Source organism: Sinohyriopsis cumingii, chromosome 10 (genome assembly GCF_028554795.1).
Source record: "Sinohyriopsis cumingii isolate HCF-2022 chromosome 10, ASM2855479v2, whole genome shotgun sequence".
Classification (NCBI taxonomy): domain Eukaryota; kingdom Metazoa; phylum Mollusca; class Bivalvia; order Unionida; family Unionidae; genus Sinohyriopsis; species Sinohyriopsis cumingii.
In genome coordinates, this window is record NC_142970.1 from 20,775,220 (window position 1) to 20,847,308 (window position 72,089).

At 34.3% G+C, this 72,089-nt stretch overlaps 1 protein-coding gene across 1 annotated transcript; it reads left to right on the forward strand.

Annotated features, from left to right (window-relative positions):
* The first annotated feature begins 1,188 nt into the window (after positions 1-1,188).
* LOC149789693 (uncharacterized) lies at positions 1,189-57,216 on the forward strand. Its single transcript, XM_089971706.1, has 9 exons — positions 1,189-1,340; positions 30,655-31,443; positions 31,827-31,861; positions 42,972-43,087; positions 44,491-44,624; positions 45,436-45,557; positions 51,298-51,810; positions 54,268-54,882; positions 55,947-57,216. Exons 1-8 carry the CDS (start codon positions 1,271-1,273, stop codon positions 54,844-54,846), a joined length of 2,358 nt encoding a protein of 785 aa, XP_089827832.1. The 5' UTR covers positions 1,189-1,270; the 3' UTR covers positions 54,847-54,882; positions 55,947-57,216.
* Positions 57,217-72,089: the final 14,873 nt, after the last annotated feature.

The following is a 72,089-nucleotide window of genomic DNA, read 5'->3' on the forward strand; positions in this document are numbered from 1 at the left end:
TACTACACCTCTATGATCACACACAACTATTAAGATCATAAAGCACATATAAGATCAAAAAAACACCAAAATCACACAACAGCTTTACTACTGCACAATATCATTAACATCACACAACACCTCTAAGATTACACGCCACTTCTAAGACCACATATAGCTACTAATATTACACAAAACCTCTAAGATCACATGCCAACTCTACGATGGCACTAGTCCCCTAAGATAACACTAAACCACTAATATCACACAAAACTATTAAGATCACACACCACATTTAAGATCACACAAAACCACTACGATAACACAACACCTCTAAAATGATACAAAATCACTAAGATCACAACACCTCTAAGATGGCACAATATCATTAAGATCGCACAACACTTCTAAGATCACACAACATCTCCAAGATCAGATAAAACCACTAAGATCACACAACACCACTAAGATCACAAAAACCACTAAGATCACACAACACCTCTAAGATCACAAAAACCACTAAGATCACACAAAAACTATACGATGGTACAAGATCATTAAGGTCACACAACACTTCTAATATCACATACCAGAGAAAGATCACACAACACCTCGAAGATGACACAAATCCACTAAGATCACACAACACCTCTAAGATCACACAAAACCGTCAAGGTCACACAAAACCTATTATATCACACAACACTTCTGAGATCACACGAAACCGCTAAGATCACACAACACCTAATAGATCGCACAACACCTCTAATATCTTACAAATCCACTAAGATCACACACCACCACCAAGAATACACAAAACCACTAAGATCACACAACAATTCTAAGATCACACAGCACCTCTACAATGGCATAACATTACTAAGATCACAAAACACCACTAGGATCACACAGAACCCCTAATATGACTAGGGAAAAGATGATTACATTTGGGTGTAAAAAGGTATACGCATTTGCAGCTTTCATAAGCTCTTTACACACCAATATGTTTATGCGATTCTATTTTTATAGATATTTTATTTTACAAGCAAGCTGATATTTGTACACTAATTCATAAGCTAAATATTAGTTAAGTATGTTACATGGATACGGCTTGAATATTCCTGTATATATATATATATATATATATATATATATATATATATATATATATATATATATATATATATATATATATATTTGCAGCCCAGTCGTCGTGTAAGTATTGTGTTAGGTTGAAAACGCATTTCAATTGGAATCAATAACCCTGAACGACAATCAAATAAAAAGAAAAATGGCCACAGGAGGAGACGAGAAAGTTGATTACAGTCTTGTCAGTGTTGGGACTTTGACATTGAAAGACAGTAAGTAATTTATAAGTTAAAAGTGAATATTGTCATACTCTGCATACCAATAATTGCAATATATTCCTTACATGGTGGACAATGTCTGTATCTTTCTGATATTCATTTGTTTCATAAGGTCTGACCTATCTAATGAAATATGACAGTTAATAATTTCATATTTTCACAGTTTTTATTACATAAGTGTGGCATACTTATTCGAATATTTAAGTGCAAACTTTGAATTTCAACCGTAGTTCCATCCTAATTTGTTACCTAACGTCGGGCATACATAATGGAATATGTCAGCAAGTATGTTTATACCCTACATACATATGCTTTTAATGCATTTATTATAAAGGAAAGACAAGAAAGGCCGTGTGTAATAGCAATACAACAGCCTGTTGGAAACGCATCAGACATGGCTATGCCTAAATATGGAATTACTGTGTAACCTACAAACTATAATACATAACCATGTGCTGAGGTTTTGGTAATTTGATATTCCAAATGACCGCAATGCAAGTCTTTTCATTGGCAATCCAAATGGCCGCAATGCAAGTCTTTTCACTGGTAAGGTGTGTAGCCTTCCACCATGACACCTATTACACTCGCTATCTGAACGATGGCATATTAAAACGGTTATACAACAAGGCACCTATTGTACAGGTCTTTGTACGATGGCATAGTATAATGGTTATACACAGACCTTGCATTTATAATTAACACTTATATTTCGTTATAAAGCGTCAAGTCCTGTAGTGTGTCAAACAGTCCAACAAATATAGTACAGACAAAAGTCTCATCATAACAAATGGATGTATTCTTTTTCTCTCTAATACAATATATTAATAACTTACCCCACTCTCTTTGTTCAGTGTAGTATGTGGCTACGTAGTGTGTATTCATATGCAATATGAATCGACCGATATGGATTGTGACTGCGTTGTGACTGGTAGGAACATTCTTGCGTGACTGTTGGCAGGTAATCTTACCACCGCAATGCTAGATTTTGTTTGTACAGAGCTTAAAGAATTATTTACCTTGATGTAAGGTAGCAAAATATCTAGCCTGTGGAGAAGTATTAGATTTCTGTAAGAAAATGGTCAAATATCTAGTTATTCGTTTTCTCGCACGGACGATGTTCAGACTAACTTTCTTGGTACGACCTCCATATTGAAGTTGTTCTTACGGAGTATAAATATGAGGAGCACAAAAATGACTGCGGTAACGATGACGACGATTTTGATGATGATAGAGCATCCCGAGACATATGTTGTGTTTGTCTCTGGCACAAAGTAGATTCAAGAAAACATTCTTTCTTTTAAAACAGATTTTATGGACGCGTTTCTTAAAATATAGGAAATTAGACGTCAAAATAATAAATCTTTGTATTTGTATGTTTTCAGCTGACAAACATCTAAACCGAAAAGTTTCATTTTGTTCACATTTCAGTAGAACTACTTTGGGGAATAATGTAGCCTTCTAGTTAAAGTCTCCAAGAGCATATTTCGCAAGATCACGCGTAAAAGAAAGCTTGTCATTCAAATACCGTATAATTCAATCAAAGGCTACTGTGTTGTCATAAATCTCAAACTTTTATTATTATTTGTATTTATCACAAGCATGTGTAAAAAATTGATATCGCAAAATAAATATAACCTTGGCTAGGGAAGATGATGTTGGAATGGTCAAGCACACTCTTGAGTCGTGCAATCCGAGGTGCATAAATGCATTTAACACATTGATCTCCAGCCAGTTCGTTGTCGGCTGGACCATATAACACACACACACACACACACACACACACACACACACACACACGCACACCTATATATATATATATATATATATATATATATATATATATATATATATATATATATATATTGTTACGTGATTAGGCTCTTTTAAAACGTAATAAGAGCAGAGTGAGAGCAACAACCTTTGTAATATTTAACAAATAATTTATTTCCCTATAAAAACAAGGCAAAAAATGGGGAAAAAACTTACGGTTTTACGAAGAAAATCCAGAAATGATCAATGAATAATCCAATCATTAGAAAATACAAGTTTTAGTAATAAAAGGTGATGTGGTCAGCACCTTATTGATGTCTCAACAGTTATTTGTTGAATCACAAAAAATAATATTCCAGTTTTTGAATTCTGTGTACATTTCGATAAATGCCCCTGTCCAAGAATTAATTTAAAACACTAGTATTTCCTATGAAAAGAATCACTTTTCTTTAAAATAAAAGAAAATAACTACCCAATAGCTGGTCACAACATAAAACACCTGGACGTCTCCAGCCTTAAGGCAAGTAATGACAATTGTTTCTAAGAACATCAATAATAAATCTTGCTACGACGCAAAACAGATGCCCAAATGTGCGTCAATCCTCTGGTAAAACCTAATTCATATATGTTATTTGTCACGTACTCCAGGTATGGAGTCGATTTCCCTTTGTGGATATTACTCTGAGACAGAATTTAAATTTTAAACAAGTGAAAGTCAGCATAAGTTACAAAGTTTATATTATTAGTTGTTTATGAAAACAGCCAGATCAAACTAGCCTAAATTTGTAGACAATGTCAAAGCCAGAAAATAAAGTTACATTACTACAGCATGTAATTGAATTAATACATTAAAACTAACAAGCAAACGATTAAATTAAATCAAATCTAAATTGAATCGAATATACATAACCATATATATGTTATTGGTTAATTAAATTGGAATATACAAACATTGTTCCGACTCTAGATCAGTCATGAATTTCCACTGATTAATCACTAGCAACGTAAGAAAATAATGTTACAAATATTACATGAATTTAACATGGTGCACAATCTAATTGCATTCTATTCTGCCCGCCCCCCCCCCCCCATTCATAACGGACAGAGTACGCAGGAATCTGGAGTGAGAGAGAAAACTTGTTTGGACTTGATGAAACCCTTGAAACTGAAACTTTAACCAAGTAGCCTACTATAACCTGTACCTATGTAACTGTATGTGCACACATACCAAGGGATTTATCTACAGGGTTCATGATATCAGTGATACAAGTTCGCAATAGTCTATCGAAATTATATGGCAATTTCATTGCTTATGACACACACACGCACACACACACTGTAATCTATTTAATTCTTGCTTTTTTAATTTTCTTTTTTTATACCTATAATTGGGTTGTAAAACTAGATGCCCCTCCCCACTGTCTCTGTGTTCTTTGGTCCGGCAGCAGACAAATCGACCAAGATATAAATATTGGGATTGCCAACAGAAAAAAATACCGTTTGGTAATTATTCCTTAACCCTCCCCTCATCTCTCTCTCTCTCTCTCTCTCTCTCTCTCTCTCTGTATCTCTCTCTCTCTCTATCTCTCTCTCACTCTCTCTCTCTGGGGAACATCGTAGCACGATATTGTTTAGACTGTCGTGGGACTGTGTCTCGTCCTTAGAATGACGGTAAAAGCCCATTCAAATCGACCAACGGAAAGGGTAAAACGAGATACTGATATAGGATATGCCCCGCTTCCTTTTAATGGAAAATGTATACATATATCAATGACAAATCGTACACAATCTTTCTCGGTCTGTCTGTGTATGTATGTATGGATGTATGTATGTATGTATGTATGTATGTATGCATGCATGCATGTATGTATGTATGTATGTATGTATGTATGTATGTATGTATGTATGTATGCATGTATGTATGTATGTATATATGTATGCTTCTAAGCTGTTATCTTTGATGTACAAAGTGATGTGTACAATGTTCAATGAATGGAAACAAGGCTTGCTTTACTTACTATTGCTTATCACATTCAGACGGCTTTATCCCCTCTCTCTCTCTCTCTCTCTCTCTCTCTGGTGGACTGTTTGTGGGTCAGTTTTATTTTCATAGGTCCACATATAAGGTAGCATGCCACGTGCAACAATCTGCTACGCTCCATTTTATGGATGTTTTCTCTGTGTTTTATAGTATTCTGCAACTGTTCTCTCCACAGAGAGAGAGAGAGAGAGAGAGAGAGAACGTGTGTGTGTGTGTCAGAGCGATAGACTCAAATTACGGTTGAATTAAGAGATCATATTGGCTTGAAATGTGTGAATACGAGATATATTTAGTCTAGTGGAAGAACAACTCGTAATTTTCACCAATCAGATAAAATATCCCCATTTCTAACTCGCTTCAACAAATTTGCATCTCAGCATTTGCTCACATGTATTAGTTAATGCTATTTATCATAGACTGAAAGCATATATTTTACTGTATCCGAGGCAACAAAGCCAGCGGTTTACAGTTTAAATTCTACGATGTTTTCTGCATATTTACACAGGAAAATCAGTAGAAATATAATTCTTCTTCCTAATTTAAAGCAAAACAACACCTTCAAAAATGAAGAAAAATGTATGCATATTAATTTTATTTTCAATTTGGTCCCTTTGTTTGCTGTTCGTCTTTACATACTGCTACATTAAGGACTACTCCGGCGGCTTAATGGTTAGAGCGTCCACCTGGGATGCGGAAGGTCGCGGATTCGAACCCGGCCGAGTCATACCAGAGACTTATAAAAATGGTGCTAGCAGCTGCCTCGCAAACTCTTGAGAGGCCCCATCAGACTGTGAGGCACTAAGCTCTAGGCTGTTTAGCTTATTTCTAAATCCGGCACTGGTGTAACAGGCTTGCTACATCATGTTAACTGTCATTCTGCAGACATCGTAGCGATATGACTGGAAAATTGTTAAAGCTAAAATTACAAATCCAAATCACACACACACACACACACACACACACACACACACGCACACACACACACACACGCGCGCGCACTCTCACACACACACCCACACGCATACACACTATTCAAGCTTCTGAAAAGACATCTTCCTTGCCTAAAATAGTATCGTCAAAGCAGTATATATCGTATTTTGTTTGCAGTGAATTATTACAAAATTTTCATGGCTCGCAAAAAAGTAAGTAAATATACATATGCCACACAGTCAAAGATTTTCAGTTAGATTTTCTCATATCAATACGTTATTGTAACTTTGTAATATTGTAGATAAATCTCATGGAAAGTGTACGCATAATATAATAACGACCCGGTTAATCTAGATTACTTGGAGTAAGGTCAGGTTGAAGAATTTCATTACTTTAAATTCCGTTTCTTCTTACTTTCGATATTCAGCACGTTTTTCCCTACAAAATAGGGAGAAATCAGAGAAAATTCCGACTATAATCAATTCTAAATAGATACATATTAATTACTTTACTTTTTTGTTGTATTATGTTCCTAAATGATTCGTAAATATAAATTCATAACTTACCAAGAGAAATAATGAATCGTTGAAACAATAATTATATGCGTAGTCATACCATCAGTATTGTTATACCAAATTGCTTCATCCCAACACTTTAAACGTCAAGTTAATTTTAATATATGTGATATATCTGCGTATATGTCTATATATTCCGGCTTAAAGCCTGTGTTATCTTCAAATATTTAAATATAAGTGGCCATTGTTTGGAATGAAATGATTATTTTTCGGGCCATATTTGTGTTATAAAAGATTACTTAGCTAATATTGCTGCTGAAGAAAAAAATGAAACTGCCAAGTAACGGACAAAAGTCAGATATCAACTTCGGTGCAATTAGTAATTGACGTTATAAGTATTGAATCTTTCAGGCAATGTATTGACCTTTCTCAAAAGGATGAAACTATTAGTGGCTGTGCACAATTATTGAGAACCCATGTATTATATATAAATAATACGATCGTATTTATTCAAAGAAGCAATGGGTTCAAAATGATAACATAATGAAGTAATATTTCAATTTATTGTCACGTTATTTGTGAAATACCGATAGTTTTGGGTTTCGTACAAAACAATAACTCCATTAAACAAGATATGTCTCCTTGTGTAACTGAAAAACTCCCACTGAAGTGTGTTTCTGACTATCTTTCTACGTGCAACTACCAAATCGTTTGGCTTCCATGTTTTCCAGAAGTCGTTCATGGAAGTTTCTGGAATTATTTTACTCATTATTTCACATTGAATTTTATTCGGTTGTGGTCTGATCAATTTTTTAAAATTGCTTAATTATGCATCAAGAGATCGATGATCATCTGTTATTTCTTCATAGCAATCTAAAATTTTATTTTGCCAATCATGTGGAGATGGTCAAACAAACGGTGGTGGTAGACAGTGATCGCCACACATTATCACAGTTCATTTATCAACAACAACCTATCGAGAAATGTTTTTAATGTTTCTAGCTGTACAGTGCATATTTCATCCCAAACGATACTCCTTGGAATGTATTTTCTCCCATCCTCGAAGAAGTCAATGCGTCAAACTTCCATCGGAAGAAGCTGTGATAGGTACATGATTGTACTCCTTGTTGTTTCATCTCTTGCGCGAGTCTGTGTAGATGTTAGTACAATCATATCTGAATTCTGTCGAAAAAATTTGATCGCTCGAATCGTCTTACCAGAACCGCCCGGACCGTTTAGATATACGGTCTTGTATCTGGATACTGGATCATACACGGATGCCGCACTCGACATTTCCGATATCTGATTATTTCTATGATGAATATCTTTAATCGTAACATGTCCGGATTCGTAATAAGTATATAATAATTCTTCTTTTATTCTCCACGAACACCTTAATGCATCAGTGTTTGTAAAACCGTTGAACAACGTTGCATATTTATTTTCGATGTAGAACGAATCCGTTGTGACTCTAACTGCAGTGTCAGTGAATTCATTTTATCATCGATAATAAGTATATAGAAACATCGAGCACTGAAGATCTCAAATGAGTATACTGAGATGACTATCCATCAGTGTAGCCAACGATTGTACCCAACTGTGTTCCGTCGGATAAATAAGCGTCTTCTCGGTTTACAAATATAGCTCTCTTTGTTGCATCGATGATTATGAAATCTTATTCAGCACCATCTAACCATCTAAAATTAATCGAGTGTAATGACGTCGGTTATCATATGCTCCACCTTGAGTGAATTTACCGATAATTCTTCTACCGAGATCTTTTGCTGCTTTATCACCGTTGTTAAGTTTAATCTCGAGAATAATGGGAGCTTCCCTGATATATCATCATCGGAAGCATCAGGGCATTTCTCTATAAATTCCTTAATGACCTCATTTAGACTGATACACTCTTTTGATGGCAACCAAACTTCGGTCTGCTTCTGATATGATATAATTGCATCACTGACCTTCAATGATATCAGTATTTTACATTCAAGCATATATCGTAACAATACTACTGGTGCCCAGCGTTTTTCTGAAAAGCGTCTACCAAACATAACAAATACGATGAAGACCCTTACCAAACTCGAATGATACAATACGAGCAAATCCGGTTAGATAAAAATCAGGTAGTGGTCCATTAATGGCCACTTTTGTCATCTCGTGTGTGGCGTGTTCAAATCTTTTAAAATATCCAGAACACTCACCCGCTCCAAGGAAACTTCCCGGATAACACGCAACCATATCAACTGATATGATATCATTATAATTATAATTGGTATTCTACAATCCGACGTGTCCGTATTCACAACAACTTGCCCGCACGTCCTCGAGAAATTGAATCGTGTTGGTTTCCACGAATTCTTTTCTCGGGCAAAGTGAGCTGCAACTGACGGAACGGTGAAACAGTTGCTGCGCAGCTCGTCGGTGATTTCTGCTTGGAATTTCTGCGCAAGATTTGTCATTTCCCCATGGAGAGATTCTTTACAAATATTATTTCACCGTTAGGTCGCACAAATTGTTGATATACTTCATCGTCTGAACTTTTAAACAACCACACTGATACAGGATCGATTTTACTTATTTCATCAATAAAATCGAACATTTTTCTCCCCCTAGATTTCTCTGGGGGTTAACTTTAACAGTTTGATTTCGCGGAAACAATGTTACTGCGCTAGTCCACGCGTGCGCATTGTGATCAATAATTTCAATCGATTTACATTTTGATTCCTATAAAATCTCTCCATTTATCGTTTTGCGATTATTGGAAATTTTAATTGTTTTCTTAACTCAGTGATTCTTTGATAGACGCCCCGGTGTTTTTAACTATTTCTCCCAACTCGTTAATTATTTTACTTTTTTGTCCTTTAAACCGTTTCCACAGGTAGCGTTTGTAAAATGTTACGTTGCTCGTTCGGCTACACAATTTTTTTTGTTGAAAATTGCATAGGCTTCAGAAGATCAATACTCGGTTTTTCATTTATCGGATAGATTCCAAAACTAACTGCTGTCACAGGATACGTTCGCTCATAATACGGTTTGTCAATACTAGTCAGCATTCCTGGTTTGGAATTTTTACTCAGTATGGCAATTTTTTCATTATGAAGGACATGATCATATTTGTCACGGATAATCCAATCATGTGTTTCTGCAAGTACAACAAATTTTACTCTGAAAAGATATTTTTGATTATCAAGGTAGTTAATGATACTCGCCGCTCGTTTGTTATTCATCATAACGTCGATAACCGAGTCAGTGCGTATAATCTTAAACGTTGACCATACATGATATACGCCATCTGTGAAAAATTATTTCTTGGCATCGTGTTTAATCAAACTTTTATTTTTTCGGATGAACTAGATCTCGCATTCGCAGGTAAGGAGATATTCTGTCGAGATTAAATTGTTCTCCAGAAAACTTTGTTATCTTGAATAATCTCTCAAAATCATCCATATTATATTTGACAAATATTTAAATTAAAAATATTATGTATACAATGTCTTAAGCAAGACAGAAATGCCGATGGCTGATGATGGGATAATTGACTCCTTTTAGTAAAGCCTGCGTGAAAGAATTATGTGGACAACACATGCAAAGCGTTCCTGGTGGGAGCTTAGGGCCAATGTCTGCGATGTGGTGTCGGTTTACGAGGAAAATAGAGTTGTGTGCACAATGTGGTGGAAGAAATATAGAGAACTGAAGAGATTTTATGATATAAAATAATGACAGTGACAGGGTTATAACGTGTCAAGAGAATTATCTAATTTTCCTATAATAACAAACTACGAATTAAATCGTAATGGTGTGATTAGACACTGTTGTTTGAAAAGACCAGTTGGTTTTGTTAATATGTCTGACATCGATTCACATACGAGTGTTTCTTCGGAGTGATCAAAGATGGTCTTGTGATCGATCATATTGAAGCATGATCCTCAGAACAATTGCTGCACAACCTTCAGGTTGTCACACAGAGTGATAATTCTGCACGAGGAGAGACTGGTAAGACAAAAAGATTCATAGAGAGATGAAATCCTTTAATCTAGAGACCAGTGAAGAGATAATATCTCAATCAATAAATTCAGGTGCAAATTATTTTGATATCAACTCGTCTTCAGTACAGAAAGTCGCAGAAAATATAACCAACTCCGCTTTCTCAAACAAATATGAACAACAAATTGTTTTCCAGTATTATTGATAGGTATAAGCTGTCAAGCTAGGATATATTTAGCAAGTAGTTACCTCAAATTATATTTTCATTTTTTGATTTTCTTTGGTCAGAAATTCCTTCTCACGTACTAATTTTTTGACCTGAGCGAATGAAGATAATTATGTTGAGGATACGCGTGTAATAAATTTACTTCCCCTTGACCAAGACACTAGCAGATAAATACTATCACAAACATTCTGTGCAAGTGGAAAATTGTTGTACATAAATATAGTCTAGTAAATAATATTTGTTTTGCTGTTTGTCATGTATTTCTAAAACCAGTTGTGAAACCGTAATATTTTAGCGTTAATTCGACAAATCGTACTTATTTAATTTCGATTTGTCGAAAGTGGCTGTCCGGAAGAGTATCAATTATCCTCCTTATATTTTCTGTTATTATTATTTATTATATCAATTATTGTCATTATTGTGTGTAACCGTTTTATTAAGCATGAATAACATTTTATTTTAAAAAATATTTTAATTTTATTAAACTCATTCGGTTTCCTGTTTCAAATGCATATTTTTGGCGACAGTAATTAGTAAAGTAAATAGCAAGTAGCCAGAACGTTTCTCGAATTATTTTCAGGTACATATATTATCCGGAAAATAACCAAATTTTTAAATCTGACTTGTTAAGCAGAAATACGTTTATATGGCGTATGATTCACAAGGCAAAAATAGTTGTTTTTCTTTTTGGCAACAAGTTAACACATGATGGACACTGGAACACAAATTTTATTTAATTTCTTAAGGGGACAGGGACCAGTTTTTATGTACAAATTTAATGTCGCAATTGGCAATCATAAAAAATCAAATACACAAGTGAAATCAAAAAGGTCCATATTATTAGATACATATATTAAAACAAAGCGTAAAAATAGTATTCACTTGACCAGAGAAGTCACTGGCAGTTCATGACGCTTATGCACCCCAACCCCTAGTTTATACATGATTTTTTCACATCCAAAGGCCATTTTTGGCAGCATGTGTTGCTTACAGTGCAAACGCAAGCCCTTTGCCTCGATTAAAATTTTGAAAAACGTTTTCTACTAAATTGTCTGATGCAGTTCACAATAGCTGTCATCAAAGCCGTTTTTTGAGATATTCTACTTGCCCTGAACCCACGTATCTACTGCTAGGGGAGGCTGGCTCTTCTTCCTAGCCGACTATTGGTATTTCACTATCAACATACTGCAGAGCAACTATGGAAGATGTACATGACTTTGTCTGGCTTCAATTTCATGAAAAGCACAAGCCCGAAACACCTAGTTCACAAATATATCCATATCTATAAATATAAACAATAACAGCTGAAAAAAGTCACACCATAGCCTTAAGTTAAAAAATTTGCCACAGGCCAATGTACGAAACTGGACCCTGCCACCTTTACAAAAGCAGGACACTAAGTCTTGTTTCGAAATCAAACATTGTCAACCTCCTAGCATGCAGTAAAATTTGGTACACCGCAACTGCAATAGACCTATCCAAGCACTATACTACCATAATAAACATGAATATGTTTACATTCATCTGGAACTCTAAGTTTGAAACCCTAGCAAGGGCCATATCAGCTGCTTCCATAATAAATATTTCTTCGTTTCCCTTGTTCAATATGATATGCACAACTCCAGAAAACTTATCAGTTGAATGACGCCATGGATACGTTGTAAATATCTCGAATTTTGCAGCACTGAACACAGACAGCCTGTACACGCCAGTAACCGTTGCGGTATATTTGAGATTTTTTTTTTTGCTGTGACCATGTTGCAAATCCCGATGATACCTTGTATACGATGTTGATAATAGGCCCGGGAGTTACTCCAGGTGGAATTTTAATCAAACTAATTTTGTTAACGATCTCAGGAATCCCACCTACGATGTCTTCTTGTGTATTTTTTAATCGTGTCGAAGTTCGTCTTGATATAAGAAAGTTTTGAGTCAACGGTCAACGGATTACCAATGAGTTCGTTTGCGATTTCAATATATTTTTTAATAAAATTTGAGCGAAGATTTGCAAACGCGTTTACGTGAACGACATACGTGGATAGTTTGCCATCCACTGTGTTGTATTTAACATGAACGTATTTTTTCGTTTCGGCATCTTCGTCGGATGTTGGATATATTAACACTACTATTGTTTTCCCTTTCATGCTGAGTTCGCCCGACATTGTGTCACGGGGATGTTAGCCGTGACTGCTCCAAGTACTCGTCTAACTATATCATCCCACTTGATGTTACTCGTTTTTAAAACACCATATCGGTCCTGAAAAACAACAACTTCATCTCGGTCAACTTCAGCGAGATTCATAATATTAGCAAGTACATCTTTAGTCGCGTACTTCGACAGATCAATATCGTCGGATTTTTTCTTAACTGTAGAAGATCTTCTTCCGTAAATATCGACCATTATACTTTAAGAACTGTTTAATAAGAAACGGATACTTGTATAATCATTCACGACTGTATGAGGTACGGCTGAAAACCTTGATATAACGTTAAGCACAGTAATTACTTCCCGGCCGCATATTATCGGATATGTCCTTGTTTGTGTTGGTAACGTTGAATACCAAACTTTTGTGCCCAACAGTGTGACATACTTGATAAACTCACGCGGTGGAGCTAACCCTTACGAATCAAAATAAACGATTCCACGTGGATTGATTGCGTATTATATCCAAAGAGTACCAGGTCCTGAATTGGAATCGAGATTAATAATACCAGCATCAACGCTGTTTGGTCGTTCCGGTAATTGATCTCGCATGACAACACCTCTAAAAACTTTTATTTTTAGTTGTTTAGCGGCATCCAGTAAATCAAAATTTGACATCGGTGTAAAACCCCATTGGAGTTCAACGTAGATAAGTTCATGGAATCCTCAGACATCTTCCTTGATAAGTTCTTGGTATTCTTAATCCGGTCCATCATGTTTTTAATACTCGCCCTGTTTCTTTCTTTAATGCCATTTCAGCGGCGGTCCAACAGCACCTAACGCTGCCGCTTTTGCCGCTGGTATAGCATCGAGAAGTGGAAAGATACCACCTGTTTGAACCATATCTTTAATGAAACTCGGAGAAAGATGAAGTTGAACTACTGTTTTTGATTTAAGTGCTTTATTGAAGTGTTTTATCTGATTTTTTTGTTAGTGATAACTTGTTTGGACCACCAATATAACTATGATCTTGGTTCAACGTTACTTTTTGTCCCACATGCTCTCGTGTTTTTTATTGTAATTTCTTCACTTGACCGGGAGTAACAGTAACATTAATGTGTACGTATGACATTTTTATGATGATACTCGTGTTTTTAAATAGCATGATTAAAGATTTTCCACTGGTGCATCAACGACCCTCATTCGATCACTACCACCTTCGAGTAGCATTGATTTGTCACTGAATATAATCGCGATTGATCAGTAAGGACCATAAACAACCGGAGGACCAGTCGCGAGAACTGGTAGATCATTAACACGAGGTCGGAAGTGTACATCAGCGACAGATTGCTTGGATAAATCAAGACGCTCCAGCGAAAAGTAATAAATCGGTTATAGCATTGTAAAATCTAACGTGATATTTGCAGCAATGTGTCTATGTTTTGATCACGTGCCATAAATGTCATTAAACGATGATATTCGCGTGCCACATGATTACCCGCGTAATTTAATAATATATCTTCGGATGGTTCTTGTTGTCCGTTTATTCTCAACGAAACCTCGGTAATGCCGAGTTTGTCAAATATCAAACGTGAAAGTTCCTGACTATTCGTCCGATTATTATCTTGCAGTGCAATAAAGATATGTCGTAGCGCAGAAACGCCCTGTTGTGATGTTATATGCCAGCTAAATATATATCGAACAGTACTTAGAACAGCATCTGTGGTTACTGTTAACCATGATAGCAATGATTTACCGCCTTGATCCATGAAAGACAATAATGTCTGTTCTTCTGTGACTAATGGAATCATTACAGGCATCCACAGTGAGAGTTTTGTTATATTTACCTTACCAACATCAGCAGTTTCAGCACCTCACCAGATCGCATCATTATCATCACTTTTTTTAATGCACAACTGTGTGGTAATTTTACTGGTGGTTTGATTAGTCGTGCTAGTCTTTCTTTGATTGCCTGGGACGCCTAACCAGCAACATTGACAATTGCACTAGGAGCTTTTTCACGAACAACCTCAATGGCCTTCAAAAATAATTGTTTTGTAACAGGTGCTACTTTGGGAGCTAATCTTCTAAATAACCCTTGAACAACATCACCAAGTCTATCTCCGTATATCGCTCTGTAGGTTGGTAATCGTGAGCTTATTGCTCTGACCATTACAGGTAAACGCTGACTATTCTGTCCGATCATCCTATTTTACTTATCATGATGACAACTACTCAATTTGACAACTAGTCATCAGCGAGCTGATCAATAAGTTCTCAGTAAACTCCGATATCCATGATACCACCTTGAAATAATCGTTGACAAGTATCAGCTGCTTCAGTAATTATTTCTGGTGAGTTATTTCTTGCACGTTTCCTTCCTATAAGAACCTCTAACCGTTCTACATCATTGAGAATATTATCAGGACAAACAAAACTATTTCCCAAACCACTTCCAGCAGCGCCTGGTGCATCGTGAAATTCTTCTTCATATGTTTCCGTTTCTTGCAATGGAGGAGGAAGTTGATAGGAAGAATCTTCCTGAAGTTTTTTTGTTTTTTTGTTTTTTTAGTTTTCGCGGTTTTTATTTCTGAATTCGCTTTTCTTGTACGTTTTGCTTCTGTTCTCGCTGTTTTTGTTGAAACTGATCGTGTAATACTACTCCGTCTAAAAACATGCCATAAATACTATATTGTCTGGATATCCGACTAATACCCCGATTTATTTTATACACCCAATTATCCCATGTATCACGACTAATACGTTGTTTAGCATGCTTGGGTTTAAAAAAAATATGTCTTGACATATAACTTGAAGCAGCAAACGATTCAAATTGTATTAAATCCTCCCTAGTTTTTAATATGAATCCTATTTATTCTCGTACACCATCATCAATAATTTTTCCGTAAGAGCAATATCCCATGTTTAGTTCCTTGTATCAACGACAGGGTCATCGACAATATTTTATAGTTGGGGTTGAGGTTGTGCGGCGGTTATTTTAGCTGGAAGTTCTTGTAAAATTTGTTTTGTTCGTTTTAATACAGGAATTAGATTATCCTTCTCTTTCCCATCCTTGATATCACCCCATATAACTTTTTCAGTAACTTTTTCAACGGGTTTAAATAACTGTTCTGCACCCTCTACATACTCAACTTATGCTTCTTGCTAGTCGCTTTCTAGCTAGCCTAGCTGTGTAGGATTGTGGATGTACCATATTATTAAAACAATAACAATTTTAATTAATAGCAACAGAGAGGGCGCGACCTCGAGTTGGTTCGTTTTCATAATATATCCAAGCCTATCTGGGTATTTTAATTATTTTTCTAGGAAGGCATATTTCGGCATTTGGACGCTTATAAACCTTTGTCTGTTCGCCATCTCTGCTGCTTGGCAAGAATGTATGTATTTATGTATATATGTATGTATGTATGTATGTATGTATGATTTTAAAGTGTGTGTGATTTGGATTTTAAAAGTAGCTTAAAACAATTTTTCAGTCATATCGCTACGATGTCTGCAATGTGGCAGTTAATAGTCAGTTTATAGTGAGGTCTAGCACTGGGGCATCATGCCGCAGACATGCAGCATGATGTCCCTCCCAGTCAAATTATCCTGACACGAGGCCGACCAGTCCTAACACTAACCTCGTATTGCTTAGCACCTAGTAAAGCAGCTGTTAGTATCATTTTCTTACAATAAGTCTTTGGTATGACTCGACCAGGGTTTTGAACCAGCGACCTACCGCATCCGACGCGAACATTTTAACCACTAGGCCAACAGAGTGGTCGATCATTTTTAAAGATATGAGTCAGTAACATGATGTGATGCATAATGACAGCGGTTGTAGTATTCGCTCAAACACCGCATTGATAGGCATGACGCAGTAATAGGCATGACGTGGTAATATGACCTCGTAGTATCAATCGTAATCGTCATTACCTGTAGTTTTTGAGTTATGGGACGCGGTGGTAGGCATGACGCAGTACCAGGCATTATTATATGCTCATTTTGTTTCCTCCGTTAACTTTACATTATCAGAATCGTTCAAAATTGTACGATAATGCACACCTTCATATTGCACCCAAGCGCAGGACACGCGTGCCCAATAGTGTATTATGAACTACTTTGTAAACAAAGCATGTACTCTGGTGTAGCAGACGCTTTACATTTTGATTGGTTACATTTTTTCTGAATGAACTAAAGATGTTTCGTGGACTGTCACATACCAGCTGTTTTGCTACATTCCGCGTTACCATTTTTGATACAATATTTATATTTTGACGATAGACGCCAGAATTCATAAAACTGCTTGGTACCTACAAATTACATGCCAGTTATGAAGGCATAAACTGTCTCCTATTCTGAAAGAGGTCTTGTAAAATGTATACCTGGAGAACATTTCACTGGGAAATGATATTTTGCAATGTCAGGGAGAATCTAATAATACTCTCTCTCTCTCTCTCTCTCTCTCTCTCTCTCTCGCTCGCTCTCTCTACAAAAGTACATCCACTGCTTTTGGCTTGTCAGAAAGTTGTGGTGAAGTTACATAAAACTCTAAGGGAAACTCGAATAAAATCTTTATGATTAATGTGAGTAACACACACGTGATCAGATACGAAAGTGTATTTTTATTGTCGTGAATATACGAACTCGTCTTAATAAGTTCTCTATGAACACACACACACACACACTCACACACACACACACACACACACACATATATATATATGTGTGTGTGTGTGTGTGTGTGTTTGTGTGTGTGTGTCTGTGTGAGAGAAAGAGAGAGATACAGATAGATACGGCCATGATGCACGCGTTATAAGTTAAAAATGCCGATAAATTCCTCCCAAAGATAACCACTTTCTTCGCGAAAAGTTTTCGTCGTGAAAAATCACACGAGCAATTACATGCAGGACATTTGACATAATTGATTATTTACTGTTATTTAACAGGATGAAATGGTGCAACACCATTTAGGAAAATAAAGCTCGACACATATCAATAATTATATATATTGAGTTCGGATCTTCAAGCTTAATACATATATCTCTTGAAAAAGACGATACATTAACATCAGAGCTATTGCAATGTAAAGACGTATATGGTTCAACAGCTGTAACCAAATGACGTTTACATATGTTTATTTCTCACGGGCTGCTCTACCTGAAACGGTAGTGTAAAGGGGTGGGTATATTTTATTGTGCGTGTCCCGCCAACTTTGGTTTTCGTTATCATGGGGTTGACCGCCCTCGATGTTATTGCCCGGTTCGAGTAAATATAAATATAAGTGGGAAACTTATAGGTGAAATATATGGAGATCTGAGCAGGAATATAGAACAAACCAGCACGAGCCCCCATACATGTCAACAAACAATTTAATCAATTACATAAAACAACTGTGAAAATTCATTACATCAGGAATATAATCTGCTTTTAGAAATAAAACTTTCCCGGAATAACAAAAAAAAAACGCAAATAGAAATAAATAAAATAGCCGATCCGTTTACTGATATATTTAGTTCATCATAGGATCGAGTGAACAATCGAAGTCAACGTCTTGTACGATTGCATAACCTGCTAGTCCCCAGTCGTTCTACTTCCTCTGTAGCTGTTCAGAACCTTGGATTCCAGGCTGATGCTTTCCACCCTCCGTCTCTGGATACTCTCAGAATACGTTTCAGAAATTAATACGTCTCCGAATTGCGTCACATGATTATACGTCTCACTGCACTTCTCTCTATACTTCTCAGTATACGTCTCAGGGTAACGTCACATCATACGTCCCAGGATAATACGTCTCATGAGCTATTTTCTCCATTATAAATAAATATAAATTCCTTTTTATTTCAAGATACAGGTGATTTTGCATTATTCTCCCTTGTTGCCATATTTTGCTATCAGTGCTAGACAGATGCTAAGGCTATCAATCGACTCCACATGTCCTATTATGACCCTAGTTAGTCAAATGGCTAAGTCGTTACGACTTGACATCGCACATTAACGCACCATGCGCGAGGCCTGGGTGAGCCAGTCTCAATTTACACAGCAAATAAATGAGGTACATCACATCAATTACTACATGATTTCAGTCAATACACACTTACTCTTAATCATATGCAAAATCTTCTAAATTCGGTGAATTCACACGGATTATCGTGATCGTATTAACTAATTTAATGCATTAAATTCGTAGAACTTAATTATTATGCAAACAAGACGACACGTTCAAACAATTCTTCAAACTTATTTAAAGAAGATTAATGCACGACTTCCTAGGCATAAACTCAACACAGTTATGCTTCATAAAGTAAATATTACACGAATGTAGAAAAAGATTCATGCTAATACAAGTAAATAAATTCAGCAAAGCATTATATATATCATCAACAAATTGCATGGAATTGTCACACTACCTATACGTTCGGCGTTCCTCCCTCTAATCGCCAAATTATTATCTTTCGACAACAGTTCCCTTTGGCCAACAGTTCGTTAACGAAGAATTTCTTGCAAATGCCCAGAGTCCTACTCTTAGGTTTCCTCTTGCAGTAAAAGTTTAGACTGATTAATATTTTCGATGCGGGCGATATTAAAAACCTAAAGAATTTTGTATTGGAAACGCGCCCCTTATTTAACATAACCAGTCAGAATCAAATATATCTGCCGCCTTTTTCAGAGGCGCCAAAGACGGGGTCAACTTGACCTGGTACTTTGAGTAACAGAGTTTCTGCGATTTCTCAATTTTGACGATTTGTCATGAAAATGAAGTTTACCATATCCCTAATATTCCGTCTAGCTGCTGTTTAAACAAATTCCTAATTAAGAACAAAATTCTCCCTCTAAAGAACATTACCGGACACGGTAGTATGGCGATATGATATGCGGCTGTCTCCATAAATCTAATTAATGGTTATATGGTCTCAACTAATGTATTCTTGTTAGATCGCCAAAAATTTACCCCTTCACAGGTAACTTCCACTTCTGTTGATTGGAACTAACAGACACTCAGAAGTCGGAAACGAACTTTTAGTTCCATATTATGTACTGATATTTGAAGAATGGTCAGTAATATGGAAGGCAGGCTCGCATATTTCATGCAACATGTCCTAAACATCTTCACCTGGAAATCTGTTGTGTCAAAGACTCATTTTTTATTTTTTATTTTATTGTATGTCATACCTTTTTCATTACGGCGATATGACCGATTACGAATAGAAAACGTAAAGAATGTGAGTTCATGACTGGCTAACATAAATTTGAAATAGAATGGTAATTTGAATTTTATTTTAAAAGACAAGTTTAAAATGTATTAGGGATGAAGATTATGTTAGACTTGTTACCCGAGTCTAATCTTTGCTCGCACCATTGTTAATGTATAACGTATAACTGGAAGCATGCATGCATGTAACACTAACCTCATAATGTTTAAAACCTTTTTAAGCAACTGTTAGCATCATTACATTTTTATAAACAAGTCATTGGTATTACTTGGCCAGGGTTCGAACTCGCGAGCTCCTGCATTCGAGGCAGAATTCTAACCACTAGGCAACCAGCGCGGATGACGACATTAAAGATATGTTTACGGAATTATTGTAAAAATTTGGACTTTAATAAGATGAATATGCTATCATCTCAAATGGATCATTATGTTTAAATAAAATCATGTGTAATATCCAAGCGGAATTTTATAAAAGTCATGTATAATATGTGTGTGTGTGTGTGTGTTTGTGTATGTGTTAATTACATATATGAATGTTTACACTTTTTCTCAAAGAGATCGTGTAAAATATGTAAGCAATGTAACGTTGCTGGAGAATATTCCACTGGGAAATGGTATTTTGCAATGTCAGGAAGCAGCTAACAAATGCTCTCTGTTTCTCTCTTTCAGCAGCAGAGAGGCTGACCAACCTCTAACTTGTTCACTCTCCGTTTCGCAAAATAAACCTTCGAAAAAAGTCGCAAAAATCGTGAATTTTCTAAGTATCCGACATGAGACAGCCCTGTTTACCTAACGTAATAGACTCCAACTTGACTTCCTGTCTATCGCGATTACCGAAAAAATCTCAGGGAAATCAGCGATTGTGTCGGTGTCAAGTTGAGAGCCCAGCCTTTCTGCTGCTGTTAATTAAATCAGTATTATAGCAATAATGGCTAACATCGGTGAAGCATATACAACTAAATCAGCACGAGAGCAACTAAAAATAATCAAAAAATATCTTCCTATTCGTGATTCTGTCAAACAAAAATTACAACAACGACAAGAATCACAAGTTGAATTTAGAGAAAGTACTGAACAATTATTTAAAAAATGTTGAACCAACCAGAAAGATCGCTGAGGCTACAACAGCATCATCGCACGTTATCGCGGAATTACCAAAACTAATTAAAGAAGCAATGGAGTCTGCTGCCAAAACACGTGCTGTTAAAAATATTGTCGAGGATTTATTTAAACCAGAATCAAAAACCAGATATTTTGCTCAGCAGGGCTATGCAGAAGTCATGGTTGATCATGGTAAGCTTGCTTCAGCGGGATATCAAAAACCTCATCAGCTTCTAAAGCCAGAGTTTCATAACACTCCAGAGCACGAGTGGACTGCTAAAGTATTTCGTGAGTACAAGGATATTTCACACATCAGTAAAAAATAAAGACGCGAATATGGAGAATTTCTTGAGCGAGTTAATGAAATAAAATGGGGTGTTTCAACGCCAACAAAGCAGCGATTTCGGCCACGGAGACAACCATCACCTGAAGGTGTAACATGAAGTGGTTTAGGAAGTGGTTTTATTGCCTGTCCTAATAATATTCTCGAGGATGTGCAACGGCTAGAAGTTCTCATAGGAGGAAAACGAGCTGGAAATAACTCACCAGAAATAATTAATGAAGCAGCTGATAAATTTCGACGATTATTTCAAGGTGGCATAATGGACATTAATTTTTACCGAGAACTTATTGATGAGCTCGTTGATGATTATCATAGTGACTAATTGTCACAGTGTTAGATAAATATGTAATTAAATAAAAATGATCGTACACAATTATCATCGTAGACTTATAGAGGTTATGGTGATAAATTGACGATTGCCAGTATACATGATGATTTACGTAGATGGACTGGGTGATGCTGTTCGGGGTTTATTCACGAGGATAGCCACCAAAGCAATGCCAATTGCAAAATAATTATCAACGAAAGAATGGATATTATTATTGATAAAGCTCCTGGTGCTATTTGTAACTTTGCCAGTAAAGCGTTCTTGGCAATCAAGGACAGACTACAACAATTAATACGCAGACCAAAAGCGGTCCAACCAGTGAAATTGCCAAGCACAGAAGTGATGCCTGCAAATGTCAGTAAAGTAATAAATCAAGCCGCAAATCAAAAGCTAGCAGCGGTTATAAATCAGGGTACTGAACAAGTAAATAAAAGTCTGATATCGGGAAGTGGTCTTAGTTTTAGACGATACAAATTATAATAAAATGTTTGAACCTTAATCCGACACAGCGTTTGACATAGACGAACCGGTTCTTAAGAATGAATCAGTGCCTGATATTCTTAGTCTTATGACGCACGAAATCCAGATCATCGTGGACGAATTGAATTATAAGTTCAAGATACAAGTATATATTTCTTGCCCATTGAAGCATTTATTGAAGTAGAAGGTGAAATTATAGGAACAGATGATACGGAATACGGAGGTGGTGTTAAAGGCAGTTTTGTTAATAATGGAATTATGGCCTTATTTGACAGAGCTTCGTATATGATTGATGGAGAAAAAATTGAATCAGTTGAAAGTAATGATGATGTAGCTACAACAATAATAAGTTTGGCAAGATATTCTGATGATTATACAAGATCAGCTGGTCCATCAATGATGTTTGCTAAGGACACTTCTGATTTTCCTAACACCGATCAGTACAATATAAGACGACCAAGAATCAATGCTAACAACGCTGATACTGATGTATGGCCGGTGGTTCATGGTGCTAATGCAGACTTTAATTTAGGATTTACAACGCGTAAATTAATGTTGAAAGATGATCGTATATGTTTTTCATGTACAATTCCGCTGTCGCATATATTTGGATTTTGTAGAGATGTCAGAAAAGTAATTTTTGGAGCAAAACACACAGTTGTGCATTTTAGAAAAGCTACTGAGAATGATGATATCAGCCGACCCATAGGTGATGATGAGAGAGTAATACCAGCATATCTTTCGTCATGGATGCCGGTAATGACTCCGCCAATTGCTGAAGAACAGCGATTACTTTCTTTTATGAATCAAGGTGGCAAATCGTTGTTATCATGGCTTACGGTAATCACAGATAGTGTTCAAAGTAATCGTAATGGTACATTTACATGGCATATAGCATCGCAGCAGGGGGATTCTGCACCACGATATATTTTCATTGCTCTTCAAGACATTGCACGATTAAGCTAGCAAACACGGAGTCATATGATCTTTGATAAACTTGGTGTTTCTGACGTTTCCTTAAGAATAAACGGACATAAAGAACCATCTGAAACTATACTGTTAGATTTTAATACTAATCATGTTGCACGTGTATATCGTCGTTTGACAAAATATCTAGGACGTGATTTAAATATAGATACTGACTTACAAATATCACAATTAAATTTTACAACATATTATCCAATCTATTACTTTTCACTGGAACATCTTGATTTAGTTTGACAATCTGCCGTTGAGATACACTTTCGAGCTCGTGTGCTAAAAGGAGCTATAGATAATTACAGAGCAATCACAGCAATTGATGCTCCAGTTGAAAACATGTAGACAATTAGATCAATCGCATTAATTATAAAAATGTCATACAGTCACGTCAAGGTCACTCTGACTACCGGTCAGGTGAAAACATTACAATAAAAAACGCAAACAAATGCAGGGCAACAATCACAAAAAAATGATCAAATGTCTAGTGGTGGCCCAAACAAGCTACCATTGACTAAGACTCAACTAAAACATTTCAATAAAGAGCACCAAGTACAAACCGGAGTTCAACTTGATTTTATCTCTAAGTGCCATCAAAAATGTAATTAAAACCGGTGGTATATTTTCACTTCTCGTAGCAATACAAGCGCTCATAGCCGCTGATGGGGCATCTGCTGTCGCAAAACGTTCGGAGCAATTGGAACCGCTGCTGGAAAGACATTAAAGAAAGCAACTGGAAAAGGTTATAAAAAAGGGAGCGGGTCTAAAACTTGCAGGAACTCCACCTCATGGGACCCAGAACGGTTTAAACGCCGATGTCAAATTTTTGATTTACTCGATGCCACTAAACAATTAAGTATAAAACAATTCAGAGGTGTTTTTATGCGAGATCAGTTACAGAGCCACCCTAATACCAAAGAAACAAAGAAACAATAATTATTAATCTCGATACCAGCGAACGGCCTGGAACTCATTGAAATGCTTATGCGGATGTGAATTAATTAATGTGCTTGATGCGTTATGAAAATCAACCAAACCAGCTCAAAATTCGTGCACGGGTATACCGCGGATAAATTTAACATTTTAAATAATCCCTAAAGAATAAAGGTTCATATTTACGGAAGAACTCTCAGCACAAGTAAAAGCAAAAAAAAAGTAATGATATTGATTTATCAAAATATGCGACTAAAGATGAAATCGATAATATTTTAAACTTATCTGGGATAGACCAAGATGAGGTTGTTATTTTTCAGAATCGATATGGCTAGCGAAAAGCCAGCAATATCAAATGGAATGACATAGTTCGACGAGTACTCCGTGCTGTAACGGATAACATCCCTGTGTTTACTGACAGCGGCAAAATCAGAGACTCAAGTATATCATTTGCAACCATCAGAGATGAAATTGCAAAACGTGTGACTAATCGTTTAAAAAATACCGATGACACATTCACATATGAACTCAACATAAACGGAAACAAAATAGTGGTTTTAAGAGATCCAACATCTGACGAGGACGCGACAACAACAAAATATGTTGACGTTAACTATGGCACCGTAGATATTAAAGTATCCAAGTTGCGGGCCGAGTATAACGTTTGCAAGACTTCGCAGATACTTTAAACAAATCAACGAAACCACATAAAAGTTTTATGTTTCGCACACTGTTGACGCAAAACCTTCTGATAACAACATTGATACAATTAAGAAAACACAAGATTTCGTAGCGTCGATTCCTGAGATTGTTAACAAAATTAATCTAATTAATTTGAGTAACTCCTTGGCATATTACCAACAACGTACAAACGGTATTATCAGGATTCGCAAGATGGTCAAAACAAAATAATACTATTAAACATACCGCAACAGTCACTGGTGTGTATAGGCTGTCTGTGTTCACTGCTGCAAAATTTGAGATATTTACAACGTATTCTTGGAGGAATTCCATCGACAAATTTTGCGGGGTTGTGGCTATCATACTGATTAGCGGAACTGAAGAAACATTTATACTTGAAGCAGCCGATAAGAAATTAACCGCAACATCTTACTGGTGGTGTCAGGAATTTGTAGCTGAAACTCCTCATTTGGTTACTGCGTAAAATAATAAATGGCCATGACGAAGTCAACGACAAAAACTAAGTCAACAATAACAGTAGATGCGCAACAATATAGATACGATCAAGTGAACAAATGGCAGAGTTCAAAAATATAATCAACACGTGCACGAGAAATGGTAAAAGATACAAGCGGCGTGTAATCACTCTGGACGCGTTAGTTTATTCAGTGTCCGCGTTAGTTGCATCCACCAGAGTAGTATTATCAGCGGTGATCCCGGTAAATTATGAAAACATATCAGATTCCGAATTTGCCCTAATGGTTAAGATATGAAATGAAGTCCACCATTTGAAAACAACGAAAACGAATAATGACAGAACTACTGCATCAGATAGCGGCAAATACCAAACCTCAACGATAACAGTAAGCTCAACCAAAATAGAATTCAGTATTAATTTTCCACGTGCGATGCCGGTAAGCGAAATTTCACTAGCACAATTACGAGTATACCTCAGCTGGACAAATATCAGATCAAAATCAGTTAGTGTGTTACCAGTAAATAATTCGTTTGTGTTTGCACATGAAAATAAACCAGATGGCACTCCCGCCTAGAAAGTCATTTGGATACTGACCGGAAGCTATCAAATCGAAGAAATCAATGAGGATTTACAACGTCGAATACAAAATATTACAAGAAAAGAATCCGAGATAGCAATAACTGCTCACGAACCAACGCTGTCTTCCGCGATTGAGATAAACTCTCCTGACTAATCTGTGTACATATATCAATCATCGATCAGAACAATATTAGGTTGGCCAGAAGTTGGTCCGGAAGCACCGCCACAGCCACCTGAACCGAAAATGTCTGAGTATGTCACAGACAAACAACCATTGATACTTTTTCTTTCTGGATTTGTTAGATTGTATAATCCTTTGGGCATGTTTGGATGGCCTGTAATGGCAGATAGAAGATTAAATGATATTACTCTGGTTGATCTGCAGGATGGTGAATTTATCTAGAGAAACCAGCAAGTGGAAATCAATGAATGATATATTGTAAGGGTTATCGAGCTCGTTGTTGATTATTTTAACAATGAAGTAAAAAAAGTTACGTCAGTAATTTATAGAATATCTTATTGATATTTCAGATGAAAAAAATATTATCAAGCACCTAAAAATGTTAAATAAAATTAGAGACGATTTAAGATATATAAATCAAGTTTGTGTGTACGCGGTAATTAACTGCACAATTCAACTAAAGCAAAATTTCCTGACACGCACAAGATAACAGAAGCTGATCTGGTAAATTTTATATTTCCCAGCTGAGTTTAAAAAATCAGTCAGTGATGTAATCAACGAAAACTTTCCTGATATACTTGAACAATGGAAAAAAAAACAACACTATCCTCTGAAAAAACAATGACCCACAAGGGCAACGACGACATGTATCTCCGGAAATCCTAAATATAACTCCGGTGGTCGCGATCAATCTTGTGTGTGATGTAATTGATGGAAGCTATAGCACGGACACAACAATATCAAATCAAACGCAGCAAGAATTTATTCTTTACTCGTTCACTCCAAAAGAACCGTCAGGTTTTCTGATTGTACAAAAGTCGATCAATCCGGTATATCTAAGATGCCATAATCGTCTGTTATGAAAAATAAATTTCAAACATATTTCAAATATTAATTTACTTGTGAAATCCAAAGGATTTCCAATCGTAAAAATCTACGATTTTCAAGGATTTTTAATCTTCAAGTCAGCCTGATTTGTTAATTCTGAAAGGAATAAGGTAGTCAAACTCATACAAATCGACTGATTTGTTAATTCTGAAAGTAATAAGGTAGTCGAAATCATACAAATCCAACAATTTTCGGTGAATAACACAACAAACAAAAAAATAATCTCTCAGTGATAAACAAAAATAAAATAAAATATTGTACTAAAATCTATTAAATGTAATCCGAAATGTATTTTTTACTTTCGATTTAATTTCCACGTGCTTGATTTTCACGTGCTTACTTGATAGTCTAACTTTTGTTTTCGATCGTTTCACCATCTGACATAATTTTCCTTAGTTGCATCACACGAGTATTAATTATCTTCTTTGCTTCATATTCATAAGATAATTCTGACCTAATTTGTTCGATTGCATGAAAGAGAGCGACCCGTTTCATATAAATATCGTACAGTCACATTACCCAGCACTGGTTGTTTCGGAAAATCACATCGTTGTATAGTTATACGCGCGCTTTTGATTGCATTAACGGGTTTTAAGCAGTTGTTCGAGATATTTAATTATTTAATGCAGTTATCACGCTTGGTAATATTGCACCCCATTCGCGAGATATCTTGTACTGAATGAATTCCTTTGCATATTGATATCCAAATAACAGCTCAGCAAGTGTTCGATTAAATCGTTCAACTTCTGTTCACGCCCGCAAGCTACTCCACACGGATTTATAACAATACATATGTTAGCAAAGAGGCTGGGCTCTCAACTTGACACCGACACATTCGCTTATTTTCCTGAGATTTTTTTCTCTAATCGCGATAGACAGTAAGTCAAGTTGTAGTCTATTAAGTTCGTTGAACATGGCTGTCTCATGTCGGATACTTAGAAAAATCGCGATTTTGTGCGATTGTTTTCCAAGGTATATTTTGCAAAACGGAGAGTGAACCTATTAGAGGATATTCAGCCTCTCTGCTGCTCTCTTTCTCAAAAGTACATACTAGTTTTAGCTTGTCAGAAAGTTACAGTGAAGTTTTGCAAAAATATAAGGGAAACTCGAAGAAAAGGAATATAATTTTTGTTAATAAAACACACGTCATCAGATATGAAAATGTATTTTTTATGGAAGAACAGCGATTTATTTTCGTGAATATAAGTAACTAGTCATAATAAGATAGATAGATAGATAGATAGATAGATAGATAGATAGATAGATAGATAGATAGATATATAGATAGATAGATAGATAGATAGATAGATAGATAGACAGATATATAGATAGATAGATAGATACGGACAGGATACATGCGTTTAAGTTGAAAATGCATTTATTTTCCTCACAAAGATAGCTACTTTCTTAGCGAAAAGTTTTCTTCGTGATCTATCACAGGAGAAATTACATTAACGACATTTGACATAATTGATTCTTTACTATTCTTGAACAGGGTGAAATGGTGCAAGACACTTTAGGGAAATAAAACTCGACAAATCGAAAATAATATATTACTAGTTCGGATGTTCAGGCTTGACAAATATTTCTCATGAAAAAAATAATAAATTAATATCAGAACTATTATACAAAAAAGTGATAACCCCAGGTACATTTACAGTGCTCATGTTTAAATATCTTAAATGTTATTATTTCGATCGCAGCAAATGTTTACCAGGAGTATGCACATAACAACAGTAACAACCATGATAACCATTTGTTTAAAAGCTGACGATGTATTCTTGTTTTATATTATAAAGTAAACTAATTTACCAATACATAGAATCTTTAAAACATAAACCCGTGTATAATCTGTATTCCGTTATGTTTGTATGGCATTTACATTTTTCCCAGAGAGTGTTTTAGGTTTTAGTAGGCGGAGGTTTTTTATGATACGGATGAAGACAAGTGATCCTTCAAACATCGATACTCAGACTATGTTAGAATGAATCGCTACCGCTGTTTTGACCCCTGTGTCATGTAAACATTAGTACATCGGGCTTCGCGGATTTGTAAATAAGTACGTTTCTCCATGTTGCATGTTTCCGCCAGCGTTCTTGTCAATGCAGACGTCATAATCCAAGGCAGGCATACCAATGTGAGAAAATGCAGCAGACAAGTAAATGAATTAAGACGTGTATTAATACGGACATTCATTTAAATACTCAGGGTAGTACATACATATAGTGTAACGACTAAATCTTGGGTATGACAGGGAAATGTTAGATGAGTGATTTATTATTATCATTATTATTTATATTAGTATTAGTATTATTATTATTATTATTATTATTATTATTATTAGTATTATTATTTAATGAGTTTCATTCACCAACCCTCTTTCCGCGATATACCGTTTGCATGGTCATCGCCAATAATATGGTTACACAACTTTTCAAAGAATGAAATAAATGGCAATCATCAGGTTAAATTCTTTATATTTTCTACAATTTTGTGCGGCCTTTAATGGAATTTGAAACAAAATTAAAAGTTTTAAGTGATACGAATATAGTTGTAAATTAACGAAGCGTTTCTAATTGTGTTATGGTTTTATTAAAAATGGAAGTAAAATTGACTATTTAATTTAGTGTGAGATAATGCTTTTTATTGTATTCGTTAAACTTGATAGCCATTATTATATTTGCAAAGCTGGTAGTCGATCCGTTTATTTCCTCATTTTGACTAAAATCCCTCTTTAAAAAAATGTATTCCCCCTTCATTTTGATGTATGCCCCTGTTTTGTGTACAGTTATTACGCGTTAGTGGAATGAAGACCTTCACTTGATGCTTTCAAGGCATGACACGGAGATGTAAGGATGGACTCCATGTCTGTATATGTCTTCTCTATTTTCGGAAGAGTATACGATTAATACACAATCACGAATTGCACGTCCGTAACATGATTAAAAATGCGGGGCAATAGCAATTTCCACACAGAACCCGTTAACACATTAGTGTTATCTTCAGTTTACTAAAATACTGTACAGAACTATAATAGTGTGATTACTGGGTCTGTGTGATGTCCGCAGTAAATCTCTCTCTTGTAATAATAATAAAATGATGACGTCAATACGATGATTATAATTGTCTGTTATTTAGTGTTTAAATTATACATGTGTGGTATGTTTGTGAATATGTATGTCTACGTTGATATTATGCATTATAGTAATGTTTATATTAGGTAAATATACAAGTCATTTTATTATTTAACTATAAATATACATCTGCAAATTTAGTAAATATACGACAACCATCATGACCATTGCAATGTTCTGACAGTTCAATTTAGAACTAGTTTAACAGGAATGAATATTTAAAGTCATAAATATAGTTAATTAAATTATTTTTAATGTATTAATAGATACACACTACAAATGTAAAAGTTTCTTTCATACTTTAATATAATTATATATGTTTAATATTTTTGTGTGGATGTTTATTCATGTTTATATCACATTATTTCCGCAGCCGAAGAGTCCCCTTGGTACACATCTATTGTCGTCTGCCAAGACAAGATAGTTGTCCTAGACTTCAAGACGAAGAAAATCCGGATCCATCGACTCCTTGATGGAAAATGCCCGGCATCGTCAGACGGACTGGAGTCAATACCACGTGACATGTGTCTGATAGACGCCATGACAAATTGTGTCCTTCATGAAGACGGTCTGATAAAAATGATGACCATTAATTCTTCAGACATGTCACGTGCTATTAAAACGACCAGGCGTTTACGTATACAGGGAGTAATGGATAAATATTATGGTGTTGTCAGATTGAATGACAGTCTTGTTGTCAGTGGTGTTAAACAGGACGCAATGTACTGGTGTGTTGTGTCACTTGATGACGGACATGTTGACACAATTCACCAGATTTGTGAAGGTGACAGATGGAGTTTGAGTAGAGTGACAACAAAAGACAACACTATTTATATCTCGTGTCATGCTGGTGCTAAATCCCCTGATAATAATGGCGTCTATGGATTCGACATTTTGAATCCCAAACAATGTAAATATACATACAAACATCAACGTCTACAGTGGCCGACATCAATCGTTATCAATGAAGACGGGAATATTTTCGTATGTAACCATGGATTCCCTGATGATTTCAGTATTCATCAACTTACAGCTTCATGTCAACTTGTCGCCATTTTCACACAGGGAATTCCACTCGAAGCAATATTCTGGGACAATGGACGTCTGTATGCCACATGCAGGTGGAGTAGTGACATTACTGTATTCCAACCAGTGTATCACGGTAATTCATATTTCTTATATATTATTGACATAAAAAAATCTTTTAATGACGGCATAAATAAAATTACAAACTTCATTTATTGACAATTCTCAAAGATTTCATTTTAAATCTAGAAAACAAAATGTCAACCTGACAGTTTTGTCATGCATTGTTGTCATGTTGATATGAAGTTACATATAAATAAATAGTTTTTTGTTATACAATTTATATTATGTTCACTTTAATGTTGTTAAGTAATCTACATGTATTTATAATGTTCAATTGAATTGTTTCCAGACATATTTTACTGTAATTATTAGTTTGTACAGATTTTAATAAATACCTCTTTCAAATTAATTGTCTTGGTGTATTGATAATTAGCTGAGACATTTTTTCTCTTGCAGAAGGAAGTCATAAAGATTTAGAAGAACAAAGAAATGTAAGTACTTCATTGATGCATCATATATTGTTTACCATATTTTGTATTGATAGCTCACTTCCAACAATTATATTATCACATTACGCAACATCTGATGCATGAGATGATAGAAGATACACCTTTAATAATATTTACGCCATTTTATTTTTAATTCTGGGTTGATTCTTCAGTAGATCTGAAAAGTTAAGGCAGATGTAATTCCCCTCACTGTTTGAAACTGATGGATTTTATTTTATAACCATCACAGGTATATTTATAGACTAGTTTTGTTTGGGATGGCCATTTTACATTATCTGATTTTATTCCTTTACATAATAGAGAATTCTCACAAACATATACTGACACAATATATAGCTTGATCTTAACTGGAAATGTTAACACGTGAATATCCAACATTTACACCACATTTGCCATCTTGAAATTCAGAATGAATTATCATATCAGCATGGGATTTTACGAAAACACGTGTGATGTCGATCTGGTATGAAATTAAAATGGCATCGAAAATCATACATGCCAACAGCTGGCGAGGAAAATGTGTAATCCAAGTGGACAAAAAGAGTAATCACAGCAGAAAACAATAATCCAAATATAACATGCTAAGAATTCAATGAGCATATGTACACAATGATTTATTTATCCGTCTGGACTTTTAACAGCAATTACTGCTTCAAGTTTTCGTATATAACACTTTGAGCTTTAGAAAGCGACAAACTCTCATATTGCTTTTAAAACACTTTGTACCAGCTGAGACTGTGAATGTTTTACACACCAGTAGAGCACTAAGTGCTAGGTTACAGAGCCCGGATCTGAATTCAGTTTTATTTTTGTTAACAATACTGAACAATCTTTCACAGTCAGCATTAGAATGGTAAAGTACCAATATTCCTTTCATAACCTGACAAAGGGGATAAAATTTATATCTTACAGTAATAGGGTCTTTTAGCTGGGAAATAAGATCGACAAAAAATCAACTCTGTCCCCATGAAGTACATTGTCAGATAGAGTGCCAACATGATACTACAAGAGTTCTCCTTTTAATTTACCAGAAACCAGCATGGTGCATCATGTGACAGAGACAACCTGACATGTACAATGATGGAGATATTTTTCAAAAATATAGAATGCAACTCCTTTATGAATTTCAGTCATCACTGATGCATTACCAGCTGAAAACCCCATACAATTCTGCCATGTTATGTTTATTCAAAATATTATCAAGCAAATACAAAAAATGTTTTCTCCAGTGGAATATACTGTTAATTCTGGTAATGAAGGAAGAACACTTTAACTTTGCCCTTTTCATTTTCAAAGTCTCTTACACAGACTGGGTACAACATTTTGACATAATCACTACTCATGTCTGTTACAATACTAAACGGCCCAATTTTCATGGCTTCTGCAATTTTAAGTGAAGTATCTTCTACTAAACACCTAACAATATTAGATGATTTTGTTCATGCACATGCATATTTTCTGCAATTTTGGAATCAGAAAATATTCATTTGAACAAAGGACCAATGTAGTCTTCTACCACTAGGGGTAGTCCATGTTCAGTTAATATCTTGGTAGAAAACGCCTCTGTATTAATACATTCATATCCACAATTTAGCCCTGCTGTAAGAAAGAAGTTAACTTAGTATTGGAGTTAGCAAAACGAGTTATTTCAAGGTTTGTTTTTTGTTGTTTTAACACCATGACCGGTATTAAAATCCTTTCCAAGCAGCCTGCAAGGGGCATAACGCTGCCATAGAATGGAACGCTGTATTGTGTACTTCATGTATGTATCTCTGTATTTTTCGTCTTTTCCTAATCCATGTGTAAAATTATTTGAAAAATAATTTTTCTCTAACACATGCATCAACTAGAATAAATCTGGCTTTTAACGCCAAAATCCGAAATCAAAATGGCATCCAAAATAGATGTAGCCATCTTTGCAGCCACCATCAAAATCATTGTGGCACTCCTGAACAGAAAGTTGTACCAGCTAGTCAGTTTCCTCTGATCTTACCCACCACATCTAAAATCTTCTGAATTTTATGTTTAGGTATGGGGTCAGAGTGCATTGTCCATCAAAACGTTCACAAGAACCACATTGGGGTAGGTGCTTACTTTTAAGCCTGGCAAAATTAAATGGCCTTACATTTTTCCGTACTTACAAGAATGAACTGGAATATAATTTATCTTCTCAAAAATTGCAAATACAACATTTATTGCATCTTTTTTATTAGTGTTGTCAAAAATTGACCTAGTACTCTCCGTTTTTAATTGCTGGTCCATAAAACCTAGCATCATATACATCCGTGACATCAGAGGTCCAGTTTGCATGTGATACCATTGAAAGTCCTCTTCCAAATAGTGGTGAACATAAAATCGAAAACAAGTCAGAGTCATCACACAGAGAGAATATTTCAGCTTTAAGTCACATAATACTACAAATATATCCAGCGTGGCCGTTTTTGTATAATCTTGACAATCGTCTAGTTCGTCTAAATTAAAAGTCATATCTGCATGGAGTTTAATATTAGAAGATATTCATTTGGTCCTAAATAAATTGTGCTGATCTGATCTCAATTATGTTGGCCCTCTATAAAATCTTGTCATCACTATCCCTAATAAAAGCTATATCGACATGAGGAGGGTTTCAGCAAAAGACATATTGTGACGTATTGTTGGTTGAATGAAAATATTGCTCATCTTTCATTCAGTATGATACCATTGCATATGTCATCCAGTAAAGGACCCATTGCATCTGTCATCTAGTATGGCCCCATTGCATATGTCATCCAGTATGGTCCATTGCATATCATCCAGTATGGCCCAATTGTATCTGTCATCGAGTATGACCCCATTGCATCTGTCATCCAGTAAGGGCCCCATTGCATCTGTCACCCAGTAAGGTCCCCATTGCATTTGTGGTCTAGCAAGGGCCCCCATTGCATTTGTCATCCAATATGTCCACATTGCATCTGTCATCCAGTATGGGCCCCATTGCATTTGTCATCCATTTTGGTCCCATTGCATCTGTCAACCAATATGACCTTATTGGAGAAATAAATGAAGTATATTCATTTTAAGTCTTTCTCAAGTGTGCTGTTGAGGTGATTTTATTTGTTAGAATTACCAATAAAACTGTAGTTACTTAAAGCTATATATATATATATATATATATATATATATATATATATATATATATATATATATATATATATATATATATATATATATATATATATATATATATATATATATATATATATATATATATATATATATATCAACTATTTAAAATTACAATAATTTCAAACATAAAGATTATAATGGCTACATCTGTCTTTTACATTTCAAGAGCAGTGCAGGCATTGAAATGTTTTCACACAGATCTGGGTTTCACAAAACCTCTCAACAATGAGCATGAATACTACTCAAGTTTTGATTATCACTAATGTGGAAATTACAACAAAAATACTATGAATAATCACAATTTGAAAGCAGCTGTCCATGAATGTGGTGGTCATACAAGTTTAGATATAGAGCATTTGAGTCAAGTAGATGAGTACTTACTGTATGGGCGTATATATATATATATATATATATATATATATATATATATATATATATATATATAACTTGTGTGATATATTAACCTATGTTTCATTGATAGATGTGTCCTTGTCTTATTTAACAATCTCATACATGAACTGACGTGATGATATATGATTTAAATATATTCATTCCATTGCAGTTTGACCAGTATCATTTCTATTTTATGTTGCAAATCCGTTTGCAAACACATTTCATTGGGCTTGAAATTCATAACTGATTACTCATCATTTCTTGAAGCTGTTTAAATGCTATAGTGAACATACTCAGCCTAATTGCTATAGAACGAAACACATCATAAAAGTATTCAACAAAATTGAAGACAGATACATCATAGTTGGGACAAATAGTTTGGCGAGAAATACTGCAAAATATTTCTGTATATCCTTTTCTAAAGAGTGTGGCTTGATTTTTCTCTGCCAATAGGGTTCTTTTGTTGATATGCACAAAATGTATTCCTTTTGCTTTTAAAAAGATAAAAGTGTGTTTTAAATTGAATCTAGGGTTTATATTGGGTGAATCACAAGGTGCAGACTGTAAATTGGGTTTCGTTTGCATCAGATTCAGTTTTGATCCATTTCTGCACCAAAAAAAAAAAAATACATGCTAATATACCATTTACAGCATTCTCGCTTTTACTTTATTATGCACCTTTGGCTTCTAATCACCATCTGTTTCATGCTAACCTGCTTTGTAACATAGCTGCATGGTGAGTGGTATATGTTCCATGTTCCATATAAGCCATTAGCCAGGAAACCTAGTAAAGGACCTGGAGGATCGGATTAGAGGAAGACATGATTGGTTTGGTTAGTGGGTTTTAATATCATTTTTTAGTAATGATAGTATATATGTGCTGGTCAGTATATTTGGTGGAGCGATAACTGGGAAGCTACCAACAAGCTTTTTCAAATACCCACATGGATGAGCCCCCGAAATCATGCAGAGATGAGATGTGCAAGTAATCTGTGAAGGTGATAGTATTAGACCACTTGGCCACTGATAGCTCCAGAAGAGGGATAAAGTGTGGAACAGTTTACATGGTTTATGTGGTGAATACAATCTAGAATGTGAGAACCAGTTATAATATTTCCCAGTCACTGTGCATTTTTTGTTTCACATGTTCCTGCACAGTAAAATGCACATACTGATATCCAATAACTATTTATTAGCCCAGTCTCGGTGTTGCACTTTTACCCCAGGTTTACATGCAGGTGACATATATTCCCTAGAATAGAGGAACCAGAGTCCTACATACATGTAACAGACTTGGGTTCAAATACAAAGCAACTGGTGTAATTGAGTAAGTATTTACAATTACACTGTATTTGCAACTGTAATTGAAAATCACCAATATCGTGACGTCCTTTGGTAGCGTCTGTATAAATGGCTGTCACCATTGTGGATGCATGTAGTTACAGTATATGTAATTAAAGTGCAATCAAGTGAATGCATGCGTGCATACATATCCTAAATTTAAATGAATAACCAAACTCAGATTTTAGGTTCCTCAGTTTTATTGCAAAAAAATAATGTAATCGAGCTCTACAAACGGTATATAATTATTTGTTTCCTGAGAGAGAGAGAGAGAGAGAGAGAGAGAGAGAGAGAGAGAGAAGATTTCCCATTCTACCAGGAATCTGAAAAGAATTAAAGTTCATGAATTTTGCTTTTTTCATTAAGTAAAGAAAGAAAAGAAATCAAATAATAAAATCACTCAAGATGAAATATGGTTTTCCTTGAAAGATGCCTGATTTGGCATCGAGACGTCAGCGGTGGTTAATCCCTTTGTTTTCAGTCTTCAGGCTGGTTTCCGAATCTAAATCTGGATATAAAACGTCTGAATTAAATTTCGAAAAAGTAGCCACGTCTCCAATTTCAGAATTGGACTGTCACAATTTAGCTTGTTAATTCGGGAAATTTCATTGCAAGCAGTGCCAATACATATGCAGCTGATCATGGATTCCTACAGATAATTTAAAATCACGGAGTTTACGTGCTGGAAAGTAAAATCAAATCATTATTTTGTATTTTGCCCATTTACTGGACAACATTTTGGCGGCGCTATTGTACCTAAGAAGCCTTACTTTTTATCATAATAGGCCTAATTCGATGAAATCTCTGACAACACGAAATCACCTTATAGATACTACAAATTAACAAAAGGAGTGCAAGTATGACTAGTGGATAATTTGAGAATGTAAGACATAACACATGTTGTTTCTGTTTAGTGTTTTATGGGATGGGTAGATGGGTACCGGACACATGCCCCCACCACTTAACCCCCCCAAAATAAAGTGTTTTCATGTATTTTTGTATCCCCCAAGGTGTGTGTGCTTGTTTTATTGTAGTTTAAAACTAAATTTTTGACGGATTATTTTTTTTTTAAGTAGTGTTTTCTAAAGGGTATCGTCCGAAAATGGGTCTCATCACTTTTTCAGATTTCCAATCCTTGATCTTTTGGTCATCTTTGCCAAGTATCTCCTATGTTCCGCGTGTGCTACGTGTGGCAATGCTACAGTGTGCGTATGCTATAAAGTTTGTATGTAGGAACGGCTATAAACTTTGTCAATTTCTCCAATTTTCTTACGATTATATATATATATATATATATATATATATATATATATATATATATATATATATATATATATATATATATATATATATATATACACTTTTCATGTCTGTTTGTTTGTTCTGTCATGGGTAAACAAGTTTTTAATTTGATTTGCATTTTATAATTTTGGCGAGTGAACTGTGTACTACAAATGAAAATAAAATAAATCCTAGAGTTTTATACCATGTTCTGACGGTCCTAGTATTAAAGGAAAACTATTTTTCACAACATGAGGCAGGTGTATTCGAGTCGGGCTCCACACTTCCTTTATTAAATGTGTTTCTCCTGACTCGAGTTAGGCCTTCCTCTTTATTATTTACTTTATGCGATTAAAAAAGTACAAAAGGGTTTAGAAATTTATTAGTGGGTTAGCCGAGGGTAGCTTATTACTCCCCATGTTTTTGTTGTAGTGTTTATATACTTCATGTGGGGTTTTCTGATATGGTTTTGCGGGCCTGCTACTTCATGTGGTGCCTTGTGGCATAGCCCTGCGATGTCTACGCATCGAACTTTATCCACATGAAGGTCATGTGTTTCCCTTCTAAGACTAAAACTTTGTCCTCTTCTCTCTTCCTGTAATATTTTTCCTTTAGAATATTTCTTTTATTTGTCCATTATGTTTTTCTCTAATAGTCTTTAAAAATTGTTTTTTTAGGTTGTCCCATTCTTATAGTATGTCCTTATTCCCCTTCATAATAAAAACCCTTATCAGTTTTTTGTTTTCGTTAATAAACTCCTTATCTTCCAATATTTTATTTTTATATTCCATGTCCTTCTAGCCCATTTACATGTATTTAGCATCATTATCTCCAGGTTTATGAGTTTGTGATGGGATATTTTAGTTTCCGTTATTCCTGCATCTACGTATATGTTACTGTCATAGTTTGTGCTCCCTTGATTTTCTTTTCTTTGTATTCATAAGTAAATCCCCTTGTCAGAATATTCAATCTTCTGAATATATCAGCTTGTGTTTTTGGAGAAGATTTCGGAATTAAAAATATCGTGTCATTTGTCGCTAGTTCCTTCACCCTATCTATGTTATTTCCCCACCTAGTTAAAATCTCCCCATATTATAAGAATTTCCATAGAGTATTTTATTTAAAAAGAGCTTCTAAAAATGTTTGCTGTGTATATTTGTTAGCCGGAATTTATATATATATATATATATATATATATATATATATATATATATATATATATGAAGTGGATTTGTTCCATTAAAATGTTAATCATTGATCCTGCAAAAAAGGCTCATTCATTTATTAATTCCAAGGATATTCCTTTTTTATACTTTTTATAAAGGTGACTACCTCTCCCCTCCTGTGTCCTCTCCTTTAAAGTCATTTAACATTATAAGTTGAAGTTCTTTCCCTCCATTTTTCTATTTTCCAACAGGTTGTCACATCCAGGGTTATATATTTGTAGGAATTGTATTTAGTTCTAATTTTAATGTTGAAAGTTTCCCTTTTGTGGGCAGGAAATTATTTATGTTAGTTTCTGGAGGAACTGGTTACCTCCTCCATATTCACATTTGTGATATCTTCATTTACTTCAGTTTCATTTGTGTATTCAGATTCATGTTTAGTGTCAGTTTCGTTTTCATTGTCATTGTCCATTTCCAGTTCGGTGTTCAGTTCCGTTTCCATTCCGTCATTTGTATCACTTTCATATGTGGCTAATTCCTTTTACATTCGGTGAGATTGAGTGAACTTCACTAGAGCTAATTTATGAAAATGTTGGTCTCACATCACTATTGATTAATGCAAAACAAAAAATGCAAAAATTTAAGAAAACAAGGAGGCAAGGTATGTCAAAAGACTTGTGCAGTTTGCAAAGGGCAAACAAAACAAAGTGTAACAAATGGCTACACAGAAACAATTGTCAAACAAAAGTGTAAAAAATTTGAATAATGAAAAAAGGTTTTGTAAAAAGACAATAAGTAGAAAATATCTTTAGAGATTGTGTGTGCAATACTCAACACGGCTCAGGTGTTATATAACAGAAAAAAGTTTTAAAACTGATGACAATGTAGAAATATGCATCATTTAGTAAATAACATGCCATTCTGAAATATTCATGAATCATGTTACTTTTAGATAGAATATAGAAATAACATCATTGGTGATGCAACTTTTTTCTATTTTTAAGGAGGTTTCCACCGTTTTGGAATCACTGTCGTCTCCTTTATACTTGTATTGGCAACCACATCACTGCCATATTAGGTAGTTTGTGTCCTAGCATCACAAACAAGAGCTGCTCTTTACATAATGTCCTCTTCTGGCATCTACAAAATGAATCAGAAGACATAAGTAAATATGTTACATATCACAGCTGAATTTTAAATGTATGAGATTTATAAGTTTGTTTACTCGTGTTTTTATGTTTGCACTTAAAATAAATATCTGAATAAAGGTTTCCAGATAATAAACAAGAAGCTATTTCTTAATATGTAATATACAAACTGCAAATGTTGGTAATACATAAATTATTCCTCATCGGTCCCACTACTAGTTTATTTTTAGTATATACATAATTTTGGACAGTTTTATATATCAATACTGTAGTAACCTACCATTATTTAGGCACCTGCAAGAAAAAATTTGTTAAAATATTTGTTTTCGATATCTGAGATGATTGCGAGACCCTAAGTATCCCTTATCACCTTGCACTAAGCAGGACTGTATATAATTATGAAGCATAAATTAATGATTATGCAGGACTATATATATATATATATATATATATATATATATATATATATATATATATATATATATATATATATATATATATATATATATAACTGGTCAATTCTAATTTATGCGAAAAATTTACTCGTTTCAATGAATTTTAAACATGTGTTTTCCTATTTCTGCTGTTAAGTCATCTGTGCATGTGTGTGTATATATATATAATGGTATTATATATATATATATATATATATATATATATATATATATATATATATATATATATATATACTCTTTAAAGTTTGAGCTCTTGTGGATTTTATCTTTTATTTCTGTATTTACCTAGACCCTATCTGTTAAACTGTTAGATCTGCCCATATATGATGGAACTGAAAGTCTTTGCATTACTAGCACATATATTGATTAAAATCTAGCACATATATTGATTTAAAACATCCCCACCCCCGATGTCATCGAATATGTTCTGGTTTCTAAATAGATGTAAATGATGAACCTGATTTTATGTAAGTGTTACTGGGAAAGGGTTGGGATGATCTGTTATCGGTCTATTCCGACCTATCAAATGTTTACTGCAGATATATGTCCATCTTGTAATGTTGTCACTAGTAAAGGTTCCCCATCCTCAGGCTCTCACCTAACGTCCGCACTTCTCAAGAATTGTTTTCGGTTTTAGTAATGGAATCTAAAATATAAACGTCATGTGTTCATTATCTGAATATCTACTATCGCTGGTGCAAAGTCCAAAGCAACTATTTCTTTATGCACTGCGATGTTTTCGATTTTTAGGGATAGATACAATCTCTTCAATGTGTTCCGCCATTTATATTGTAGTACAAAAGCCAGTTTATTGGTCCTACAATATGCAGATGAGTCTGCGAGCTATAAAGAGACGTGCTATTTTAATCAATTAGATGTCAATCTCTGCTATAAATTAACACAAGGAGTGCAAGCGTGAAACCAGCCTCCGCTCCATTCGACTTTTGTCACGCGTCTTCTATCGCATTAGAATCGCCAAAAGATTGAAAAGCTACACATGTGCATTAAAACTTCAGCAACGTACCATTTGCATAAATACTGGACGGCCATCGCATAAATGTAATCCAGTGAATTAACATTTATTTTCACCAATATGGTCGCAAAGTCTGACTACTTGACTCCTTCAAACAGAGGTAGCTACCTTTCATCCATTGATGGACATGATTAACTTTGGATTTTAACTTCAAGACTTCCTTTGGTATATGTTTGGTTCTAAATTAAAATGTTGTCATTTCTAATATACATTATTAGGCTTTATATTATTCACTTGAATTTTCACTTGACATCTGTTTAGCTCTAAATGAAATGTAGATGAGACCTTACATATGGTTGTCTGGACAGCCATATTAAATATGTTGCTACTCCTTATTTAAAAGTAACATTGACATGGGTTTACATCAAAATATTTCTTATAATATGTAGTCGCTTCTAAAAAAAGCACAATTAAATGTTTCTTCATATATCATTTGTTTTGACAGGTCTTTTTTATTAGAACTTCTTTGATCTGGAATATAGTCAGGATTTTTAGACTTTCCAAAACTTAAAGCTTTGAGAAAGATGGCACATTTACATCAAGCCTTTGTCAAATTAAGTCCAAGGCATTCAATACACATTTGTAAGATATACATTTACAGTAAATCTTTGTCAAATTAAATACAAGACAGGCAATACACATGAGCAAGATTAAATATATACAGTCCAATTAAAATACAAGACATACAATACCCATTTGTGGGATTATACATTTGTAAGATGGCAAATTTACATTAAGTCTTTGTCAAATTAAATAAAAGGCGGCATTCAATACATGTTTGTAAGATTAAACATTTGTAAGATTACACATTTAAATTGGTCGTTGTCAAATTAAATACAAGACATGCAATAAACATTTGTAATATTACACATTTACAGTAAGCTTTTGTCACATTAAATACAAGACATGCAATAAACATTTGTAAGATCACACATTTGCATTGCATCTTTGTCAAATTAACAAGCGCACTAGTATTTCTACATGAATATTTTGTGATGTTAATACATATGCAAATGATGCTCATAATATTAAAATGTACAGGATAAGAATATATCAAACTAATAAAAAGTCATATAAGTCTAAATTATTTTTCTTCACTCATGTTTTCAGCCCATTCAACGCAGTGTTGAGGAAACCTTAAACCAGGCAGGAATTCAGATGTCCGCTGAAGATCAGTATTTGTTTCTTGAATTTCAGGAAGAAATTGGCACAACTATTTTCTTCGGGTGAAAAAAAATAGCATTAGTTCTTTTCTTTCTTTCTCTTAACAAAATGACATTTGTTTTTGCTCAATCTCATTCAAATCAGATCTCTACTGTTGTCAATGAATCTCTGACATGAACCACTGAGGAGTTATATTCTGGTGACCTATGGCATGCCAATAATTGCAAATGTTACAAGCAAGTGAGATAATTTGTTATATCTTTGCATTTGGGAGACTGAGCAGTATAGATAAAGAGCATCAATGCGTGCCGAATGAGTTGATTACTTTACAATTTCTGACAGCTTCATCTCCATTGGCTTAGAAAATTATACGGAAACCAGAACATAATACATAAGTGGTCGCCGTCAAATATTCACGTATGACAGCAGTGATCTGATTTTGGTCAGATTGCTTTTTACTTAGAGTCCATCCTATTATTTTATAAACTGAGACTGAAGATGACAATTACAGACATTTATCGACAAGTATTATAAATAAGTAAATCTATATAGTTACCAGCGTTATAGATAATCACAGGTATTAGAGAGTATTACAGTTAAATTAGAGGCATTGAATTGAATGATGGACACACAGAAAAATATAAGTTACTACTATGATCAATTTTACTCTTAGTTTCATTGCCAATATGTGCTGCTGTATGCATCATTTAGACCATTAATACTACTATTGAACCTAAAATAATTTGGGTAGGAGTTTTGGACTCATTGTTATGTTGATAATATGTAACAATCCAATATCAGGTATTTAATAGTTCGGACTATTTCACAGTGGCTTTATGTTTCATCCACTTCGAAAATCAACACGTTTGAAGAAATCTGAGCTGTATAGACTTGAAAATCGGCAATGAATATTTTAGTCCTTCATGTGCATCATTCTTGAATAAGGAAAATTCCAACCAAGTGTCAGTCGTTTGCATTAAATCACAGACAGTAATTGGGTTCCTGAGGTTAGAACATACTTATCGAGAATGACCACTCCAGTAACTAATTGGTTAGAGCAGCATTTATGAGGTGGGAGGGCATGGGTTTGAACTCCAGCTGCGTCATACCAAAGACGTATCAGACATAGTACTAGCATCTACCTCTGACTTGGTGTTCAGCATTAAGAGGTTAATAATATGACTGGTTGGCCCTGTGTCAGGATGATGAGTCTGGGTGTGACACAATGACACATGTCCTTAGCTCAGTGAAACTGACAGATTGCTCCACCCTGATGGGGAGAACAGCAGTCATGTTTTATAATTTCGGAGGGAGATATCTAATTATTGAGAGTTACAATAGAGACGGACAATTCTTAATCTGACAACAAAGATGATGATTTCGCTATTTCAGTAGTACAAGTAGTGTACGGGCAACTTAACGATCAGTTTTACAAACAGTACAACATATATATTTTACTTTTCAGTAAGGGTCCACAGACTTTAATTGGTGACAAGGACTCCATCAAGACTGAGAAGTTCTTGCAGGAGAATCGCCCTGATATGATGGAGAAATGGCATGAGTTCCAAAAGCAGGGAAAACTTACTCCTGAACTGATCGGTTTGTAGTTTGTAACTAGCTTCATTGGCTATTCATTTTTGTTCCTACAACTTGCAATACATTGGCTGGAGAATTTACATTACTTTGATATAGTCTTAATCTCTGACATATTATGTTGATGATGTTTGTTTCTCATTACAGGTAATGCCATATACAGCTGCTGAATATTTAGAAATACTAATTGTTCCACCAGCACACATTGTGGTGTTTCCTAGCCCTTACATGTTAAGCAAAGCACCATGAAAATAAGTCTTGGCAATGGGTCAATCACTTGATAATTTAGCGTTCGTTAGTATATACATCAACTCACTCAGTCTCTGTTTTGTTATTGTCCCCCGCAATATACTGCATGATGTAGTGTCCGATACGGACTAATTCATACCAATCATAATGATTTTGTGACCAGATTACTAATTATGCTAGCCTATAGATGGATTGCGCTGTTTGGTACACTATAATTTAACACGAGTATAAAGAAATGCAAATTAGTGTTTGTAATTTGTATTATCATCTCTTTATGTTTACTCGTATTAATATGAGAATATTGTTACAATGACATCACATGCATGATAATAGTTTAAGAGTGTAAGATGTCATTTACGTAGATGTGGTTTCCTTATTTTCTATTCAATGCAATTGTATATAACACATTTCCAAGAAAAGATATGGGTTTTTTCAATATAAAACTGTGCAAATGTAATATATTGATAAGGCAGTTAGGCAGTGAACCAGCCTGTACTTTTAAACAAAACAGGTCATGTCTTATCAAAACATTTCATCGGAATATACAAGTATTGTTTGTCTTCGCCAGATGCCATCTATGCAAAGGAGAGGAATCCAGAACTACACGACAAGAAAGATGACATCCTGGGACAGATGCAGCAGTTAAACATCATTGCAAAGGCACGGTCATTCGATGAAAATGGGGTGAAGGTCAGTTAATGACAATAATAGTATAAGTTTTACCTTTTGTTTTGTTTTGTTGCAATTGTTATCAGAGTTCAAACAACACATGTTGTTGGGGTTATTACCTTGCAATATAAAATGACACTTTAAATAGTAAAACTGTAGTTGTATGAATAAATGTTGTGAAAAAATAAATAACTTATGTCAGATTTTAAAAGACAGATTAGTCTATAATAGATTAAATTCTTTACAATTTGTATAATCACTACTGCAAAATGTATTTCTCATCCGAGACTTCTGACAGGGTGAATTCAGCTGGTGTTCCTTCACAAGATTCATGGATTTCTGTATCCATCTAAAAGTGATGGGGTGGCATTTAAGACCTTTCTTGTCCAGTGCCGTTGTTTTCGTCTTTAATTAAGTATGACCTGTATTTTGATAAGTGACATAGGAAAATGTTTCTTAAAACAAACCAGTTTATTATTGATATCCTTCCCTGGGTCATCAGGTCATGCTGTATGGTACATGTATGTGTATTTGGAAAAATGTTTTCTACCATTATATTTTGACCCATGTTTTGTGCCTCTTTGGCATTAAATGTGATTAATGTAATACAGTTTGGCAGAGAATTTTCATACAATGTGAAAATTCATGTTTTGGCATTGTTTTTCTTTTACCAAGATTGGTATTAAAGCCGAAGAGTTTTAAAAAGGTCACAAATACAGGAAACACTAACTTTATATTCAGCTAAACTTTAACAAGAAATATCATGGTAAGATACTGCCTGCCAACAAACGAAATGTCATCCACCAGCACCACCTTTCACCTTTCTAAAAGAAATACGAGGGACGTTCTGAAGACATAATCGAACTTGGAAGAAAATGTTACACGATTGTATTGCATTTCATTTTCAAAGTGATTACTTCTGTTTATGTTGATGTATTGCCTTTTTGAATGAATCTACTCAGAAGGTGGCCAAAGTCAAAACACATACATATGGTTCCATGCCATACCACGCCTTTATTGAATAGGTCCTCCATTCAGTTCATTGGAAATTATATAAAGGGATTCACAATTTAATTTAAAGCTTAAATATCCCATCATTCATCCTATTTCCCCCTATTTCTAGCAATATAATGACATTTTATGGTTTCTTTAATACTACTAAACACAATTTGACCACGCTTGACAGACAGAAACCAGGCATTACATTAATTCAAGTTTTTTTGAGAATGATGATTATACACTATGATATATAGTACCCAGTTGTTTGAAGAGAAATACCTTTTGAACAGTATCATTTCAACAGCCACTCTTACTCATAATCTGAAGAAAAAATAATCGATGAACCCTGGCATGGTAGGCTTTAGATTGTGTATAAATGATGCAGATCTGTCTCAGCTAAGGCTGTCATGAGTAATGAAAAAATCAACACAACTAGGAAATATACTTGTGCGACGGTGTGTGATTTTGATTTAAAATGAAGATTTAACAATTTTAGTCATATTGCTACAATCTTTGCAGTGTGGCAGTTTAAAGTGATGTTTAATACTGGAACATCATGCCGCACACATGTAGCATCATGTTCCATCATGTCACATTCTCTTGACACCAGGCCAACCAGTTGTAACACTAACCTCTTACTGTATTTGTTATGTCTTGGCCAGGGTTCGAACACACGATCTCCCATATCCTAGGAGGACGCTCTTACCTCTTAGGCTACCTGAGCAGTCAGGAAATAAACAACGACAGAATAACATTTTTACAAATGCTAATATTATCTTTCATACCCATTTTCCCATTTCATATTAGGAACCATGTGTACATGTTTCAACATGAGTTATATTTGAGAACCTATTCTATTTACCTGCCCAAATGATTATGATTATACGTGTCATCATTGTGGACTGCTTTAGGCTCCCTCTTTTGACCCATAAACTAATAACCCAATGGCTTCAACATGACAGTGTCTACTACAGTTACACATTTATCTTACACAGACACACATTGATAAGTGACTTTAGCTTACAGACTAAAGAATGTACGCTATTATTAATTAATACAAGAGTTAACATTACATATAAATGTAGTATAAAACTGACACATGTCCAATGTACCCAATTATGACAGGGTGTGACACTGAAAATATGGTTTAGTATTGAGTCAGACATCGAAAACAAGTCAAACATGGTCAATTTCTCTTTTAACATTGATATCCTCTAAGTTCTTGATAATGCAATTGCAGTCAAGCATGTGAATTCTTGTTTTGCAAGCCTTTCAGGTATTCTAATTCTGCCAAGGGTAGGAACGTTCTTAAATATGGTACTAACCAACTAATCAGGAAACCTTTCGGAAATGTGGAGAGTAAAAAGCTTTTAAAGAAATTTCATTGACATAAAACAAAGTATTTTGATGCAAGCGTGTTATAAAGTTATTCAAATCCGACGATATGTTATATGTGACATTCAAGGGGAATAACTCTGTAAATATTAAGTCTACATCAGGTCTTCATGAAGCTTACAGCAAACCGTGCTGAGGAGAACTGTTTACAGGAGGCCTGGATAAATTGAACTAAAGGATTTGAACACTACCTTATTCACAAACCAGTTCAACCTCTCATTGGTTTCCAAAGCTTTTCAAGCAATATAGCTTTGAAATATTGTCTGAGCATCTAATCGATATCAAATACATAGGGGATATTGTTACACTTAAGATACCCAACGCATCAGTTTCCACTAAATAACACTTATTAATTCAATGTGTTCATATTCTAATGGTATACCTAGTCCAGTCAATCAAGGAACGTATCACTATCAATTATGTCAATCACTGTCAATCATGGTCAATATCTTATTCATGTATGATTTTATTTGAGTTAAAAACATGTTGTAAATATGGTTGGAGTCAAATGTGTGAATGAAACATAGGTCATATGTCGGATATAAGCTTATTCTATACTGATGACGGGTCAAAGGTATCTTTGTCTAAATATAAAATATTCTTGTTATTGAATATTTGCAACCTTTCTGGATTTATTATTCACAGCTAATTTGACAACGATCCAAATGTGTGTGCTATTACACTAGTCATTGGTATGGCCATTCTGAGATGATCAAAATTCCGTAATTCAAGGTAAATATTTGGTCATCATCAAACTCATCTACGTTCTTATGAAGGTAAAGCTTCTCTGGTAGTTTAACAGATTTCAAGCAAAATACTCTAATACTACAGTGATCATCTCCCATCGTGATGTCGTATATAAATAAATCAACTCATAGAAATCCCCCCCCACCAAATGTGCTCATCAATAACTCACCCAAGTTATCGTTGAGCTAAAGTTTGACTTCATATTTGGTTGAAATCAAATGAAAATGTGATTGAATTATAGTTTACCTGCTTGTTAATAGATAGATAGATCGTATTAAGGACACTCTGTATGATGACCATTGTGGCAGGTGGAAGTGTTGAGTGGGAAATATAGAGTGTTTACATTGTGAATGAACAATGTATTGTTATCAGGTATTCACATGGCTGGGTGTAAATAATTCAAATTGTGTCATTGATGAAGAAAGGGTTTCCTGAAAATTAAACAAGTGAAACCTTGGGTGGAACTTGATTGAATTTATTTGAAATCGGACAAGACAACTATCGTGGAAGCTAAAATGTGGACATGTGAGATTGTGAATTAGCAGTCTAAGATGATCAATTCCATAACTGTAAGAAATTGTCAAATTTGAACTGCAAAAAGTGTTGTTTTTTTTGTCATTTAATCAGTTATGTAATAATTTGTAAATAAAAATAATTTAGAAAAAGTTGAATTATTATAATAAATATTATAATAAATATTGTTAAATAATGGTTGGACACTCAATCTTAGTGACAAGAATGGAAAAATGGTGCAGCTTAATTCGGGTGAACCAGATATTCAAACACGTTCATTTTCCAAGAGTATGTGAAGTGTGTGATAAAGCATTGATTACAGCAATTTCAGTATCCAAGGAAAACAGTGCTGGTGAAAAGGTTACGTAGCAACATGTCAAATCAAATAATGTTATCATTTTTTCATCAAGTTTACTTTTTTCCTTTATCCCTCGGAAATGTGTATCTCTAGATTCTAAAGAATGCAGGACACTATGTCTCCTTCCATTAGAATCCTGGGTGGAACACTCATACTTAACAATGGCATGATGTAGAAGCTGAATTTGCTTACTTTAGCAATATTAGCATTTATTTTTGATCAAAATGTATTACAATTGTTAGTCATATATGGTTAAACATGTCGGTGGAGTTTGGCCTTAAGTAAGATATATATATATATATATATATATATATATATATATATATATATATATATATATATATATATATATATGATAAGAGAGGAAAATAAAATCTGGAATATAATATGTTTTCTTCAGTCTGGACTAGTATTTCAATTTTGGAATGCTAATTCGGGATTTGACATTCGTTGAACCAAACGTGCTACAACTAAAATTGACATTTCATGTTTTGTTTTGAATTGATATGGTTTGAAAACCAGGAATTTGTTATCTTAATCTCTGATTGATTGTATTAATGAACATGACTACATTTCATCTAAATCTTGTTTACAAATTGCACATATGCCCGGCTTGCATGCATACTTTGTCCATTCTCTTGCTCCCATCTGCATTGCAACAATAAGTGGGGTCATCCAGAAATAACCATGTACTCAATATCCAAATTATTTCATGGTGTAGAGCGAACTCAGCATCTTGAACCATTTCAAATAGCCAAAATGAAATGTAAAACAATTTCAACTTATGTATTAATGTGACTATCTTCACTTATGTTTTTACATGTTTGATAAAAGCAAACTTTATGGACTAATTTTCAACAGCGATTTGCAATGAACGCAGATTATATGACCTTAATGACAGTTTTGATTTTATTCACAAAGGAAATACTTCATGATTTCTTCAGACTATGAAATTTTGTAACAGTATTTATCACATGTAAGGGAAATTATTTTTTATGGTATGGAGTCTTAGAATTGATTGACTTCTGAATATATTTAAAAGTTCATCATCATCATTTGCATTATTATTGTTATTATTGTTATTATTATTATTATTATTATTATTATTATTATCATTATTATTACTGCCATGCCTGAAATCACACATTTTTAAGCACAATAGTTTCCTATGTTATCCACAATGATTGTAACACTACATGTACATAATTCAAAGACTTGGCACCCTTACATCCCTGTCTAAACTGCAAATCAAATAATGATAATAATATTAATATACTACATGCATTGCACAAAAGCCGTATCCTACGTATTTGTAATAATTTATCAATGTGACAGTACAGATCAGGTTTTAGATCAGCATTGATCAGGTCCTTAGATCAGCACAGATCAGGTATTTATATCACTGATCATCCCTCTAGAGTCTATAGTCTGGATCCTAATTAAATTAGCAAGATGTAAAAACACCTAACCTTTATTATCCTGCAAATTGTTTGAACACCAGAGTAAATACGATAATACTAGTATCATTAACTAACATAGAACTTGACATTTCACATTTTCAGGTACATTTAATAATTATATATTATATCATGTTTGCTTTGACATTTATTGTATTACAACTTCGTACACCTTTCAATTTTTTAATAATCGATTTGAACGAAATCAGACCACCAATTTAACGTTCAGGAAAAATGTACACGAGTCACATAGACTTTTGTGATTGATAGCGTTTATATATATACTTTTTAGGAGGAGGACTTCTTCTTGACCCCTTGCATGATTCATCAGGAATCTCCAACAGAAGTTATTTCTCACAACAAACATCCAAATATAGTGAGCACGTCAGTCCTGTGCTTTGTCCTTACAGAAAACGTTATGCAACCTCGCATCTTCAATGAACTTCTTGCGGCATTTGTACGTCGCTGGCCAGTTGCCAAAAAGATGGAGACATCAGAAAATCTATTGTTCTGCAATTGCGCTGTTTACGACCTTGACCTGTTTCACAGATTAATCTTGCACTATAGTAATCGTGTTGTGTTTGCGAGAGTCAAGAGGATGGTGAGTGATGAAACCGAGTCACCAGATGCGAAGTTGTGGACCAGAGTTAGAAAGTTCATTACTCTAAATCTCAGAAATATTACCTCTCGCCTGGACCCCAATTTAAAATATGAGCTGTGTGTACAAAGTCCAGAATCTCAAGATGTCACTGAAGATAATATGTTCCATTTCTCACCACCATTTCACATGTGGTTTTTGGATGAGGTAAATTATTTTGAACATTAATGAGTTGGGGGGAAACTATTCAAGAAGGGTCTTTTCCTTCTCTTATGTAGTGTTGTCTGGTTAGGCATTCAAATGCCTCAGTCATTCGCGAGGTTATTATACCCGACTAGATAACACAGTCTGAGAACAGTTCGCATGGGAGAAGGCAGTGATATATTTAATATATCAAATAGCTTCATACAACATGCAATTATGTTGGAATGCGGCAATAATACCTTGTTGATAATGCACAATGATGGTTGTTAAGAATAGATTCCAAATTATTGTAGTCCCACTAATAATGTGAGCGGTTTGTAACTCCAATGTGTTGTCCAAATAATGTTTCAACTCAAATTATGTATAACCACAATACTAAATACATATAGAGCCTAATAGTAAATACAAAATCTAGGAAATATGAATGAGTTAATTAACAATTCTCCACCCTATCTGCATACTTACACACAATATTTTTCTACGTGACAAATGTAACATTATCACACATCGCAACAATACCAACATAACTGAACCAGCTAATGGGAAATCACCCCAGACTTGCACTATGTTCAATTTTACAATTATTTTAAAACTAGTAAACACCTATTCAGACCGCATATGAAATCTACGGTTATGCAAGCAAAATAAAAAAAAAATAATATATATAGACAACACTATACTAAAATATATTTCTTAAATTTGCCAATATGAAGCCCAAATTGTATTTGTTAATATATGAACAATCTAGTCGCTTTAGTTACTTGCACTTCTGCCAGAATTTTTTTGTTGTGCCATGATTAAAATAAAATAAGGTGAAATGTCCACATACCAACATTACCATTTTATTAAAATGCTTAACTTATCCTTTTATATAAATTGAGGATAATCTAATTTACATTGATAAGACTTTTCAGTGTTTTATATCAGTCTGAAAATATTCGAGCAGGTTGTCATTTCCAATCTTAAATCTTGGTAAAAACACTTTGTTATGTCTATCATCCTCATTGCATTAATGTTAGTGTACTTTAAATTTCCACTTCAGGTATTTAGTGCACGTGGCTATAAGACCATGTCGGCATATGATACAGCCGTGCATATGGTTGATCTATTTGTTTTCACTAAAACGTTTACATTATGTATGCTTGTTTGTTACTTATTTGAAACCACGTGTCAGATAATTTTGTAATGGCCTTGTTATATACAATTATTGAGGACCTGTTGTGAAGAAAAAAGTTCTGTTTCAACTTTGTTGACTTTTATTTACGTATTAGTTTGACTTGTCATTTAGAACAAATTATATTTAATTAATTGCTGAATTATGGTATTACTGATAAAAATGGTAGTTAGGACAGATTATTTAGAATTTGGCATTCTATATTTAACAATTTTGTTAGTATTATATATGTTGGAATGTAGTGGCATTTTATGGGTAGCTGCCTCCAACTCAATTCAAAGTAATTAGATATAAGACAGTGTATTTGGATTTAAATTATACGACCGTAATGGGGGATTTCACATAGAACTGACCAGTACATGTACGTTATATATATATATATATATATATATATATATATATATATATATATATATATATATATATATATATATATATATATATATATATATAATTTGTGCTGTAAAGATGAATGTTAACCTTCAATTCAAACAATATGTTACTATTCAAAGTTTTACACAAATTAGTCATGTTGAATTGAAAACAAATTTGTACAAGGTTATGTACAAAAGAAATAGGTGTCAAAATGTAGATAGTAATCATAATCAAATCAAAACAATATTGGAGTAATCATTATAAATGTACAAAAAGTTGAAAACACCTTATTTCTCAATGTCTCATACGAGATTTCAAGAATCGTTCCTTTTGAACGAAGAAGGATTCGATGTTTATTTCAACTAATGTAATTACAAGACAATGGGAAACATCTTTTGTGTCAAACGAAAGTTCAAAGGTGAATGTATTACCTGTGTGAATGTTCCTTTACTTAGGCTGTCTTTTATAGGATGTGTTCAAATACCTCATTTAATTGAGGCTTAATTTTGGGGTAAATCTGCCTGAGAATGTAGAATAGAATCTCATCAGACAGATGCGATCTAATTATATAAATAAAATTCTAAAGTGGTTGGCCTTGCGGAAAAGTCCATTCAGATTGGACATAAACAGTTATTTCAGTTTCTTTCTGTCGTCTTCCTATGCTAAATTTACCCAGCAGATGTCGCCACTATGTTTAAAATTGGGGAGTCCCAGTCTGATTTTGTGCACATTTCGTAAAAGAAGGAAGTTAAAGGGAAACCTTGTTCTGTTCTTATGTGTGAAGAAATGAGAAGAAACATTTTCTTTGCAATGCTGGCATTGGTGCAATCTTCAGGTACATTGTCATTGTAATGTATGTTTAGTTATTGGTGATAGTCGAGTTCTAATAATTAACTTTCCTTTTTATTTAGGAACATGATCCTGATTCACCCATAACACATGAACACATGAATCATGCTCGTCTCAATGTTGCTCTCGTAACCGTTTGTGGAAAAGCTATGAGGGAAGTTCTTCTTACGTACTTTGATCGACAACAGTATAAAGACATATATCAAGCAATCTTGGCCCAAAGAGTCAACTTGATACCAGCACGTGGTAAGCAACTTCTTAATCAGCATCAAATCCAGCTGGTTTATCCAGATCCAATGGGGCAGACAACAGGAACAGTAGACCAGTTTGATCTTTCCCTTCTCTATACACTTATTAGGAATGTCAGCACAGTTCCTGAACCATCAACACTCTGGGGAAAAGATCCACTAGATACACCAAGGGACAACAGCCTAGGAGCTAGTGTGGAGCGAATTCGTTCATATAGAAATCTAATCAGTGGTCATTCTCCGGATGCCAAAATGGAACAACAAGAGTTTGAGGAATATTGGAAAAAGTTTGATGCTGTCCTTCGTGACATTGAAAATGCACTCGGAAAACATGCATACTGCTCAGAGTTAGCGAAACATAGGAGCCAGGTTATCTGTGTCTTTGAAGCCTGATTGCTCCAAATACATATCATGAAGTCGGATTAAAAGGTAAACTTATAATATACAGTGCACATAATATGATCACATGAAAATGGGGGTGAAAAATTGGTATAGCTGATATAATGTAAATAATATGATTACATATCATACAGCTTATCATGAAAATGGGGATGAAAAATTGGTATAGCTGCAAGCATTATACTTTAATGATTTGGGATACTTAATGTGAGTATTTAACAATGATATCAGTATTTAGTATGACGGTCTTGATGTACTGCCAAGTAGAGGAGCATCCCCATTTATTTTAAAATGCAGGAAATGAATCTCCGTATCATGTACACATAATAATTACATCAGATTTTTGTCATGATAACAAACTGTTTTCCTACCATGTTCTTCCATTTCATAGAAGCATTCATCCTTTATCTGTATAAAGTTAAATTTTAAAGTGAGTGTTACCTTAATTAAAACAGTTAATGTTGTAATTGTCATGCAAATGTTTTCAATTAAAATAGTTGTTACAACTCTCTATAATGATTGGTACATAAAATATATATTCATTTAAATTTTTTTTTACACCTCTCTGTAGTTATTTGTAAATGTAACATCGATTTATTTTACAACACCTTAAGCAAAATTTTAATTTTGGCCAGAGTCTTTTTAATGATGTTTATTGTTTTATCATCTACATTGCTCTGATGGCTGTACAATTATATGTCCTGCTGAATGACACTATGGTGAATCTGTAATTGAACCGAAACTATTAACGTTGAGGGCTTTTGGTTTTTGAAGGGACTAGATTTTAGTTTTTCTATTATGGTTTAAAGTGAATGTTTACATATTATTCTTTTCGAAATTTGATAACCAAGATTAAATTGAAAAGAACCTGTCTTGGCAGAAATGATATAACAATTTCCCATATCAAAATTCAATAAAATATGTAAACAGTCACTTGTTTTCATTTCATACTTGCAAATTACACTGTAGCAAAATGCTAGTGCTTAATTAATATGAAAGATTCTGCCACTTTTTTCCTGAATTAATTATTGAAGAATATGGGAGGCTTTTATGTGAAAACTATTCATGACAAGCACTGTGTTTATTTTTTGCAGTATTAATCCGGCAGAGGATATAACATATGCAGAAGAGGGATGATTGTCTAGACTCAGCAGAAATGTTTCCAAAATTGCATAATTCCATGCTACGAGTTGCTACCGTTGGTGGTCATAATTACATCCCATCACCATTCATAAACCCATGCTACGAATTGCTACTATAGATAGTCATACGTACAGCACAGCACCATTCATAATCCCATGCTACGAGCTGGTACTATAGATGGTCATACGTACAACCAAGCACCATTCATAATCCCATGCTACGAGTTGCTACTACAGATAGTCATATGTACAGCCCAGCACCATTCATAATCCCATGCTACGAGTTGCTACTATAGATAGTCATACGTACAGCCCAGCACCATTCATATTCCCATGCTACGAGTTGCTACTATAGACGGTCATAAGGACAGCCCAGCACCATTCATAATCCCATGCTACGAGTTGCTACTATAGATGGTCATAAGTATATCCCAGCACCATTCATAATCCTATGCTACCAGTTGCTACTATAGATAGTCATACGTACAGCCCAGCACCATTCATAATCCCATGCTACGAGCTGCTACTATAGATGGTCATATGTACATCCCAGCACCATTCATAATCCCATGCTACGAGTTGCTATTATAGATGGTCATAAGTACATCCCAGCACCATTCATAATCCCATGCTACGAGTTGCTACTATAGATGGTCATATGTACATCCCAGCACCATTCATAATCCTATGCTACCAGTTGCTACTATAGATAGTCATACGTACAGCCCAGCACCATTCATAATCCTATGCTACGAGTAGCTACTATAGATGGTCATAAGTACAGGCCAGCACCATTCATAATTCCATGTCAAAAGGGAATGCTGTATGTGGCCTATGTTATGGCCCAACATTTTGCACTCTAGAAGTAATTGCATTTTGTGGTAAAGTTACTGGTCATTCCCATGTGTAATTGGTGGGTACAAGCACAATAGAGCAGTGCTGATTATGGAAAAACACCAGAAAATTCTTGTATTGGCTATGGAGATAGTTCCTGTTATTTGTTGGAAATAATGAATTATCATGGTCCTAAAAGAGAAGAAAAATCAAACTTCCCAGCATTTGTCACTGAAGATGTAGTGGCATGGCATGACTGTAGTGATGACTTGTTTGGTAGCAAGATTGCGCAGTGTATTTATTAAATGTTACGTGTACATGATGCGTGATGTGATGTGTATGATTTTGATTTTTAACGTAGCTTTAACAATTTTTCAGTCATATGTCTGCAATGAGGCAGTTTATAGTGATGTCTAGCACAGGGGCATCATGCCGCAGACATGTAGCATGATGTCCCACCCAGTCACATTATCCTGACACCAGGCCGACCAGTTCTAACACTACCCTCTTAATGCTGAACACCAAGCGAGGCAGCTGTTAGTACCATTTATTAAGTCTCTGGTATGACTCGGCCGGGGATCGAACCCACGGCCTCCCGCATCCAAGGCGGACGCTCTAACCACTAGGCCACCGGAGCGGTCTGTACATGATGCACAAATATCTGTAATGATAGTGCGACAGATGTGACACTAGTTTTCATAGTGTTACACAGACATGAAAAAAATAAACAAACATTGAGTTGCATTTGTACTAAATACCAACAAATCAATTACTTACTAAATTACAAAAGTATTACAATTGTCATTCTACCAGGTATTTCATTGTAGAAATATAAAGTCACAACATCTTTAAAATTGTATTGCTAACTGTATAAAGGATGTTTATGCTACACATTTCTCTTCTATGATTTGTCCTATATTAAATGTTACGGATTGTGCATTAGAATTGTATTTCATATTTTACACCTTTAATGTAATTTTTGTAAAACCCCATGACCTAATGGCATTCTTCTGAGCCAGTAATTACAGTCAATAACCTAATTATATGGATCATGATTTGACTCCAGGAATTTTCTGACCATGAAACATAATTTAAGAACAACGCAACTAACAAGGTGATCCCAGATATTCTTAATTTTGTGACCATTTCATACCATTCCATCCAGTATTAGCTATTACGTTTCTTTATACATGTATTATATTTCTCAATAATTTAGTGCCTACAAGATGAAAACTAATGTTTAAGTAATGGTTACATTTGAGTATTGCTTGATAAACATCATCAGTTCAAATTTGCAACATGACAAATTTAGATCATATAAATAATTATATATCAAGTCTGTATCTATGTAAAACATTACGTTGCTGAGATATGCTGTCAAAAAAAATACACATTTAGTGATAGAGTGGTTGTACAATTTTTTAAATGGAAGGGACAAATTAGTTTTTAATATCGTTTCGATCAACGAATCCAATTGTATTTTAACATGAAACTGGAAATGCTCATGTATTTGCTAAGCATGACTGGGATGTGGCAACAAAGTTCCTCACCATTTACTTTATATTCCTCAGTTTCATGACGTATTTCAGTTGCTTCCACAAGTGAGTAAGATTAATTGATTGAGAAATCAAACCAAATTAAACAAACTATGACACAGAAAAATGATTAGAAAAGGGTTGCAAATACTACCAATTATATTAATAAAACTACTCCTGTTACGATTCTACATCTTAAAAAGGTGAAAATGACAAAAACAGCAAAATGACTGATCGAGATGCTTCCTTTAAACTAGTCCCAGCCAATCCATTAATGACTTAGCAATTAGAGCTATGAGATTTGGTTACGATTAAGGTTAGTGCATTTTCACAGTTGCTACATTTGATATAAATAGAGGCAACTCTGTATTATTTGCATTTATTTGTGTGCGTTTAATTACAATATTAGGAAACAGTGAAAGCCTCAACATAGTTTGTGTTTTATTGAGTATTAGTATTGATTGTATTATAGGAGAATATACCATTTTAAATAAAAATTAAATTGTTTGGTTACTTTATACAAATGTTTTGTCCTCATTCACATTTTATCAGTTTCTGATAGTTGCTTTTTCATTGCACACATTCATTGGAAAAACATGTAAACATTTCTCCATACACTTTTTATATTAAGGACATTTGGTTAAAACAAATAGATATGCATGTTTTAAATTGTACAAATGATTACATACAAACATATATGCATTTTGTATATTTTAAATATGTTGTAAATTCAATGTGTGCGTGTATGTATATATATCAACGTCATAACTAGGTCAGTTCTTATAGTCATTTTATGACTGATATTATTTGATGCATGTGTGAACCGCTCCGGTAGCCTAGTGGTTAGAGAGTCCACCATGTGCTCGATCCCCGGCTGAGTCATACCAAAGACTTAAAAAATGGTGTAACATAAGCTAGACTTTGGACTGGTCAGCCTTGTGTCAGGATAATATGACTGGGTGGGACATCGTACTACATGTCTGCGGTATGATGCCCCAGTGCTAGACATCATCATAAACTGTCACGCTGCAGACATTGTAGCAATATGACTGAAAAATTGTTAAAGCTACGTTAAAAATCCAAATCCGAACACGGATACAAGTAGAGACAAGTATTTATTCACTGAAATGAAACAGTTATACTATTTGAAATATAAAGGATGTTGGACGTATATATATATATATATATATATATATATATATATATATATATATATATATATATATATATATATATATATACATATATGCATGCATGCAAGCATACGCCAGTAGCTCCTCGTAGTTCAGTGGTTCTTCCCTGGGTTTTTCAGAGTTCTTCCTACACCAGGTTTACTGGACGCCATGTTTCATTTATAGCTATTAGTTTTCCCTTGTTCTTCTTCATATAATTTGAAATAAAGAAAACAGCTTCATTAACTGTATTATGCACTCTATGAGTAGCAACAGGGGACGCCGTTAGAGGGCACTGGCGATCAAGATTAACGTTTTCTCAAAATGTCATCCTCATTGCACTCGGTACTTTCTCCACTTTAATATGTAAAACGCCGACATTATTGCATCTAATGTATTCATGTTTGAAAGGCCAAGTGTCTATATTTAGCGAATATGATACTGGGCCATTTCTACAACTCAGCGGACGAAAACGAAAACCGAATTTTTCAAAACGATGAAAAACTAAATAAACGAACATATACGCTCAGCTACGCCTACTTTTTAAATACTTTGGCGTTCTTTTTACGAGAATAATGGTAAAATGTGTGCAAATATTTGGGGAAAAGCCATGAATTACGTCTTTTTCAAAGGTCACCCATGCCAGCAAGAACGGTAACTCTTCCCGGCACATAGGTAAGTACAAAATGTAAACAATGACAAAAATTCGACATAATTTGGGTTCAAAAACACACGAAAAGTTGATTATATGAAAAGACAGACGTTTATAGCAAGGAATCTGATTATACAGTCGTACAGTCATTCTTTAAACCAAAGTTATTACAAAATATTTGTATAACTTGTGTTGTGTAATATATTTTCGAGGTTAGAGACTCAACGGGAGTATCACTCACCTACTCTGTGATACTAGACGTATTGAAAATATGTATGTGATTGTGATCACTGAGATATTATCAATGTCAGGTCATGTGTTCTACGTATGATTCTTATCTAGAGACACTAAAATTAAAATTAAACTGTTCATGTTTAGTAGGGACGGAAAAGATGTAAAAGTTCAACTATTTTTTCAGAATTTTGAAGAATGCAAAATTCATTTAAAATTGTAATGCCATTTTTTGTGAATATCAATATGAATACTGTCATCATAAGCCAAGGAACAGAGAATCGATCTGTAGTATTTCTCAGTTTAAACAAATACATAATAATAAATATTTCTTGAGAACCATCTCAGTGCCAGTTTCTTTTCTATCTCTGATACCACATATTGTATTTGCTTCATGAACTATGTAATATTGCTCAAAACAATGGTCAGAATTATTATGAAAATATCGCAAATTTAGGACATCCAAAATTTAATGTAGCAGATTCCTAAGTTGACACTATAAAATCCTGACTTGCTGTAATGAAAACTTAGTGGAAAACCATTTGAAATTGATTTTATTTTACAGATATGAAAACTGACCAAATACATCTTATGATAACTAAATTCTAAAATAGCAATTGTTGTTTACTAAATTGTGATTTCAGATAAATGTATATATGTACAAGAACACTCTAATGAATATGCATTATTGGTTTTAAGAGTAACATACAATTTCAACTTGGTATGACTCATGATTATGCTATTTCATGCAAAAATGTTAGGGGCATGTGAAAAAAGGAACAGAAAGTCTTCAGAAATACCTAGAACATAGACAAAGTAAATTTATTCTTCAAGCTGAATGTTTACAACACATTTATATATAACCATATGTAAACTAATTAATAACTTTCAGCATGAAGTAATATGAGGTCAAGAATTTTCAGTGACCAAAGACCAATATTAAAGATGGTAGACGGTATGTGTGTTTGAATGCTTACTGTGAATTTATTTGAAAGGATAGGTCATTTATTAAATGCACACTTTCACAATAAGCAGAAAACATTCTATTTTAAAAGCAGCATATAATTTCAACTTGTGTATGACTAAAAAATATGGTATTTCATGCAAAAACATTGGGGGTGGGGATTGATAAAAAGGCACAGGGGGGCTTGTGAATTACCTGGAACAGATACAAAGTCAATTTATTGTTAAAGCTGAATGTTCACAAAATATTTCTATATAAAATATACGTAAGGAATAAGTTTCAGCTTGAAATAACATGAGGTGAAGAATTTTCAAAAATTGCCAAAGACCAATATTAAAAATGGTGGACGGTACATGTATTTGAAACATTCTTGTGAATTTATTTGAAAATATATCATAAAGATGAGTTCATTTTTGAAATCTGCGTCCACAAATTATGCAGAAACCATTCCATTTTTACATATTCTATAATTATACAAAAATAATCCCATTTTGCTACTAGGAGCTAATGCAACTGCAAATCATGCAGCCCATTCTTCTGAAAAAGGCATTTGCAATGGCATAGGCCAGATAAGGGACTTTTCAAGCTACACCCTATTATGTAAATAAGCAGATTCCTAGGTTGTCGGCCGCATGTTGCTGCTGCTGGTGTTGTGCTGTTTTGGGGTAAGACAATATTTCTAAGATAGGCTGTGTATGATGGCCAGTATAACTGGAAGAGGAAGAACCCTACTGGCAGCACAAATGCATATTTTAATAAATGCTCGTTGACAGTTTACTGAGAGTAACTTTTAATGTCTACTGATCTACTCATAAATAATAACATTATACAGCTGAATAAACATGTAATACTGCTTTCAACTGTACTGTTGTAAGGGTATAAATACATATGTACATACATACAGATCAGTTTATGAATGTGCACTGACACAGTTTGCTTTGATTGACAGCAAAGGTATGTGAGATTTATAAAAGTCCCGATACTCTACCCTCCCAGATATTGCATGGTAGGTATTATATGTATCGATCGATTGGCTTGTAATTTATCAAAGAGAAATAACATAAAACTTATGTTGAACTCTAATGTTATTTAGGGCATCATAAATACACTTGCCTGTGTACCCAAAAAGACATTTTTAAAACTTGTAATAATTGATAAATGTCCGATATAGGTAATGACATACAAATCATTTAAATACCTCCCCCATTATCAAATGTAATGGAGGGTTGTACCTACTTACCACGTGAATAACGTATATACTTGCAATATACATATTCATCTCATTAGCGAGCATCGATAATTCTAACTATTATTACTACTAAATTGACTTTACATTCATAGTAATAGAGGTAGATTACGATGTCGATTACATGCAGGAAACATATTTTGATCCATGCCTACCTCATATATGGTAAAACTCTACCAGTGCCCGTAAAATAGAGATTTACACCCTGTAAGACACAATTAATGAAAACATAATTAATAAGTTTCACCCTGATATTCCACGATAGAAAGTCTTCAACTATAAGATGCATTCCGGTTTATGTTATATCTTTTTATGGTATGTAATGATGGTTTAGTATCGTATGAACCATATCTTTTTTATATATCCAACATGTTCAACATTTTTACAATTCTCGGTTTTTTATGTTACAGTCCCTCATGTTTAGGTTTTCTTTTAATGATTTAATATTTCCAAAGTGCTTTTTTTTTCTTCCAGTTCTGGTATTTCATTAGTAATCAACAACTTATATAATCGTTATTGTGCCGTGGTAGAGTTAATCTACCACACATACAAACGTTCATGCATAATCATCAACAGTTGCAGCAACTCAACGCTAACATGTTAGTGAGACAATACTTAATAACACACAGACAACTAACATCTTGGTAATGGCTTTGCATTCGTAATTAGTATTTGTTTTTGTAGACCGCCTTGAAAAGGTGTTCCGTGAATCTCGAGAACGTTCGGCCACTTTCACAAGCTTATTGCCCCATGCTTTGTAGCATCTATTATATCTCTGTGTATATATATATATATATATATATATATATATATATATATATATATATATATATATATATATATATATATATATATATAACTGTCTTGAACTCAGTCTAAGCATATTTGAAAAGAGCTATTTTATTACGCGGCAAAATGCTATATGACCTGTTCTGAATTAAATCGATTTCATAGAATTTTCTGTACTCCATATTTAATTACGGATGATTCAAGTCAAGTTAAAAAATGTAAATTGTGGGTATAGGGCTTTTCCAAACAATGGTCATCACCTTTACATTTTTGTAGTCATCGTCATCCTGGCCTTGTGAATGGTGTGATCATCACATGCACTCATGACTCTGTATAACAATTAGATCCAGACAAATATATGCATTACATCGGATTTACACAAAAAATGCATTACATTAGATTTACACAAAAAATGCGTTACATTAGATTTTGACACAAGCATGTCTGAGCTAGACATGTGCCCTTATTGTTGGCGACAAAATGTTTAAGGTAGCAAATAAAACACTCTTACACCATTTTCCCCCGGAAAAAAATGTGAATAAAACATCATTACATCAATTATGCCTGCAGTGCAATTTTTACCAAATATGTTTATAGTAATATATAAAGTTAGTCAAATACTGGATATGTCTGAATAAGTATATGTCACCTTGAGGAACACAGGCACTATTAGCATTGCGGAACACTAGTAAGAGTAGCATTGAAGAACACTGGTAAGAGTAACATTGCGGAACACTTGTGTGTGATGTAATGAGGAACATTTGTAAGTGTGGAATTGAAGAACACTGGTAAGAGTAACATTGCGGAAATCCGATAAGAGTAGCATTGATGAACACTAGTAAGAATATCATTGAAGAACACTATAAAGAGAAGCATTGATGAACACTGGTAAGAGTAACACTGAGGAACAATAGCAATAGTAGCATTGAGGAACACTGGTAAAATCCTTATACTACTAACCATGCGGAATTTGACTTAAATCATTCATATCAACCATCTACCTTTTGCTGATATGGTCCATATCATTGCAGAACACAAGTAAGAGTAGCTTTGAGGAACACGGGCAAGAGTAGCATTGAGGAACACTAATAATAGTATCATTGATGAATACTAGTAAGAGTAGCATTGATTAATATTAGTACGAGTAGCACTGAGGAACACTGGTAAGAGTAGCATTGATGAACACTGTAAAAGTAGCACTGCAGAACACTAGCAAGAGTTTCATTGATGAATACTAGTAAAAGTAGCATTGAATAATACAGGTAAGAGTAGCATTTATGAATACTAGCAAAGGTAGCATTGAATAACACTAGTAAGAGTAGCATTGATGTTTAATAGTAAGAGTATCATTGACGATCACTATTATGAGTAGCATTGATGAACACTGGTAAGAGTAGTATTGATGAACACTGGTAAGATTAGCATTGAGGAACACTGGTAAGAGTAGTATTGATGAACACTGGTAAGATTAGCATTGATGAACACTAATAAGATTAGCTTTGAGGAACAATAGTAGGAGTAGCATTGAGGAACACTGGTAAAAGTAGCATTGGTGACCACTAGTACGAGTAGCATTGGGGGACACTGGTAAGAGTATCATTGATGAACACTGGTAAGAGTAGCATTGATGATCACTAGTAAGAGTAGCATTGATGATAACTAGTAAGAGTATCATTGATGATCACTAGTAAGAGTAGCATTGATGATCATTTGTAAGAGTAGCATTGATGATCATTTGTAAGAGTAGCATTGATGATCACTAGTAAGAGTAGCACTGTTAATATTAGCATTGATAAACACTAGTAAGATAGGTAATGAAGAAAACTAGCAAGTGTATCATTGAAAACACTAGTACGATTTGCATTGACGAACACTTGTAAGAGTAACACTGAGTAACACTAGTAAGTGTAACATTGATGAACACTGATATGAGTCGTGTTGAGGAACACTAATAAGAGTAGCAAGTAACATTCAGGAACAATATTAAGATCAACATTGATAAACACCCATAACACTAGCGTTGATAAACACTAGTAAGAGTAACTTTGACAAAGGCTGGTAAGGTAGCATTGATGAACACTGTTAAGAGTAACATTGAGGAACACTGGTAAGAGTAGCATTGGGAAACACTGGTAAGAGTAACATTCAGGAACACTAGTAAGAGAAGCATTGATGAAACTAGTCAGAGTAGCATTGAGGAACACTGGTAAAAGCCTTATACTACTAACCATTCGGAACGTGATTTAAAGCATACGTGCCAACCATCTACTTCTGTTGATATATCCCATTCGGACCACATTGGGTATTCGCGAATAAACGATTGACCTAGAAGTTCCGAATTAATTGAGGTGATATCAATGAATTATCTGAATTAATGTCAGTCCATACATTATCTAACGTAACATCAATCAATGAATTATCTGACGTAATGGCAATCAATGCATTACCCGACGTAATGCAAATCAATGAAATTGTTGACGTAATGTCAATCAATACATTATATGATGTAATGTCAATGAAATAATTATCTGATGTAATGTCGATCAACAAATTATCTGACTTAATGGCCATGAATTATCTAATGTTATGTCAATCAATAAATTATCTGAATTAACGTCAGTCAATGAATAATCTGACTTAATTTTCAACTTCTATTGTTAGCTCTGCAGCTAGAACCACGTCGACTCCAAGCACACCGAAAACTCCGATCACTCTGGCCATTCCAATCACTCTGGTCACTCTGGTCATTTGAAAATGCATCTAACGACGTGTACTATGCATGATACGGGCATATACGATAAAATGGAATGACGCTATATACAGTAAACTACACAAATTACATTATCGGCAAAATAATTACAAAACAATGCACACGTTCAGTAGTGTACCTAACCATGCCCGATAAGAATCTTACGGTACTAAACGTTTCATCACAAACAAGAATATAAAATATTTGCATAAAACTACGTAAACCGAAGCTACATAGGAAACATAAAAAAGAAGGTAGTACAATAGTTGTAACTTAAACACAATGTTGTCCAGTATATAATATATGCCTATGTTATGTGTAATGTATGCTACCTGTTTGTTTTTCTGTTTTTTGGGGGGTTTTGTATTTACTGACTACATAGAAAAGTTATTGTTGTGGAGAGGATGACACGTTGAGTACAAATAAAGTTTTAACAAACAACATTGTCGCAATCGTGAAAAGTAGAATTGTTATAGTAACGATTACCCCGGGGGTATCAATGGATTTTGTAAATCGTCGTACTCTAGTGCTTATATAGCTCCTTCGGAGCTTTTAAATACCTTAATGATCCTTGCCAGGGATCAATGTTGTCCAGTGTATAATATATGCGTATGTTATATGCACTGTATGCTACCCGTTTTTTTTTTTTTTTTTTTCCTTTTTTGGTATGGAATGACTCTCCAAGCACATGTAGAGTTGTCTTTTCTTTTGAAGATTCTTATGTATAAAAAAATAATTCCACCTAGGGAGGTCCCGTATTAGTATATGTCGGTGACAACTCCTTAAAGTAATTATTGACACCTCTTTGCCCCACCTCAGCATATATAGCTGGTTAGGACCTAGAAGTGACACCCTGGTTTTTAAAAAGTATTACGTGGTGAGTGCCTTCATGTCCACCCTTTTGATGTTATGAGTATAAGTGTCAAAAAAAGTGTAAGTGTAATTTAGTCAGGGTTGTTCTCTGTTTTGTTGTTAACTAATAGAGTTTTACGTTACCCTAAATGCTTAGGTAGTTATTATTTATTCCGTTTACCTGGGCTGGTAATGTACCTGATTTCTAACCACCCGCGCTTGAACTTATGATAGTACTAGATTCCCTTAGAACTATTACGTCTATGGATGGATTCCCTTCCATTTTGTTTTTGATAGTTACTCATTTTAAATTGACTCTGCCAGAGTCGTTTTGTCTTACTTTGTTCAGTGGTTTTGCGTTGTGTTGTAGTTACTCACCCTTTATATGTAAAGACGTCACTATCTAGGTATAATTCATTATAGTTGTACGTTCTTATCTAGACATATCTGTGTCAAGGGGAATTTTAAACAAGTGTTTAGAGATAATATGGACAAATGTCCAACAGAACAGTGCCTCAACGACCACACTAGGTCATGAGACTGATGTTGATGATGACTATATATATATATATATATATATATATATATATATATATATATATATATATATATATATATATATATATATATATATATATATATATATACACGTTTTAGGTGCGTTGTGGGCAGTCATCCCGAAACTGGGTTTACGGGAAGGACACGATATAGTTTACATTTCAAATCAAAATACATATACATAGGTTGTATTTCTTACATAGTAATTATGTATATGTTGAAAATAAGTATATACACTTATGTTATAGTCCTATTCATGTTTTCGGTTCGTGGGCAGATATATAAATTTCATGGGCAGTTTTGACCTTTAGGTTGAAGATGACAAAGTAACTGCCCAAAAATACGTTCACGAAAAACAAACATATAGCATTCTGCCCGCGAATACGGCCCCGGGAACAATATATAGCGTACTGCCCACGAATACGTTCACAAGTAACAAATATATAGCATGACTTTCCGGTGTGCGCGCGCAAAATGGTTGTCAAGACACGACGATAAACATTAATCTATTAAAGCATCCTTTGCAATGGCCAGCGTACATATAGCGGACGTGAGGTTCGTTTTTCACAGCTTGTTTGAAATAAATGGATGATTATATATCCAGTGTAACAACTTGTCTTGACAGCTTATGGATGCTAATGTTTGACATTTATTGTGAAGATGATTGTTCACTGCTTGTTGATGAATTCGTAGCTTCTGTTAATCGATGCTATAGCTCAATTTAACTGTCATACACTGATATGTTTAAGTCTGCTTGCACAGTTAACTATGCAGAGTTATGGAAATATAACAAATTGGTTTTAATAACTTTCAGAGTTTGTTTTACTATTACTCAATATTTGTTTCAAGTACTATAAAGGCTGTGATAGGTTGGGTGGCTTAGATTACAAATCAGGCCCTTCTCACTTGGGGGTTGGGGATTGGGTACTGCCCATTATAAATATTACTGGTCCTAGATGTCCAACCTGATATTTATGACATATAGGTTCAACATCTTACTGCCAGCAGAAATGATGTTCTGTAGTATTTTTCCCAGTCAATAGTTTATGGATATATTATGTCATGTACTATGCTTGTTTAATTCTCTCATCTCAGTTCTGACGTTACCATTGAATGCTATAATGTTACCAGACATCCGGTATTCTTGGTTATTAAAATTATATATATACACAGATAACTGAAGGTGAGTTCTCATTATTCCCTAACAATTGTAATTAGTGGGGCTGTAGCAATTGATGGTCTGAGAATTCAAGTTAACTGGTTCAAAACTTGGGTAAACAACAAACTGTTTTCTTCCTTTGACAGGCATCATAAAGTTTTGCATCTTTGTCACTCTGATGACTGTGGTACACAAGTTACAGACTTTGCCTTAGAATGAGCCTGATTTTTGATACTTGTTACTGAATGGGGTGGGGTAGGGAAGTAACAAAATTATTAAAGGTGGAATGTATGCAAACCATGCTGGAAATAGATATGTGCCAGCAACTGCAACATGTAAGCTTCAATCAATTTGGAAACTATAAGCTTTATCCTGTAAATATTAACAGTTCACACCCTGTATAAAAGATGATTTTGTGTTTGATTAACTGGAACTGTTAATTTATTATGTTAAGGAATTTATTGTTTTAACCCTAGTAAATGTAATATAATTAGGTCAAAAGTTCCAGTTTGTTTATTGTTTCCAGAGTTGATTATTGTAACTTGAAGAACCTGTTTCTAAGTGTTAAATGAAACGAAAGAGATATTGTTTACTCAAGTGATATAAAATAAAAGTTTAAAATGAACTGAAAGAAATATTGTTTATTCAAGTGATACAAAATAAATGTAAAAGTGTATATTCATTAAGAAGTGTATTGTCAATTGCAAATAAATGAAGATTTATCTTATTTTGTTCTTTACTTGTGTACAAAATTATACCTGGATTGGGCAATAATTACTTGGACTCCATTTGGAAAAGAAAAATCTATATGTTCTAAATACCTAATGTTCATATCATAATGCTCTTTTAATGGATGATTATGCTTTTCAGTTGACGTTACCATATTGCCAAGTGAACTAATAGTATGGCCTTCGGTGTGGCCCACTAATCACATTTGTAAATGAATTATGCATACAATAGAGAAATAGCTCTTAACATATCTTAGGAGTTGAACAATGTGTGTACACAAATAAACATAAAGCAAATCTTTGAACTTGTATGCCACACATGCAAGTGAATTGGTGGTTTTCATATGTAACTTGTGTACTCTTATGGCTTTTGTCTATATTACTTTTAGCCATTTCTATTCACACACCAGAACACAACCTTTTTGTCTGATTCAGGTACTAATGCAAAACTTATTTCAGCTGTAACTGAAGTATACAGAATTTTTTCTGATGTTGAGGCCTACTGTGTAGACAGTATAGCTGTAAGTCATCAAATCAAATGGAAGACAACAGTGTGCAGTTGAAGAAAATGATATATACCCAGTACCATTTAGAGCTATCTTAAAGAAAAGTCACAATGCACACTGATACAAGTAGTTTTAGAAAATGCATTTGTTCCACATACATTTTAACTTAACCCAAAAGTTCAGTCTCTTGCCTAAAATTCAATCAGATGTATGCATTTATTCCATAAAACACAAAGATATAATGAACCAAATCATTTTCATTATTGAGTTAGGTAGTAGGCTATGTTAAAGAGTGCAATCACTTTATCGATTTTTTTTCCATTACATTTTTATTTATTATAAAATGACATTTCTTAGTGGAGTGCTAGCAACTGTAACTTGAGGAATATTTTGTACATGCTGGCCTAAGTGTCATGAATATACTGTGCTACATTTTGCTTTATTAGGTATAATACTATCATGAGACTTGCTTGATTAAATCCTGAATTTGTCAGTTACACTTACAAGTCCACATGTAGAATTTAAAATCTGTGACAGTTTGGGAACTTTTTTTGCAGTAACTGCAAATCACTTTGCCTTCACAGTCAATGAATTCAAGCATTTGATAATTGTCAAACCATTGTGACTGAAAATGTGATTGTCTCTTAGTTGTGTCCTATTTGATAATTTTGCTGCCACAGAGTCTGGATTGTGTCTCTGAAGAAATAGTTCATCTAGACTCTGTTGCAGTATTACATTTTATATGTTCAATTTAATGAATTTTCTTTCTTTGAATCATTCTTATGTCATAACTTGCGAAAATAGTTTAGTTAACAATATTTATTCAAACAGAAAAGATAACCTCACTTGACAAATCATCCTACTAAAGTGATCATGGCATACACTTTTATCTTTGAAATTCAAATATTGCCCACTCGTTAATTAACATAACTAATATTGCACATTGAAGGTGATCATATGTATCATCAGTTTTAAAAAAATAAAGACATAATACTATCATTTAATCACTGCATACAGGAAACAGACACTTGTGTCTGTAAAATGCCTTTCATTGGATTACTTTGGTTTATTAAAACCAAACAGCGATCCACTCAGGATTTTCTAGGGTAGATACAGAGAATATATTATGGTCATTCAGAACGCTATCAATACATCAGACCAGATTGTTTTTATTATTATTTAGGCAAAATAACTTAGTAAGTCAGATGGCAAACATGAGGATGGTGATAGGTTATGTGGAATTTGCATTGAATCATCTGATCCCAGAAGATTTGATACAATGTCACTGGTTGTGGTAATCATCAAGTGCAGTTGCACGGCACCATAAGACTTATCAAGATACCATAAGCTAGAAAGATGAAGAAAAAGAAAAACGATGACCCAAAGACAAATCCTGCAAACTGTGTGCAAAAACGATTCCACAGATTATAGATGAAAACTTTACTATATTTAACTTCAAGATATTAATAAATTCGGATTACTTCCTCCAGTCTGCTACAGTAATTCATGCCCACTGCACTCATAAATTGATTATAGTCCTTGCAGTATTTTGTGTGGGCCACACTAGTTTAATTGATGCAACTGATGCTCCATTCTTCAGTTCAGTGTTGATTCAAACATAGCAATGTCCCTTTGGGATGTGTGCATAAATAAAGAATGCCTGTCCCTTCATTACCACACTTGTTGAATTTATCGTGTCTCTCTGAAAACTGTACCATGTGAGAAAGAATTTTATAAACAAACTGGACATAAGTATTGCTAGACATATACTCAGACCTGAGACTTCATAAAAGACTGCTTACTTGTGAGGCATTATTAGTGCTAGGGTTTGAGGTAATAACTTGCTATATGTTTGGTAAGGCAAAATAAGGGGCCTTATGACTTAAATTGAAACTGTGAAAAAACAAAAGGTTCAAATCCAATGAACTTTTGTTTTTCCTCATTTGTTATATTACAGTGCCATGAAAGGTCATTTCTTTTATCTTTTTAATCCCTTGCCAATTTTAAGTCATCATCACTAACCAAGTCTCTAAATCAATTCTTGGCATATTTAGCTAAAATGGTGTCTACTGTTCCATTATATCATTGATTGTTTAGCTTGCTTGTATGGAGCTTAACAC

Excerpts from the sequence above, each read along its gene's own strand:
- LOC149789693 (XM_089971706.1), top strand. The coding sequence starts at position 1,271 with ATGGCCACAGGAGGAGACGAGAAAGTTGATTACAGTCTTGTCAGTGTT. Across the intron at positions 44,625-45,435 it reads ACTTACTCCTGAACTGATCG|ATGCCATCTATGCAAAGGAG; the intron begins GTTTGTAGTTTG and ends TGTCTTCGCCAG. Across the intron at positions 45,558-51,297 it reads TCGATGAAAATGGGGTGAAG|GAGGAGGACTTCTTCTTGAC; the intron begins GTCAGTTAATGA and ends TATACTTTTTAG.